The sequence below is a fragment of the Muscardinus avellanarius genome, assembly GCF_963383645.1.
Source record: "Muscardinus avellanarius genome assembly, chromosome: 1".
In the NCBI taxonomy this organism is placed as follows: domain Eukaryota; kingdom Metazoa; phylum Chordata; class Mammalia; order Rodentia; family Gliridae; genus Muscardinus; species Muscardinus avellanarius.
Genome location: NC_137786.1, coordinates 226731298 through 226803386, shown reverse-complemented (window position 1 = coordinate 226803386; position 72089 = coordinate 226731298). Strand labels below are relative to the sequence as shown.

Sequence of the window (72089 nt, the reverse complement as noted above, 5' to 3'; positions counted from 1 at the left end):
TTTACTTGTAAGGTGTGTTTCTTGTAAGCAGCAGATGGATGGATTCTGGCTTTTAATCCATTTTGCCACCTTATGTCTTTTTATTTGGGAGTTGAGGCCGTTTACATTCAGTTTTATTATAGAGAGATAATTTTAATTCCCAACATGTTAAGATCTTATTTCTTTTTGAGATACTCTTTATTCTTCTTTGCTTAGTGGTCTGCTGAATGGGAATTCTTGTTTCTTTGGTTCTGGCATGTATTACCCATTTCCTCTTTGCAGTTAATCTCCTTGAGTATTTTCTGTAGCGCTGGTTTTGAAGACATAAATTCCTTCAGTTGCTGTTTGTCATGGAAGCTTCTTATTTCCCCATCTAATTTGATGGATAGTTTTGCTGGGTAGGAAATTTTTGTTTGGAAGTTGTTTTCTTTCAGAGTTTGGGATATGTTACTCCATGCCCTTCTGGCTTTCATGACTTGGTTTGGGAAGTCTGAAGTGATTCTAATTGGTTTGCCTCTGAGTGTCACGTGGCCTTTTGTTTTTGTTGCATTTAAGATTGTCTCCTTGGCTTCCACATTGTTCATTTTGACAATTATGTGGCGTGGGGATCCTCTTCTCTGATCCTGTCTAAAGGGAGTTCTATAAGTTTCCTGGACCTGTGTGTTGACCTCTTGCTCTATGTTTGGAAAATTTCCTGCTATTACTTCCTTGAAGAGATTATCGATCCCTTTGTTTTCACCTTCTTTTCCCTCCTCTATTCCAATTATTCTTAGGTAAGCTCTCTTAAAATGGGCCCATATTTCTTCAATGTCAGATTCCTGCTGTCGGATATTTTTTTTTCTAAATTAGAAACTATGCATTCATTTTTCGAATGATCATCTTCAAGAAACGAGATTCTATTCTCCATGTGGTCTAATCTGTTGTTTATACTTTGAATTGAGGCCTTTACTTTAATGATTTCATCCTTTATCTCTTTTTGACTCTCTCTGAATTCTTTTCGAAAGTCCTCTATTATTTCTAAAGTTATTTTCCTGATTTGATCTTCTAGACATCTTTGGATTTCTGTGTTATCAGATTCTGATGTTGTGGGTTTGTGGGCATTCACTGCTCCATTTTTTTCTCTTTCCCATGATTTTGGAAGTTTGTGCCTTCTCTGGGTTCTTCCCTGGGTCCCTACAAGTTCACTTAAGATGCTCTGGATTTCGAGTCTGTGGCATCTCAGTCACCACTACTCCTTTTCTGGGTTGTATCACAAAGTCTCAGACCCAGGGAATCAATCGAGGCTGCTGAGACCGTGGGGGGTGCCAAGTTGGGCGTTCTCCAGTGGGGTGTTGTGACTATGGTGTGATATCTTTGCCACCACCACTCCGCCACTGGGTTGCACTGCTAAAATCTCCGACCCAGGGAAAATATGTGCACACGTCCCTGGGAGTGCAGTACAGGGATTTCTCCCCTAGGGGCTGCAATTTTACTCACGGTTGTTGAGTTTGCTGATGGAGCTGTAGTGAACTTGGTGGATTTGCTGCTGCCGCCACTGGCAATATGGCACCACTGCCACGCCCTCGGCCGTGATGCGGTGTATTTCTTCTCTGGTTTTGAGCTCCACTCTGAGTCCCTGCCAGGTGTGCTGTGCCCAGCCCTTGGGAGCTTTAGATGTTTCCTGCACCGACAAAACTGCTGAGTGCCGCCTGGCTGTTCAGCACCTGCTCACTTCGGCTCGCTGTCCACCCCTCCTCTCTGGAGCCTGGTGGCTGGTTGAGTGCGTTGGTCTTCAGCTGTCCGGTGAACTCGCCGCTGCTGCCAGCAGTAAGGTGCTGCTGTCGCGTCGTCCGCCGTGAGTATGGTGTAGTTCTTCTCTGGTTTTGAGTTCTGCTGAGTTCCTGCGGGGTGTGCTGTTCCTGGCCCTTGGGAGCTTTAGACATTCCTTGCACCGGAAAAACTGCTGACTGCTGCCCAGCTCTTCAGCAGCGGCTCACCTCGGCTCGCTGTCCACCCCTCCTCTCAGGTGCCTGGTGGCTGGTTGAGTGCGTTGGTCTAGAGCCGTCTGGTGAACTCGCCACTGCCACCAGCAGTAAGGCGCTGCTGCTGCATTCTAAGGCCGTGAGGCCGGCATATCTCCTTTCTGGATTTGAGCTCTGTTCTGAGTTTCCCTCCTCTCTGGATCCTGGTGCTGCTAGGGAAGATGTAGGCTGCGCCGCTCAGCACCGCGGCTCCGGCTGCTCTGCGCCATGGCTCCGGCCACTCTGGCCGCTCCATGGCTCCGGCCGCTCTGGCCGCTCCGGCCGCTTCGTGCCGCAGCTCCGGCTGCTCTGCGCTGCAGCGGCTGCGGCACTTCGGGCTGGTTTCTTTCTGCTGTCTTGTTTTTCCAGCCCTCTTTTTCTCTGTCTCTTGTATTTACAGTTTTTATTTCTTTGCTGGTGGTGCTTTCTGGCTCTGAAAGGTGCTGGTTTTGTGGTTATAGATTTCAATTGTTAGCAGGACTTTTAAGTCCTCATTTTTTGAATAAGCTCATGCATGCTATTATTTAAAGTCCCATTATTTAAATGAGTTTGCTTTGAACACATTAATTTGCTTAAAAATAAAATTAACAAATTTGCTTAATTAATAAATATCTAAATTGAATGAATAGTTATGCTCCTTGCTGAGGATAATGCATTTTTAAGTAAGTTGTTTTTACATTTTGTTTCAATAATACCCATAATAGAGAAGTCGGTCCCACAGATGAATGTGGACAGAAATAGAAGAAATTTCAGAATAGTATCAGAAACACAGGATATTTATTTTATAGTTAATCCAAAATATGGCAAGTAGCACTGTATTTTCACAACACATCTTCAATCCATCAAATAGTCATTTCCAACAATTTATCTTTTAAAGTTAGAGAATAACTTCTTTCCTTTTGATCAAGAAAGATTAACACATAGAGATAGATTAACTTTAATTTGGGGGTCTTATTTTGATGGAATATAAAAACTATAAAGTGAAAAGTAATAACTTTTGCACATATGTAACATAAAAATCCTCAGACATTTTCTTACTATTTGTTTTATTAAGCTATATACCTTCACTTTTTTTTTTTTTTTTGTGGTACTGGGGTTCCTGGAAGCCCTTCTACCTCCGGGCTACACTCCCAGACCTATTTTTTATATTTTTATTTGGAAACAGGGTTTCTTAAGCCAGTGCAGCTGGCTTCGAACCTGCGCAATCTTCCTGTCTCTGCCTCCCAAGTGTGGGGAATACAAGCGTGCACCACCACGCCCGGCTATACCTTCACATTTTATAAACACTCTTTTTCGAGTTTTCTAATACTTGTTTTTTGTCTTTTAATCTTATCTGCCATTGTAAAACACGTTAGAGTCCTTCTTTGAATGGGATTATTATGAATATTATGAAGACATCATACAAACAAGTGGGTCTGGCAACAGTTACTTCTTTGAAAAGCTTCGACTAAACTAGCTTCATGTCATGGTAAAACACAAACTGCTCACTTTCTGTTCCAAATATTGTTAACAGGACTTTCCCCATTGAATGATGTAAAGAATAATTAAATTGCTTCAAAATTTTTAGGATTATAGTCAGCAAGCCAATCTTAGCATACCACAGGTGACCATGTGGTCTTATAGAGCATGGCCAATATGAAGCTCACACCACAGGCAGCGTAGGACACAGATTTGTCTCTAGCCCACATGTTCAGTGTGACAAGTCACCGTGTATCTTACTTCATTTTCTGTGTTTATGTTTTCATGGATAAGAAAGGAAGGAAGAAAGAATGGAAGAATTGAAGGGAAGGTAGGACCCAGCTTTGGTCTGTGGTTCACAGTTTGAGCAGCACTGCTTATGTTAAGAATTATGACTCCATGTCTGCCAGACAGGCTCCATCCTGCAGCTACAGATATGAGCCATCAGATTTAGCTTTCTGGTAGGGGGAATAGAGAGGGGAAGGTCACTAGGCCTGGATCAGAGAGCAAAGACAAAAAGAATTCAGCATGCTTAGGCCTCCTAGAAAGCGTCTGGAAATAAGATAGATTCTCAGTCACTAGTGGGAAACAGATAGTAGTATGTTTGATAAATTAAGATTGGTTTGGAAGTAATACTAGGTGCAATTCATTGGATGTTTCTTGGCTTTATATAAATCTTTGATTCTTATAAGAATCCCATAATAGATTTGCCATTTTATACACAGGGAAACTGAGTTTTAGCATGGGAAGCAATCTTAGGAAAGTCATGTTCAGGGAGTGAAAAGGGCTGGTGTCCAGGTATGTCTGAGTCTAGAACTTGTAATCATTCTACTAAAATTGGACCCCAGAAAGGGATGAGTCTGACTGAGTCTAAATAACATGGGCCAGCAAGAAGTGAGGCGGAATCGGGGTGTGCTAGCAAATGAACCCATGAGGCTTCCACTGTGTGCCTTTCCACAAGGCTTGAACCTGTTTGTGTGGCAAGAGGGTAGTGGCTTTAGGTGGAAAGTGTGCACTTGTGACAGGATGGTGACAGATTTCACCACTAGGTGTCCATCGCACTTAATCTTTCTTCCTTCCTTTCAAAAATTTCTTGCTTGTTCTGGACAATTATGCTTTTATTCTTACTTTATTAAATCTAGTTTTGAGATATCAGAAAGTGGCCTTGCAACCATGGAGAGGCAAGAAAATGTGTTCTTTCCCTTTTCCCTGGACACTATGCAAAAAAGGCAAATGGTTAGGCATTTTATAATGATTGCATAGTCTGTGTATTTGGGTCAAGTGTTGTGAAGTGGAATTGCTTGTCCACTAAGGACCTTGCATTCCACTCCTTAAGGGTTAATTGCTTCTGTGTCCCTGGCTTGCACTAGAAAGTCATCAAAGAGCAGAGTACATTGACAAAATCACTGAATATTTACAGAGGGCGAGCTCTGTGCCCGGTACTGTCTGTGCACTCGGGAGAGAACATAACAACAGCAAAACATGCTCACCACACCCCTCGTATCTGAATCCTTTACATGCTCCCTTCATGCTATTCTAAGTTTCCTACAGTAGGATCCTATCATCAGAGTCCTCTAAGATTTGGTGGGCCACAGACCTTTTGTAAGTTTAGGGATACTTATGTCCTATTCATGCTAAAATGGGGGTTCTCTCTTCTATATTACCACCTTTATTTTCACCTATGAGAACACATTACTAGTATTACTAGTATTACTAGTATGCTATGTCCTAACACCCCCATTTAAAAAATATTTGACATTTATCATTCTAATTAGAAAGGGGTCTGATGTTGATCAGTACCATTAGTTGCCTCTGGAGAATGTATTTTGTGATTAGTATTTCAGTTATCCATCATCATTTCTAATCTAAGTGATAGATAGTTTTATAGCTTCCTGCAACTTAAACAAGTAAAGCAACCGATATTACCCTGTGTACGCTGTGAGCATGGATGACAGTTTTGTTGCACTAGTATTTACCCACAGATATTCAGACTGACTGTATCTGAAATGAGATCCAGGGTGCTGCGTCTGAACTCCCCGACTAGTGGAAGGAAAGCTCCCAGTGTACTTTGGGAATCATTGGAGCATTTTGACAGAACCATAGGGGGCTAGAAAAATCAATCATAAGCCACAGTTTAGCAAACTGCCTACCCATTTAATGAACTACTACTTTAAAACAAAATGTTAGTGGGGCTTGGTGGCACACACTGGAAATCCTGGTACATGGGAGGTTCAGGCAGGAAGATCTTAGGTGTAAAGCCAGCCTCAGCAACTTAGTGATGCTGTCAGTAACTTGGTGAGACCCTGTTTCTAAATAATAAAATAAAAAGGGCTGAGGGTGCAGCTTGGAGGCAGAATGCTCCTGAGTGTAATTCTCAGTAATACACACACACACACACACACACACACACACACACACACACACACACACGTTACAAACTCTTGATAATAATGGACCTCAAGGGAAGTATGTTAGATGAAAACAGCCAATCTCAAAAAGTTATATACTCTGTGACTGTCTATAGATTATTCTTCAAATGCCAAAATATCTGATGATGAACAAACCAGTGGTTTCCAGGGGTTAAGGATGGGTTTGATGTTATAACCAGGTAATAGGAGGGAATCTGTGGTATTAGAGGAAATATGTAAAATTTTCCAGGGAATTTTTCTTTTTGGATGGTGGGATTATTCTGAATTCTGAATTGGGGTAGTTGCTACATGAATCTCCACATGTAATAACTACATACACACACATGCAGAAAACATAGCGATTACACTTCAGATCTGGTGAGATTCAAATAAGTTCTGAGGTTTAGTTAACAGTGTTATACAAATGTCAATTTCCTCGTTTGGGCAGTCTGTACTAAGGTTACATATGATTTGAACCTAGAGGAGCCTGGCAGAGGGTGCTCAGGAGCTCCTCACAATGTCCTAACAATTTTCATGTGAATCTGAAATTATTTTAACAAGTAAAAACAAAACAACAAAGAAAAGAAAGAACAAAACTAGGTAGATGTGAGGTTGTAAATGTAAGGATTAAAGACAGTGTTTGAAGAGAGAAAAATGGGAAGGCAGAGCCCATGGAGGTTAAAAATGTGATGGAATGTAATGCGGATACCTTGGGTTCAGATTCCTGTCCCCCCACTTCCTATTTACAACCTTGGGGAAAATGGTTAACCTCTCTGGGCTTTTGTCTCTAAAGTTGTGAAATAGTATCTCTGACAAAGAGTTATCGAGAAGATGAGCTGGATAAGTCAACAAGCCATTTGGTATATTGTTTGTTAAATAGGGAGGACTCAACATTTTTTCATAGAGACACAAGAATAGAGCCATCAAGGCCTGGGTTGAAGTGTATGCAGAGAATAAAGAAAATGAGAGAGCCTAGATAACAGGGGACATGGGGAGACAGGGAAAGGTTGCTGGTTGGGAGGAGAATAATGTGCCATGTGGAGAATACAAATGGGACTAGTCTGTTTGCTTTTGGGAGTAGAGTATTAGGAAGGTATAGATAAGATGATTAACTGTGAATAATAATTTAAATTATTTTCCTCTTCTCGAAAAGTTTATGAATCTAAATATCTCATTGATTTTATCACAGCATGGGTGGTAAGATGCATCGTTATTTTAAATAGAACTAAGGAAGAAAAATTTGGCCACTTATGATACTATAAGATTTCGAAGGTGTTACAATGTGGGACAAAAAATGAATTAATAGAATATGGCATATCTTCAAGATGGAATTTATAGACTATTTTGTATGAAGAAAGACAAAGGAGAAAGAATGAAGATTTTGTAGTTAGGCTGAAGTTTGCACCCTAGATCCCTTCTCACCAGTTGTGTGAACTAGGAAAGTAACATTTTCTTTTTTTTTAAATTTATTTTATTGGTGCACTGTATTCATACATCATATTGGGATAAAAATAATACTTTTGTAGACATACATGCACACATTGCCCAGTTAGCCCCTACCCGATCCCCACCCCGTTCCCTCCCCATCCCTCCTTCCCATGCTTGGCTTAGTGGTTGACATCTAGTATTATAGCAATTTATCCAATATTAACATTGATAATCTCACATAACAGTTTCATTTGTCTGATACCAAGCTTTTGATGACTTAAGGGTAACATTTCAATATTTCCTTTTGCTTTCTTTCTTACCAGAGAAAATTTCTTTCTTTTTCTTTTTTAAGGTGAAACTATCATATATTTATTTATTTATTTTTCAGAAAAAAAATCTATCCTAATGTGGAATATGGACTCTAGGTACCCAAACGATCTCAAAAAGAACAAAGCTAGAAGATGTATATTTTCTGAATTTAAACCATATAAAGCTACAATAATTGAAACAGTGTAGTACTGTTCTAAAGGCAGATATATAAACCATTGGAGTTAAATAAAAGCCTAGAGATAAATTCTTCCATATATTGTCAGGTTATTTTTGACAAGGTTTCCATGAACAATTGGTGGAGGAAATAATTATCTTTTAACTAAATATTGTTGAAAAATAATAATTACATGGAAGAGAATAAAATCGGACCCTTATCTAACACCATATACAAATATTAACTCAAAATAGATAAAAGACCTAAATATAAATCTTAAGACTATAAACTTTTAGAAGAAAATCTGGGTCATAAAACCTCACAACATTGAAATTGGCAGTGATTTCTTGGATATGATTTCAATGGCACAGGCAACAGAAGGGTAAACAAACTCCCTAAAAATTAAAAGCATATTGTATATCCAAAGACAATGTAAACAGAGTTAAAAGTTACTGATAGAATGGGATAAAATATTTCCAAATGCTATATCTGAAGGTATATTAGTATTCCAACTAGAAATTCTAAAAATTAGCAACAATAAAGGCAAACAATACCCTTTAGAGATAGGTAAAAGACTAACATAAATAATGAATCTCCACAGATAACCAATCTTAGTTGTCTGTTGGATGGAAAATCTTGTTTCTCTGGTTCTGATGTGTGTTACCTATTTCTTCTTTGTAGTTAATCTCTTTTGAGTATTTTCTCTAGTGCTGGTTTTGAAGACATAAATTCCTTCAGTTTCTGTTTGTCATGGAAGCTTCTTATTTCTCCATCTAATTTGATAGAAAGTTTTGCTGGGTAGGAAATTTTTGGCTGGAAGTTGTTTTCTTTCAGAGTTTGGAATATGTTACTCCAAGCCCTTCTGGCTCTCATGACTTGGTTTGGGAAGTCTGGAGTGATTCTAATTGGTTTGCCTCTGAATGTCACTTGGCCTTTTGTTTTTGTTGCCTTTAAGATTCTCTGCTTGGCTTCCACATTGTTCATTTTGACAATTATGTGGCATGGGGATCCTCTTCTCCGATCCTGTCTAAAGGGAGTTCTATAAGTTTCCTGGACCTGTGTATTGACCTCTTGCTCTATGTTTGGAAAATTTTCTGCTATTATTTCTTTGAAAATATTACTTATCCCTTTGGTTTCACCTTCTTTTCCCTCTTCTATTCCAATTATTCTTAGGTTAGCTCTCTTAAAATGGGCCCATATTTCTTCAATGTCAGATTCCTGCTGTCGGATTTTTTTTTCTAAATTAGAAACTATGCGTTCATTTTTTGAATGATCTTCTTCTAAGATCAAGATTCTGTTCTCCATGTGGTCTAGTCGGTTGTTTGTACTTTGAATTGAGGCCTTTACTTCATTAATTGCATCTTTTATCTCTTTTTGACTCTCTCTGAATTCTTTCGAAACACTTCTATTATTTCTACAGTTATTTTCCTGATTTGATCTTCTAGAAATCTCTGAATTTCTGTTTTATCAGGTTCTGATGTTGTGGGGTTGTGGGCATTCATTGCTCCAGTGTTATTCCTCTTTCCCATGATTTTGGAAGTTTGTGGCTTCTCTGGGTTCTTCCCTTGGGTCACTACGACTTCACTTAAGGTGCTGTGGATCTCGAGTCTGTGGTATCTCGGTCCCCACCACTCCTTTACTGGGTTGTAAGGCAGAGTCTCAGACCCAGGGAGTCCATCGAGGCTGCTTTAGACCATGGGGGGTTCCAGGTTGGGCGTTCTCCTATGGTATGATATCTCTGTCACTGCCACTCCCCCACTGGGTCAAGTCCCTGGGAGTGCAGTACTAGAATTTCTCCTCCAGGGCCCGCAATTTGACTCACTGTTGTTGAGTGCGCAGATGTAACTGTAGTGGACTCGGTGAATTCGCTGCTGCTGCCGCCAGTGGCAATATCAAAAGTAACATTTTTTTTAAATTTTTTATTGGTGTACTGTATTCATACATCATAGTGGGATACAAAAAAAAAAAAAAACTTTTGTAGACATACATGCACACATCGCCCAGTTAGCCCCTACCCGATCCCACCCCATTCCCTCCCCATCCCTCCTTCCCATGCTTGGCTTAGTGGTTGACATCTAGTATTATAGCAATTTATCCAAAATTAAAAATGATAATCTCACATAACAGTTTCATTTGTCTGATACCAAGCTTTTGATAACTTAAAGGTAACATTACAATATTTCTTTTTGCTTTCTTTTTTTTTTTTTTCCCCTGTACATGTCATTTTATTTTTTTTTTATTTTTATTTTTTTTTAAATTAATTTATTTTTTAAATTGGTGCATTGTAGTCATATATCAATCACATTGGAGTACAAGACTTGAGAGGATATACAAGCACACATCATCCAATTAGCCCTCCTCCAGCCCCCATCCCATTCCCTTCCCCTCCCTCCATCCCACACTTCTTTGGTGATTTACTTTGATACATTTGTTTATGTACCTCCTGCATTTTAAAGAGGCTCCGTCCTCCAGTATTACATACCCTCTGATTCGTCACATTAGTTGCTTCACTATAGGGCCCTTTCTATAGCTCAACCTCTTCCTGTTGCCCTTTTCCTCCTAGTTATTGCTGATTAAGAGAAGCATCTGATTTATATTTTCTGCGATATTTCTCTGTGCATGCTGCGTTGCAAGTACCAATCCCACTCTTGATGGTCCCAGTAGTGGCCTGGCTACTCAGTGGACTGATCCAGACCTCGCTGGCTCACGCAGCGGCCTTGCCTCATGGGAGGACCCAGTTTTGGTCTCGCTGGCCCCTGAACCGGTCAAACCCCTAAGCTGGCTTTGGTCTCGACCTTGGAGGCCACAGGAGTGAACTTGCCTCACGCCAGGCTCCGAAGCTGGCCATTGGCCCCTGCACCGGTCTAACCCCTTGGCAGGATTCCAATCCTGGCCTCGGAGGCCCCAACACTGGTAATGCCTCACGGCAGGTTCCGATGCCGGCCTCACTGGCCCCAGCACCGGCCTAACCCCTTGACAGGCTCTTATCCTGGCCTCAGAGGCCCCAGTACCGGCCTTGCCTCACGGCAGGCTCCGATGCCGGCCTCGCTGGCCCCAGCACCGGCCTAACCCCTCGGCATGCTCCGATCCCGGCCTCGGAGGCCCCAGTACCGGCCTTGCCTCACAGCAGGCTCCGATGCCGGCCTGCTGGCCCCAGCACTGGCCTAACCTCTCGGCAAGCTCTTATCCTGGCCTCGGAGGCCCCAGTACCGGCCTTGCCTCACGGCAGGCTCCGATGCCGGCCTCGCTGGCCCCAGCACCGGCCTAGCCCCTTGGCAGGCTCTTATACTGGCCTCGGAGGCCCCAGTACCGGCCTTGCCTCAAGGCAGGCTCCGATGCCGGCCTCGCTGGCCCCAGCACCGGCCTAACCCCTCAGCAGGCTCTTATCCTGGCCTCGGAGGCCCCAGTACCGGCCTTGCCTCACGGCAGGCTCCGATGCCGGCCTCACTGGCCCCAGCAGCGGCCTAACCCCTCGGCAGGCTCCGATCCCGGCCTCAGAGGCCCCAGTACCGGCCTTGCCTCACGGCAGGCTCCGATGCCGGCCTCGCTGGCCCCAGCACCGGCCTAACCCCTCGGCAGGCTCTTGTCCTGGCCTCGGAGGCCCCAGTACCGGCCTTGCCTCACGGCAGGCTCCGATGCCGGCCTCGCTGGCCCCAGCAGCGGACTAACCCCTCGGCAGGCTCCGATCCCGGCCTCGGAGGCCCCAGCACTGGTCATGCCTCAAGGCAGGCTCCGATGCCGGCCTCGCTGGCCCCAGCACCGGCCTAACCCCTTGGCAGGCTCTTATCCTGGCCTCGGAGGCCCCAGTACCGGCCTTGCCTCACGGCAGGCTCCGATGCCGGCCTCGCTGGCCCCAGCACCGGCCTACCCCCTCGGCATGCTCCGATCCTGGCCTCGGAGGCCCCAGCACTGGGCATGCCTCACGGCAGGCTCCGCTGCCGGCCTCGTTGGCCCCAGCACCGGCCTAACCCCTCGGCAAGCTCTTAACCTGGCCTCGGAGGCCCCAGTACCGGCCTTGCCTCACAGCAGGCTCCGCTGCCGGCCTCGCTGGCCCCAGCACCGGCCTAACCCCTCAGCAGGCTCTTATCCTGGCCTCGGAGGCCCCAGTACCGGCCTTGCCTCACGGCAGGCTCCGATGCCGGCCTCACTGGCCCCAGCAGCGGCCTAACCCCTCGGCAGGCTCCGATCCCGGCCTCAGAGGCCCCAGTACCGGCCTTGCCTCAAGGCAGGCTCCGATGCCAGCCTCGCTGGCCCCAGCACCGGCCTAACCCCTCGGCAGGCTCTTGTCCTGGCCTCAGAGGCCCCAGTACCGGCCTTGCCTCAAGGCAGGCTCCGATGCCGGCCTCGCTGGCCCCAGCAGCGGCCTAACCCCTCGGCATGCTCCGATCCTGGCCTCGGAGGCCCCAGCACTGGTCATGCCTCAAGGCAGGCTCCGATGCCGGCCTCGCTGGCCCCAGCACCGGCCTAACCCCTAAGCAGGCTCTTATCCTGGCCTCGGAGGCCCCAGAACCGGCCTTGCCTCACGGCAGGCTCCGATGCCGGCCTCACTGGCCCCAGCAGCGGCCTAACCCCTCGGCAGGCTCCGATCCCAGCCTCGGAGGCCCCAGTACCGGCCTTGCCTCAAGGCAGGCTCCGATGCCGGCCTCGCTGGCCCCAGCAGCGGCCTAACCCCTCGGCAAGCTCCGATCCCGGCCTCGGAGGCCCCAGCACTGGTCATGCCTCAAGGCAGGCTCTGATGCCGGCCTTGCTGGCCCCAGCACCGGCCTAACCCCTCAGCAGGCTCTTGTCCTGGCCTCGGAGGCCCCAGTACCGGCCTTGCCTCAAGGCAGGCTCCGATGCCGGCCTCGCTGGCCCCAGCACCGGCCTAACCCCTCGGCATGCTCCGATCCTGGCCTCGGAGGCCCCAGCACTGGTCATGCCTCAAGGCAGGCTCCGATGCCGGCCTCGCTGGCCCCAGCACCGGCCTAACCCCTCAGCAGGCTCTTATCCTGGCCTCGGAGGCCCCAGCACCGGCCTTGCCTCACGGCAGGCTCCGATGCCGGCCTCACTGGCCCCAGCAGCGGCCTAACCCCTCGGCAGGCTCCGATCCCTGCCTCGGAGGCCCCAGCACTGGTCATGCCTCAAGGCAGGCTCCGATGCCGGCCTTGCTGGCCCCAGCACCGGCCTAACCCCTCAGCATGCTCTTGTCCTGGCCTCGGAGGCCCCAGTACCGGCCTTGCCTCAAGGCAGGCTCCGATGCTGGCCTCGCTGGCCCCAGCAGCGGCCTAACCCCTCGGCATGCTCCGATCCTGGCCTCGGAGGCCCCAGCACTGGTCATGCCTCAAGGCAGGCTCCGATGCCGTCCTCACCAGCCCCAGCACCGGCCTAACCCCTCAGCAGGCTCTTATCCTGGCCTCGGAGGCCCCAGCACCGGCCTAACCCCTCGGCAGGCTCTTATCCTGGCCTCGGAGGCCCCAGTACCGGCTTTGCTTCACGGCAGGCTCCGATGCCGGCCTCACTGACCCCAGCACCGGCCTAACCCCTCAGCAAGTTCCGGACCCGACCTCGGAGGCCCTAGCACAAGCCTTGCATCATGGCAGGCTCCAATGCCGGCCTCGCTGGCCCCAGCATCAGTCTAACCCCTCTGCAGGTTCCAATCCCGGCCACGGAGGCCTCAGTAGTGGCCTTGCCTCACAGCAAGCTCCGATGTCGGCCACTGGCCCCGGCGCCCGCCTAACCCCTCAGCAGGTTCCGATCACTGTCTCTGTGGTTAGTATTTCAAAGGATCCAGTTGTAATGTATCAGATCTCTGCCTCCCCCGAATATTGGCCACTGGCATTGCCACTGCCTCCACCGTTTCAAATCCTTCCCAGGCTCTTTTTCCACTCTGAATGTTGTCCAGTGTTCCTAAGCATGCGTGATGGTAGCATTCGACATTTGGTGTAATTTCTCCAAAAAAATAAAGTTGGTAAGATCCGGTTTCTGCTTCTCCTGAATACAAGTCTCTACCACCATCGCGAAGAATTCTTTCAACACCGCATTTCTCCTTGGTCTCCGCTAAACTCTCTCCTTATATGTGATGTCTGAGATTCTTAACAATATAGAGAAATAGCAGTCCTCTTTCACGGCGAATTTTTCCATAAGTTCCAGTGCATTTAGATAAGTTTCGTCTGCATCTCCAGTGTCCTGGCATCCATAACGGCTTTCTTACCACCTCTCCGATATTTTTCTTTATCTTTTTCTGTTCTGGGCCCGGTTTCTCCAGGGGTCTGGCGTGCTACTCGCAGTTCGGCTGGGACCCAGAGTCCCGCGACCCGGGCCCCATTAGGCGTGCCCCGCCCGCGACCCCCGCCCAGAACCCAGCGTCTTACTGGGCCTCGTTTCTCCAGGGGTCTGGCGTGCTACGCACAGTTCGGCCCGGGGCCCAGGGTCCCGCGACCCAGGCCCCAGCTTTTGTGCGCCGCGCGCGACCCCTGCCCAGAACCCAGCGTCTTACTGGGCCTGGTTTCTCCAGGGATCTGGCGTGCTACTCGCAGTTCGGCCTGGGGCCCAGAGTCCCGCGACCCGGGCCCCATCTGGCGTGCCCAGCCCGCGACCCCTGCCCAGAACCCAGCGTCTTACTGGGTCTGGTTTCTCCAGGGGTCTGGCGTGCTACGCGCAGTTCGGTCTGGGGCCCAGAGTCCCGCGACCCGGGCCCCATCTGGCGTGCCCAGCCCGCGACCCCCGCCCAGAACCCAGCGTCTTACTGGGTCTGGTTTCTCCAGGGGTCTGGCGTGCTACGCGCAGTTCGGCCGGGGCCCAGAGTCCCGTGACCCGGGCCCCATTAGGCGTGCCCCGCCCGCGACCCCTGCCCAGAACCCAGCGTCTTACTGGGCCTGGTTTCTCCAGGGGTCTGGCGTGCTACGCACAGTTCGGCCCGGGGCCCAGGGTCCCGCGACCCAGGCCCCAGCTTTTGTGCGCCGCGCGCGACCCCTGCCCAGAACCCAGCGTCTTACTGGGCCTGGTTTCTCCAGGGATCTGGCGTGCTACTCGCAGTTCGGCCTGGGGCCCAGAGTCCCGCGACCCGGGCCCCATCTGGCGTGCCCAGCCCCTTTTTTGCTTTCTTTCTTACCAGAGAATATTTTTTCTTTTTTTTTTTAGGTGAAACTATCATATATTTATATATTTATTTTTCAGAAAAAAATCTATCCTAATATGGAATATGGACTCTAGATACCCAAAATGATCTCGAAAAAGAACAAAGTTAGAAGATGTTTTCTTAAATTCCATTTCTTCATCTGTAAAATTTAATCCCAAATCAATGGGTTTGAGACATTGAATAAATAATTTGTTGAAAGTAATTTTTCTGCCTTAATAATTGCCACATGGTATATACTAAACAAAAATGAGTTTCTCTTCTTCTTATTTTAAAGTAATATATTTTTATTAATTTAAATAAATTTCCTCTGGTTTCAGTCCTCTGAAGCACAGTTAGTCTTAATGTACTCTCTCCTGCTATTTATGTCTCCTCGCTTTTTCCTCTTCCTGTTCTGCTGATTGAAATATGGGCCTTAATGATAATTATGTGGACTACTTTGCATGTAGATGCAAGCAGCCTCTGCTTGTTGAAATCCATATGCAAGCCTGAACAGAGCAACTCTCATTCAAGTTTTTAAGAAAAGTAGCTTGATTTTGTGAAGATATTCCCCAGATTTGGTGTCTTCCTCCAAGAGAATACTACAGAATGTTATTCAATGATGCTTCTACAATTTTAATTTTTTCTCTGATAAGATTTGAATCATACCACCTTTAACTTAATGTATTTTTTTCTGCTACCAATTCTACTCGTCCTTGAAAAGATTATGTTTTATTTCTTCAGAAATTATATTATCCACCTCTTAAGCAGATATTCTCTTCTCCCCCAAAACAAAACAAAGAGAAAAAGAAAGGAGGAAAGGAAGGATAAACAGATAGATGTTACTCCATTCTGTTTGATTTTGTGTTTTGTTATGTCTTGAACTCCATAGAAGGAACTTAGGTTAGTGATTCTGAAACCGATAAACATTGGAACCATGTGGGAGTTAAACAAACAAACAAACAAACAACCCTCGTATGCCCATGCTGAGCACAGATGTAATTCATTAGTATTAGAATATCTGGGTTAGCACTCAAGCATCGGGGGTTTTAAAGTCTTCCCAGGTAATTCCAACACACAGCTGCAGTTGAAAACCATTGGCTTTTAAGAAATGTCATACATTCTAACTTAAACTGCTAAAATGCCAGCACAAGACACTAGCTTATGTGTATTCCTTTTTTGCCACCCTTTATGCAATTGTCTTTCTCAAAGCTTTCCTAATTATAAAATTTTCAAGAGGACTCAGGAAGGAGGAAGTGTTTAAAAGCATTTCTCACACTTCTACATTAGCAAACAAAAGGCCCATGAAAAATACACTGCAGGCAGAGCTTAGTTCATTATTTTGTCAAGCACCGGATTGGTCATGTAAAGAAAACCTTTGCATCTGTCTAATTTATGAGTTTTTAAAAATATTTTTATTGGTGCATTGCAGTCATCCATATTAATGGGATAAAAGACTTGTATAGACATACATGCACACATCACCCAATTAGTCCTTATCCGATCCCCACTCATATATAAGTGTTAATGAAGTTTTCTGCCAACTCGTGACACACATGGTTCCTGTCATAAACTTAAGATTCATTGCAGCTGTTTCCTGCAAAGTGCAAAAGCATAACTTTAACAAGTTTCATTTCCTATAGAGAAATGAAAAGTGCAGAGAGCTGTGGATACATCTTGGGCAGCCTTTTTTTTCCTGTAGAAGCTGATGAAACATGGTACCAGAGTTATTACACTACAAAAGCTTTTAGACACTTTGGGGTCATGGACTTTCCCTCCCTCAGTCTTACCTGGTCTGTACAGTATGATTGCTCTTGTCACCGATGCTTATAGCCTAAAATATTGTTTCTACTATATTAGCCATGGTTGTTATTTTCATCAAAGTGGAGCAAATATTTTAAGACCAGACCATTATAAAAGCCACGTGCAATTGTTAATAAGCTACTAGGAGGTTAATAAGTCGAAGGCGCTATGCCTGAACCTTAGCTCCAAGTAAATATAGGTGTCCAAACTGTGTATTATCCTCTTGACTACTCTAGCAAGATGTGGACTAAGGCATCTTAATTCTATGAATTCCAAGAAGACAGGATATTTCTTGTCTCTATTATAAATTATTATATCTCTTACCCTTGAAATAGTACCACATGGTAGGTACTCCATAAATATTTGTTCAATTTGCTAAAATGACGTGGCCCAGTACATATTTGGGCCTGCAAGTGGCAGACCACCCACCATTTTAAGTAACTGTTTGCCCTGATTCTCATGAAAACCAGTGAATTATCTTTCCTTCCCTTTACAATAAAACACCTCAAAAGCAGTCTGTTCTCATAGTTTGAGTGCTTTCATATCACAATTCATTTTCCAGTGAATTCATTTGTCTTCTCTCAATAATACTTTTTAAAATTATTTTTTGGTGTTACCGGGGTGGAACCCAGAGGCTTTTCTACCTCCAGCCTATTCTCTCAGACCTATTTTATACTTTATTTGGAAACAGGGTCTCACTAAGTTGCTGAGAGCCTCACTAAGTAGCTGAGGCTGGCTTTGAACCCGTGCGATCCTCCTGTCTCAGCCTCCCAAGCGCGGGGATTACAAGCATGTGCCACCACGCCCAGCTAGTAATACTTTTCTTAAACAGTTCCTCCTATTGCTGGCAATGATATTTTCTAATTGCTGAATCCAGTGGTCTTTCCTTAATTTTTGTTCTTCAGGATTTCTCAACAACGCTGCTCTGCTGTTTCCTTGCTTTTTCATTTATTTATTTATTTATTTATTTATTTATTTATTTATTTTTGCAGGTCTGGGGATGGAACCCAGAGGCATTTGACCTCCGAGCTACACCCCCTGCCCTATTTTTTTATTCTTTAATTTGAAACAGGGTCTCACTAAGTTGCGGAGGGCCTCGCTAAGTAGCTGAGGCTGTCCGCGAATGGTGATCCTCCGGTCTCAACCTCGCGAATGCTGGGATTACAAGCGTGCGCCACCAGGCCTGGCTGTTTCCTTGCTTTTTAAGACACTTGCCCTTCCTTACTTTCCACGCCAGCATACTCTTTGAGAACCTCTTCTACTTTCTTATATGTCCTAAATTTCATCTTCACTAGGTGAATTTTTTTTCTCACAGCTAAATGTGATAAAGTGTTACCATCTCCTGTGACTCTCATTTATTCCCATAAATGTGTCACATTTAGGTGACTATTTCACCTGCTTCATTTTCTTTTTAAAATACACTTTTTATAAATATACTTTTATTGGTGCATTGTAATTGTCCATCATAACGAAGTATGCGGGGATAAGAACATATACGATACAACACCTGGTGTGTTTCCATCTGGGTCCCACCCTACTCCCTTCCCTTCCCCATACATATCATTGAGATTGGTTGGTATTCATAATTTTGCACATGTATAAAGCATTGTTTAAACTGTTGCATTCCTGATGTTTATTATACCTTAATTGGACTACCATCTAGACTGATTATTTAATTGTTGTGCCTGAACACATTTTAATGTTTCTATTTTCATTCTGTAGAGATAGTCTCCCCCATATACAGTGTGCTTATTCCCTTTTCTCTCACCATATAATTTCTACCTATTCTCCAAGATTTGACTCAACTCTACCCCCTTTAATGTAGTTTTCTTGTGGTTACCCACCTTCATTGAACTCTCTTTATGCTATACTATTACTGAATAATTATCTTATGCTAAGCACTTAGGACACTATACTATTTCGATTTTTCTGGTTGTCATATATATTGCTGGTTATCTTTAAAACTATTTTTTTTAGTTATGATTCACACATCATAAAATTTATGCTTTCAGGAGTTTTAAAAAATATATATATTTATGGCTAGGCGTGGTGGTGCACACTTGTAATCCCCGTGCTTGGGAGGTGCAGACAGGAGGATTGCGCAGGTTCAAAGCCAGCCGCTCTGGCTTAAGAGACCCTGTTTCCAAATAAAAAAGTATAAAATGGGTCTTGGGGTGTAACCCGGAGGTAGAAGGGTTTCCAGGAACCCCAGTACCACCATATATAATATGAAATTATACAAACATTGCCGCCATGTAATTCCCCCAAAGAAACCTGAAATGTTAGTTGCCACACCCTATTTTCCTCTCCCCAAACTCTGACAACCACTAATATAGTTTCTATCTATATGGATTCACCTATTACAGTATTTCACATAGATGAAATCAAACAATGTAGGACTCTTAGCTCCAGGTCTCTTGCACTTAACATGATGTTGTCCAGGTTCATCCATGTTGTGCCATGCTGTTGTATTTTATTCTTTTTGATGATTGAATAATATTTCATATGGATATGCCATAGTTTTAAAAAAATAATTAACCAGCTGGTAGACATTTGAGTCCTCACCTTTTCGCTATTATGGCTATGAACATTTGTATACAGTTTGCTTTGTGATCATATTTTTTTCAGTTCCCTTTAGTACCTATCTACCTAGTAGTGATTTACTGGGTCCACGGTAACTGACATTTAGCTTTGGTTTTTAGGAATAGCTGAAGGTTTTTGAAGAAATTATCCATTTTAAATTCTCTCCATCATATGAGTTTCAATTTCTTCAATCCTCACCAATGTTTGTTACAGTCCTTTTTAAAAAAAAAGTACTAGTGCACTGTAATTGTACATGATAGTGTTACATTTATATATATGTACATTACAATATATCTTAAGTAACTGATTTTGGTGGAATGAAGAATTAATCTTCATTGATTCACAAAATGCTAAGTTTCAATTAAAATTATGCTTGGAAAAATAAGGAAATATATGATATGTTGTTAATATAAAACATGGATTAAGTGGTGATTGTAACTGGCTAAAGTTATATAGTACCATGAAACAGGGCACTCAACCATTCAGTTTATCTGGGACCATCTTGGCTTTAACATTGAAAATCCTTCATACCAGGAAATCCTTACAACTTAGCCAAATTGGGATGATGTATTACCTTATTTTGAATAAGGATGATAAAAGAAAAAATAAGAGAAACTAAAAGAAAGGTTGTCAACCTCACAATCAGTGGCTGCAATTAATTTAAAAGTTTATTTCTTTTATCATTATAAAAATGTTTTCACTAAAGCAAAAACTGAGAATATGTCTTCCACTTTAGGGCAGAGCACATATATGTTATTGGCCAATGTTTCTTGATTCTGTATTGAAAAAGGGATAAAGAGCAAAAAAAAAAATAGCAAAAATTTTATTCTTTAGTAATCCTCATAGTGTCTTATAAGAAGTTGAGTTTAGTAAAAACTTACTGTTTGTGATCATAAAAATGAATAAAGTAAGATTTCTAAGAAAACCATGACTCAGAAACATTATAATCTATCTATCTATCTATCTATCATCTATCTATCTATCTATCTATTTTTCTACCTATCATCTATATATATTTTGGTACTGGGGATACACACACACACACACACACACACACACACGTGTGTGTGTGTTCAATACCCAGTACCAATATATGTACATAACTTCAGAAGTGAAGAAAATAAGTTAAGTTTTGTATTTCTGAAAGCCTTTTGAGTTTATTTTTGCCGTTGAACCTTCCATCACCATGTTTCTTCCCTAATTCAGAGCAGGAACACCTTCAATCCATTTTAGTCACACTGTATACTGTGAACAGTGAGCAATAAATTACTGTATTACGTTATTACTATACATTACTGTGATATATTATTGTATATAGAACAATTCTTTGAAAAATTTCCTGAAGCGTGTGTGTGTGTGAAAGAGTACACTAATACAAATATTCATGACCCAACATTTTCCCATTCAAACCCAGATTGTGGTTATGTGGGCAGGGACTCAAGGCTAGTGGAGCTTTCTCCCATGGTTTGACATTTCAAGAATAAAGGAGAATGGAGAAGACACCCATGTGGGCATCGTCTGTCACAGACAAGAACACAAGTTTTATTTATTTAGAGCTAATCTTTAGGAAATTACATAGAGAAATGTTCTATCTCCTGTTTTATGATTTCAGGAAATAACTTTTGCTGGTAATCCCTAGCAAAATGGAAGTATTATGGAGAGTGAAAGTTACATTGTTCATGTACCTACCACATCTGGAAGCTAATAGAGTATAGCATCTTGTTAATGGACTATAGTGATGTCCTCCTAGGTTAATATTTTCAAGATAAGGTAAGGTAAGGGTATCTCAACAAGAATTGAGAAGTAGGTGGCTATTGTCTGAGAGTTGGCATTTTAATTATGCTGTTTTCAAGCATGATCTCCCAGAGAATGTCTACAGTACTTAGTTTCAACATTATACAGCCTACCAGTGAAGTATATTAATGCCATAACTAGTTTTATGAATGCTGTGGATTTTTAAGTGTTTTTATCGTAATGGGATAAAATATGATTCTGACTGTCTCTGAAATATTAACATCTACGGATCAGAGTATGCTCTTGAAAAAAAATCTGTGGATTTGGCTTTATAGTTTATGTAGACATTGGGTAGGCAATTTGGTTATTACAAACATTACTAGGATTTAAGAATGAAGGCCTGGGTGTGGTGGCACACACTTGTAATCCCAGCATTTAGGAGGCTGAGACAGGAGGATCGCGGTTCGTGGACAGCCTGAGCTACTTAGTGAGGCCCTCTGCAACTCAGTGAGACCCTGTTTTAAAAATAAAGAATAAAAAATAGGGCTGAGGGTGTATCTCGGAGGTAGAATGCCCCTGGGTTTCATCCTCAGTACTGAAAAAAAAAGAGTGAATATCTGAGAATGAAGGAATGTACTCATAATTATTAGCTGTGACTTGTCAACAGGTTGCCTTGTTTACTTCTTTGAATTATTTATAATACAGAGATTAGAATTCATTCTTAAACATAAAATTATGTAAAATTATTTCATAAAATATCCACTCATATGGAAAGCATTCTATAAACACAAGCATTTGTATTTATGAACAGAGAGCACGGTTGGTGTTCCGTAAAGGACCATTGACTCATTATGGTATTTTCCTCCAGATTCTTTCTTTCTTTGCCTAAAGGCTAAAAGTATATAGGCAATGAGACCCAGAGCCTGGAGCAGGAGCTGGGAAAAGTTAGGACAGATGGAAACGTGTTCACACATGAGCTATGTCATTTGTATCAATAACACTTGCATATTGAACATGGAGAGTTTCCCCAATGGTGTATGGAGGTTCTAAGAACATGCCACAGTGTCAGCCCATGGTATGAGATAGGGAATTAATTCCTTATTGCTTATCATTATTATTATTGCTATTGCTTTATTTCCCTTAAAACAAGAGTGCAAAAGGGACTTGACATTTTCACAAAAAATGTAGATGTGGAAGGACTTAAAGAGAGTTTAGGAATGTCATAGAGACGTTCTTTTCCATGAGATACAGTCTCCCTGTTGCTAATGGAAGAAACAACAGCAATCACAAAACACTACTGCTACTAAAAAGCCTATTCAAAGAAAAATCTTGTGGGAAGTCACATTCTGCAGCATGTATTCTGCCCTTTCCAATGAAAGTGAATTTTCCCAAATAAGAAATATGATGATACAATCTGATACCATTGCTGCATTCTCTGAATGAGCAAGAGATGGAGCTGCGGTCATTTCATGCAACGACCAGATGGAAGTATGGAGAGTAAGGGCAGAATACTCTAAGACATGGCATAACTAGGTCTCTTGGGAGCTATAACCACTAAGGCTTTGAAAAGGCAGCAAAAAAGTGGAAGACAGTGTTTAAGGAAGGCTGTCATTTTCTATTGGTGAGGATTCCTGGTCTTGTGGAGGTTCTGGAAAATTCATTTCTGTTTCTTCTTCTTGGACTGGAATAATTTCAATGTCCTCTTCATTTTTTGTCTGGGGAGCTGCTTCAATTAGCTCAACTATTTCTTCTTTTATTTCAATTGTCTTTTCCTTTTTTTCTTCAGCTGACAGAAGAACCACATTCTAGAACACAAACAAAATTTTCTTGACCTTTATCATTGACACTTTTCTCAACCATCTCTACAAATATTTATCAAGTTATCTACCAGTATGCTACTTATGTTATTTACTATATACCTCCAAATACTAGGATTAACATCCAGCTTCTCAAATTCATATCAAAGCGATTGCTTATCAAAACTCAAGTCTGAGCAAGTTCTTAAGGGCTTCAGAAATTGACCACCTTGTCTGGAATAATCAGGAGGCATGGGAAAAGAATACAGCGATAATGAAGAAACTTAGATGCTAGCTCTGATTCACCCTTAGTGATTATAGCCTCAGGAAAGTAATATATTTGAAAAATAAAGTATTAGTGATGATTTCTATGTGCTCTTCTAAATTCAATAGGCTCTGGTTCTAAAGTAGTTGTTAATAAAATTAGCATGTGGCTATTCATATTTCCCAACTCTGGAGCCCCTTTGAACCTATATTTGCAGGTGGAATTGATGATGCAAGGAGTGGGAGGATGAGGGGAACACTGAGAAATGAAATAAAAGAACTAGTGATTTTAGTCAGCTTTCAACTTTCAACTGTCCTATTTTTAGACATTAATTATGAAATCATGAGACCAAGATGGAAATCCAGGTTCAAGTAAAAGGAAAGGTTAGTAAGGATTCACACATATTATAGAATTGTACCTTATGTCTACCTATAGACTTATATCCAATTTCAAGACAGTTTTCTTCACTATTGGTCTTTTCTACTTTCCAGAAACATGGCAACACTATTTTTCTTTTTTTAGATGAAGCTCCTAGTTTCAGAGTCTTCTCAGATCACATTCTCTATAAATGATCCTTTGCAGAAGAGAAGCTTCTACAGGGATGTTACTGACAGAGTGATCCCTACTTACAGCTTTGGGTCTGGAGCACATTATTTTCCATTCGTTCTCAACAATGCCAGCTGCCACAAGTTTTTGGAAGAAGGCAAAGATCAGCATCACTGACAAAATGCCCTGAAGAAGAAAAAAAAGAACAGATTGAAGGTTGAAAAGAAGTCGGTAATGGAACAGAAAGCATGGTTGTTTTTCAGTAAATGACTGTTAACTAAAATTAAATGATTGGAAGATCAATTCTTTAGATAAGTAACGACAATCTGGGGGAACTGTTAGTATAGAAGACACTGTCTCTATAATCCAAACCCTAATGAAACTTCAGGTACACAAGAGATGGTTAATGCATATTGCTGATAGAAATTAAGGCAGAAATAATCAGTTGAAAGAATAATTCTATGTAGGAGGGGATGAGTACTTAGTCCTAAAGCAAATTGTATTCATCTTTGGGGGTGTGTTGTAGAGAGTAAGAAAACCTTTCCACACTTCAGGGATGCATTTTTTCCCCCTCAAACTCATAACATCTTGGGAATTTCTTCCATGTTTATTTTAATAATAATAATAATAATAATAAATCATATCATTAGTGACACACAATCATAATGTTAAATTGCATTATTTTTATTTTTATTTTTTAAATATATTTTTATTGGTGCATTGTAATCAAACATTACAATGGAATACAAGACTTGTGAGGATATACAAGCACACATCATCCAATTAGCCTTTATCCAATCCCCATCCCATTTCCTCCTCCTCCCTCAATCCCATGCTTGATTTAGTGATTAACTTTGATATATTTGTTTACGTACATCATGTGCTTTAAAGAGATTCCATCTTCCCCCATCCCATCCCCTCTGATTGGTCACCTTAATTGCTCCTCCATAGGGCCCTTTCTTCAAATAGATTTTCTCCTATTACCCATTTCTTCCTAGTTTTTGCATATTAGGGAAAGCATCTGATTTTTTATTTTCTGTGATATTTTTCTGTGTATGATGCATTGCAGGTTCAGATCCCACTCTTGACAGCCCCGGGACTGACTTGGACACCCGACAGATTCTGATACCGGCCTTGCTGGCTCCAGCACTGGCCTTGCCTCATGGCAGGCTCCGATCCTGACCTTGGAGGCCCCAGCACTGGCCTTGCCTTAAGGCAAGCTCCTATCCCAGCCTTGCTGGTAAATTGCATTATAAATTATACTACTTAAAGAGGACACTTGGCACTTTCTATATGCCACATGCTGTTCTAAGTGCTTTGCAAATATTAACTCATTTATTACTTAAAACAATCCTATGAGATAATTATTATTACCATTCTCATTTATAGTAGAAGAAACTAAGGCAGGGTATGATTGAAATTATTGTTAGAGGTCACATAGGAAATAAGTAGCAATCCCAGACAGTCTGGATCCAGAGTTGATACTCATAATAAAATTTCCATATTCCATCCCTGGAGAGAAAACCAATTTTACACTTACCAAGAACACCGACTGCATACTGTAACAGTGCTTTGTAGTTAGAGGGTTTTTATCAGAGGGATTAGCTGGGTCACAGTTGTATATGTTAATATATGGCATGGGAGTTTTAATAAGGTTCAGGCTCTCCATTTTTAAAAAATGAGAAATTTTAATATTAAGTATGTCCATGACCAAAAGAATTATTCCAGAAATGGCAGCAAAGAGGCCCAATGAGTTCATTATCACTTTTGCTTTGACCTGAAACAGAAATAAACATCCCTCAATTAGGTATGATTTTCATTTGGAGAATATAAGCTAGAAAGGAACTCAAGATGTCATTTCCCTGACTCACAAAAGTACTGTGCCCAAATCATACCAAACTTTTACTTTAAGTTGTTTTTAGCCTTTTTGTCACTAGAGAGAAAATCTTCATTATCTCATTTCTTTATCAGTCATCACTATATAATTTTAAGCTATTATTGAACAAATGAAGATTAATAGCATCCAGATTATTATCCCTATGCATGAGAAGATGAGAAGGAAGAGAGAGGAGAGAGGAGAGAGGTGGGGCAGGCTTCTACACCATATCTAAGTGGTACGGTATGGTATTGTAAGTATAGGTTGTGAATGAGTGGACGGAACCCTCTAGCTATACCATCCTACAGAAACAAAAAACAGCAGCAACAATAATAATACCGCCTACAACTCACTGACAGAGGTTTCAATCAGCCCCAGTCAACCCTCTTTCAAATTACAGTTAGGGCTGGTGTCCCTGGGCAGCATGGGTAAGAGCATATGACTGTAAATGTTCTCTCTCTCAGGGGCAATACAAACTTGAAATGGGAACATACACGTGACAAGTACAGGCGTGGTGTGGGGTTACTGATGATTATTTTATGACATACAAATCTCATCCCTGACTGCATGACCCACAGATGAAAAGCCATTATGACTGGCTGTATTGCAAAATAAGATAATTTACTCTTCACGGTTTCTTTCCTTTAAATCGGGGCTTGTTAGAGTGTTTCTATAGAGGAACCATCTTAGTCTACTCGGTCCCTCTCTGTCTTTAGAAGTGGCTCAGCTTAGTAAGTGAAAGAAAGTGCTGGGAGAGGATTTCTAGAGAGGAAACATGCTGTAGACACTTGGCCCATCTGGAATTGGGAACTCTGTAGAGCAGCACTTTCCTGAGTGCAAGTGAATCCTAGATGAATATGAAAAAGACCACATTGTAGTTCCTTAGAGATTCTGAGATTCCCCTGTTCTACTCTCCTACTGATTTCCTATGATAGCCAGAACTATCCATTCGCCTCTATTTTGAAGGCATGTAGAGATACACTGATTAGAGAATTTTCCTCAACGGTGTTCTGGGAGAAATGAAAAAGGTCTATATTTTTACACAACGCTTAACATTGACAAGACTAAACACAGTTTTCATAACTCTTCTGTTTCTAGGAATGTATTGCAGGTAGATCTCACTTTTAAGTTTTTATGAATAAAACCACAACGACCATTGTGGAAGACTGCCTTCTAGAGCTGAGGGTCTGTGATTCTAAATCTCTTTAAGGTTCTTTGTTTTAATGAGGAAACAGACACTTCTCTGAGGTGTGGGAAATAAGGACATAAGGTTACTTGCCAGACTCTTCCTGGAGGTTTTCTCTGCAGCTACCAGGAGTGATCCAGACAAAATATACTGTCAAAAGAGAGGGGAGGTGGTGAGTGGGAAGGGGATGTGAGAGGTGGGAAGAGGGGGAGAGAGGAAGATCTCTTTATAATGTTGAGCATTGGTCATAAAGAAACCATCCACATTTCCATACAATCTTACTAAACTATGAGCCCATTTTTCATCAGGTTTGTTCATTCTTTTGCAGTTATATTTCTTCTTTATTCAGGTTTACCTGTGTTTAAGTTAAACCACATGGAGAGCTGTAACTAGAAATATAATAAGAGAAAAGAAACAGAACTCACATTTCCTTGTCAATTAATACCCAAGCAGACAGACACCTCTAGGTCTATAACATCAAATAGGAAACAGAAAATGTGCCGCAGGCACGTCAGCCATTCAGAACTGGAAGCAGTAACAATAAAACCACATAGATTCTTATTGGAATAGGTTATAATTAGCCCAGTCAATGATCCTTCAAACTCCAATTGGAGCTAATACCTCTGGGATGAATGTAGCTTAGAGAATGTCAGTGTGAAATGTAACTTCCTTCCTTCCTTCCTTCCTTCCTTCCTTCCTTCCTTCTTTCCTTCCTTTCTTTCTTCCTTCCTTCCTTCCTTCCTTCCTTCCTTCCTTCCATTTGTGAACACAAATGGCTCTGATGCCAATGAAGAGTGATTGTGTAAGGAAACATGGCCTGAATGTAAAAAGTACTTCATTAAAAATGCTGGCTGGCTGGCTTAAGAGACCCTGTTCCCAAATAAAAATATAAAAAATAGGTGCCTGGGAATGTAGCCTGGAGGTAGAAGGGTTTTCAGGAACCCCAGTACCACCCCCAAAAAAAAAAAATTTGCTGGCTGCTACAGGAAGTGAGGCGGATTATTTCCCATCTTCTTTTTCTAAGGTTCAAACTGTAAAAGGAAGAAAACTCTTATTCTAACAAAGCTCTATTTGTTTTGAGAACGTCAATTCTGGACTCATATTTATGGTGGCAGCCATGACAAGTGCCATGAGCATATAAACATCACTGGCCCACGCCATACTTATAAACCAGACAGGTTTATAAGTATGGGAAGTATGTACATTAAACAGCCCAAAGGAGTGCTGCTGTGCTCTTAAGCAACAGGAGATTTATGAAGCTAACTTTACCCAGGTGCATTAGTAACTAAACAGAATTGTATGGAAGAAGGAGCATATTGGAGAAAGTGGGATGTGCCTGCCTCCCTCCCTACTGGAGTTGACTGTGAAGAGGGCTTGCTTTGAACAATCTCTCTTCCCACTGTAGATCCACACAGAATATCTTTCTCTGAATTCACATGAAGCATGGCCACTGCCTCTCAGCCTTGGAGAAGGTTAGAGTCAGAAAGTTAACCTTCTTACCGCTTACCTATTCAACCCATTAGTCTATTTCCTGCCCATATACTTTCCTCAATACAAAAATAGTTTGGATCTTGGCACTTTTTAAATTATGTCACAAATAGTCATTGTTTTTACTCACCATAAGACCTCCCCAAAGAGGGTACCACACGGCCACACAGATGGGTGCATAGACCCCTGTGGGGATCATTAGCAGACCCCCCAGGGCAATGTGGAAGAGCCCATTCATGATCTGGACAGCCTATGGAGAGAAAAGGATGCTGATAGTGATGGAATCATTTTTGTTAGGAAGCAAAGGTAAGGTTGGAAGCTCTGGCTCCAGACTCGGGACCATGTGAAATGCCTAAAGGAAAAAGTAGAGGTGCCGGGGACTTTGCCTTTTTCATGTTTGAATCTATTTTTCCCACTTGGAACATTTTCAAGGGGCAGGTGTGTCTGGGATTCTAGAAATAGAATGAGGTGTAAAATCTTTAGATACACACATTTTGACATCAAATGGTGAAATAAGATCACCCTATAGCTGGGCATGGTGGCGCACGCTTGTAATCCCAGCATTCGGGAGGCTGAGACCTGGAGGATCGCGGTCTGGGGGCAGCCTCAGCTAATTAGTGAGGCCCTCTGAAACTCAGTGAGACCCAGTTTCAAAATAAAGAATAAAATATAGGGCAGGGGGTGTAGCTCGGAGGTCAAATGCCCCTGGGTTCTATCCCTAGACCCACCCCCCCACACACACACACACAAAAATAAGATCACCCTAACAGGGACCCGGGCGATAACTTCCTTGGTACAGCCTTGATTTGGCCCTCTAGGTCAGACATAAAGGACATGCCAGGTTAGATAACACCTCTTCAAGGTGGGTTAAATTCTATCTGTGGATTATATCTTCATCTATAGGCCAGAGAATTTCTGGGGTACAGAAGGTAGGGTGACTGACTTACCCCCAGAGCCTTAGATTCCCTCATGAAGAAGCTCTGCGTGGGGCCCACCAGTGTGGACATCCCCCTGAGGATAACTTTTTGAGAAGGTTGCAGGGCAATAGGGCCTTTTGGAGGCCCTGCTGCTGGGAAAGTTCCACTCATTGAATTTCTAGGTGTTGTCATTTTGTTCTCAAAACTCCTAAAAATGAGACAAATAATAAAACGAGAGAAAGAACAAGGGTTCTTTTCTTTTGACAATCGTATCTTCTGTCATGCACCTGAAGGTTTCTCTCCACATTCTTTCTGTGGGTGACATTGAGGGTAGACATCGCTTCTCTCTGGAGGCCTCAGATCCGAGGCAAGTACTTATTCTGGCTTTACAGAAAGGTTCTAGTTTGAAGCATACTTCACCTTTGGAGAAAATGCCATGCATGTATACTCACATGTTTTCTCCTTCCTCTTCATTTTTTTCAGCACTGGGGACCTATCCCAGAGCTTGTGAATGCTAGGCAAGTGCTGTACCCCTGAGCTGCATCCCGGTCCCAACCACATGCTTGCCTGTCTCTCATCCCGGGTTGCTATTTTTATGCTCTAATATTAGAGGACATATTTTCTATTGGTGCGTTCTATTGCTTATATGTCCCTGAATGTTGCGATGGGCCAAGAACCCATCATGTCAGAGCATGGTGGGGACTGTCTTTAGAACCAGCGGGGGCTCAGAAAATGAAGGGTCATGTATTTTTTTTTCATAGGTGAAAGCTGGAGAGAAATTGGAAAACAAAAGGAACATCAGATAAATGGGGGAATGAAAGAGGTTAGTAGGCTAATGGAAGAGGATTTTTGAGAGGAATCTGCGTAGGTGAAAAGGGAGACTTATGAACAAAACAATTCAAATAATGCTAATTGAGTGATGTGTGCGTGTACGCCTCTACCTGCCGTCTTGTCCTCCATTAAGATGTATGACTACAATGCACCAACAAAAAGGAAAAAAGATCTAAAATAATGCTATGTTCATATATGAAGTTATCGATACCAATTTCGATAGTATGTATAGAGAGGGGAGCAAGTGGGATGGAACCCAGAGGGATGCACACCAAGTGCTGTGTTCATGTATGTTTCTACCACTCTGAATCTTATTATGATGTATAACTACAATATAAAGTATATTAAAGGAAGAATCAGGAGGGGTCGATTCTAGGCCTCTTTCCGCCTCTCACTCTTCAAACTTGAGTCAGTCACATCAGGAAGGCTCTCTGATATTGCATATAAGATGGTTCTGTCCTAAGTCACATTGCCTGGTTTGGTGGCGTATGCCCGTACTTGGGAGGCTGGGACAGGAGGATAACCGGTTTAAGTAAATACAAATTCATTTATTTGCTTTGAAATGTTGGAAACATTCTTTAAGCTATCTGGGCCACAGGCTTTTCAACTCTAAGATGGAAATAATTCTTGTCTCATAGATAAGACTTAAGTGTCTTTCATTCAGGTGTAGCTCAAGTGTCAGCTCTTCAAACCAGCCTTTCCCAGATCTCCAAGCTATTACACATTCGCATCTGCGCTCTCTCCTTCACAACATCCTATTTTATTTTGCTTCATGGAAGTTATCATTGTGGAAAATTACCTTATTTATTTGCTTGTTTATTTTGTGTGTCCCCCCCCCTCCCAAAAATATAAGTTCAGGAAGCAAAGATTTTGTTCTTTCGTGTTCAGCATCTAAAACAATGCTAAATCTTATTATTATTAAAGAAATATTAATGTATAGAGAGTCTATGTCGGAATAAACATTGGCTGTTTTTATTGTTATTCTTGCCGTTCTTACCTTTTTGTAGATTAGTGTTTATTAGTGTTCATTTGTAGAATGAGAAGAACAATAAACTTTTCAGAGACGTGGGAAGAAATACATGAGTTAGCATACACAAATGTGCCTTGTACATACGCAAAGTATAGTAAATGTGACTTGCTAGTGTTCATGAGTTACTTGTTCCTGAAGTGAGGAGGAAATTAACAATGTATTTCCCAGTTCTAATGTTCTAAGACTGTTCAGTTGTTTTCACTTTGTGTTTACTTCTTCACTTTTTTGGTATTCATTGTTTATTGTCAACCACCTATACGAATCCTATTGGAGTTTTCTTGGGCCCTGGGAACCACTCCTGGGGGGTGTCATAATTTTGGTCTTTGTTTTGGTGTATGTGATACTGGGCATTGAACCCAGAGGAAGTATACCTCTGAGCTATACTCCTGACCTTTTTATTTTGAAACACAGCCTTGCCAAGTCGCTAAGGGTCTCTAAATTGCTGGCTCAAGGGCTAGCCTTGAACCTGCAGTACTCCTGTCTCTCCTTTCCAAGAACTGGAATTGTGGACATGAGCAACTGTGCCTGACTACATCTTTGGTTTTATCTTTATTGATTATAAGTCGTGTAAACCTTCTTGAAGATCAAGATTGTTTATCCATGTTATTTACTAAAGTTACATAGAGCTGTGTAGTTTTGCTATAAGGCAGGTATTTAAGTCTCTCACATTTATAATTTATAATCTCTACTTTATAATTACAAAGAAAATAACAGCTCTCACTTGAGCCTCATACAGTACACAAGGGATGAGTCATTGCCTCCATTTTACAGAAGAAGAAACATGACACAGAAAAGTTAGGTAACGTGTTCAAAGTTATGTAATTATTAGCAACACAATTGACTATAGCCAAATTACCAGTGTTTATCCACAAATGAGTGGAGTATGAAATTGTGGGCTATACACACACAATGGAATCCTATTTAACCATAAGAAAGAACAAAATTATGTCACTTGTAAGGAAATGGATGGAACTAGAGAATGTTATACTAAGTGAGATCGTCCAGTCACAGAAAGTGAGGGATCATAGGTTTTCTCTCGTATGTGGAAGCTAGGGAGAGATAGGTACGTAAGAAGGACCAGATAAAGGAGGAGAAAGCCCATTGGTGTGATGGTGAGGGTCTAGGGAGAGAGGTTGAGAGTGGGGAGACTTGATTAAGGAAATACTTCACTTGATGCTATGCACATATATGGAATTATCAATGCCAGTCCTCAATATCATGTTCAGGGAAGGGGAGGAAGTGGAGTGGGAACCAGGGGAAAGCTCACCAAGTGCTGTATGCATATGTCCCAATTACTCTGAACTTCATTATGATATGTGATTACAATGCACTAATAAAAGTATATTAAAAATTGAAATGAGTCCTCACGCCTACCAAATAAAGTCTTCCTGATACCAGGCTGCCTTTTCTCTTGTGGGGATAGGAATACAGCCTTTCTCTTATCCTTTAAGAAGATTGTCCTCTGGGTGATTATAAACAGTTGAAAGCAGATTATGTGTCTGGGGAACAGGCTGGATGGAAGAGAAGAAGCTTAGATTGGATGTTTCTCACTTGATTTTGTCCCTTTCCATGATTAGCAGAAGTCACGCGGTCCCAAGACTCTTCATTGTCCAATAGTCTACCCCCAAAACCACCAAGAAGAAGGAATACATTCAGTAAGGAGTTTGAAAGTGAATTCTGGTCACCAGGCAGAACTTCTAGAGCTACTCGGTAACGCAAGAGTCAGCCTGTTCATTTCACTAATGAGGAAACTGCAGCCCGTGGATGGACCATGCTTGATAAAGACCTCAGGCTTAGTACCAGCACCAGACTCCAACACCATCACCATGGCTCTGATGTTGATGCTCTTTCTGGTCAACTACAGGCTAGATCACAGGAATAGAGTTGTTTGCTTGAGCACCTGCTATGCCACAGGGATATTGAGCATGCTATTTCTAAGTTTCCTCCTATAAGTGGGCATTATGCCTCCTTTCTGTAGATACAAGAAGATGTAGAAGTAGAGGTTCAGAGACATTATTTTTCCAAGGTCCATTGGCAAGTACGGGATGAGCTATACTCGTAAGAAGAGAATTTTAGTGAAGGTAACTTAAATACAAAATGAACCGAAGACAATGATTGGGCTACTATTGTTGTAATTTCTCCCTTTCATCACCTGCTTGATTAAGGCTGCATAGGTATTGTTGGTGAGATAATCCTTTTAAGTAGGAAAATTCCACTTGGGCTGGGTCCGTAGTGTCTAATGGCAGTAGTGACCCTAGAGGGAAAGGTATTTTTCCTTCCTTCCTCCCTCCCTTCTTTCCTTCCTTTGTTCCTTCCTCCCTCCTTCCTCTCTTCCTTCCTTTTTTCCTTTTTTCTCTCTTTCCTTCTTTCTTTTTTCTTCTTTCTTGTATGGTACTGGAACTTGAACCCAGGGGCATTCTACCTCTGAGCAACAGCCCCAGCCCTATTTTATTTTCATTTTGAAACAGAGTCTCACTAAATTGTGGAGGACCATGCAAAATTGCTGAATGTGTCCTTGAACCTGTGATCCTCCTGCCTCAGCCTCCCAAGTACTAGGATTACAAGTGTGCACCACCACATCTAGCGTGATATTTTATTTTTCTGTGAAAATAGTATTTCCTTACAAGTAACTATATTTCTTTAAATTCTTCAACAAATATTACTATGAAATAGAACCGTTTAAACAAAACATGACTATATACACATAGAACTGGAACTATCTCACTTAACTCTAAGGATATTGTAGAGTCTCATAGCTTTGCCCTATCAGTAAAAAATGATACACAATGGCCGAGCATGGTGGCACACACTTTTAATCCCAGCATTTGGGAAGCTGAGGCAGGAGGATCGCGGTTTGCAAACAGCCTCAGCTACTTAGTGAGACTTTTTGCAACTCAGTGAGACCCTGTTTCAAAATGAATAAAATAGGGCTGGAGGTATCTCTCAAAGGTAGAACTCCTCTGCTCCAGGTTCTATCCCCAGTACCGAAAAAAATATACACAATGACTTAAATAGTATCCAACTCGCAGTTATGTTCAAAGACGAGCTGGTAGATGAGTAGGCCAGTTATCCCACTGATCAAAATGTGTTAGCAAAAAGATTCTAATTGTCACCAATATTAACATTATAGTGATACTAAAATCAAGGCGCAGTTGACAACAGACTCCCTATTTTACCATAGCAACTTCTGCAAATCTCTTCTGATTTTTGGAGGCAACACCTTTTCTGTGTCCGTCTACTGAAGAAGCCCTTGCAGACCTTTGGGGTTTTGGTTTGAATAATGACTTTTAGGTCCACTAACCCCATCTTGTACTGCGTCCAAAGCCACCTGAATTTTGTTACCTCGACTTCCTCTTTTGCCATTCAAAATAGCTTTGCATTTGTATCCTTTCCAGCCTCTTGTGCACTCATCTCTGAGGATGAATGATCTTACTTCCTTTCCCTCTGTGCTCATCAACCCATCCCCTTCCACCAAGAGATTAATAGTTTTTTTTAAAAAAAATCACTTCTTGAATCCACAGCCTCTCGCCCAATTATTTGTGGCGCTGGGTAGCAGAAAGGTTAGTTCCAGCTCTGTTCGTTGATACATTTGTGATTTCTCTAAAAATCTAGTATACCAGATACTTTGCTCATTTCAAATGATCATTTTGAGAACACAAAATTGAGGAGGCACTAAATACTCAAAGAATAATCATCACTACTAGAGCCTTCCTCATGACTAAAATGTGCTCTGGGACCCTCCAATCCCAAGCCCCCCTTTTCAGCCTAGTAGTGTCCTACACCCTCAAATCCTTTTCCTGTAGCTCGGCTTCTGCAAAGCTTTGTCCTGCTTCTTCCCCCCACTCCCTCACCACCCACTTGCTCCTCAACACCTTGCAACTAGCCTGTCAGAGTTTTTCAACTGAAACTGCTCACTCAAGGATGGTGCTGCAAAGTCAAAGGCTCTTCCTTGGCAACGTGCCTCAGATTGCTTTATTTCCCCCATTGCCCAGACTTAAAAAGCTGGAGTTAGATTTCACTCCACGTCCTTCACCTCCCATGTTCAATCAAAGGCCATATCAGGTCATTTCTACCTCTGCAATGGATGGTGAATGTGGATGGACTTTCTTCCCACTTCTAGTGTCACCCCAGGAGTTTCGCACTGACTTTCCTGGTTTAGCACCGAAACCTCTTTTCTTCATTTTCATTTTCCTTCCTAATCCATCCTCCATAGGCTGCTAGATCAAACTCCCCAAACCACTGCTTAAGTCCTGCTTGTCCTGAGCTTTCACTCTGTCTCTGACCCATCATTGTTTGCTAGAGAAACCCTTCACCTGACCCCTCCAGGCCTAAAGCTTGTATCCACCGGAGCCACTGAGCAGCACGTGTCTGTCTTCTGAATCTGCTGAATTGCCTCAACTCCATCTCCCTCCATCTTTACTTTTTGTCAGTCTCCCTAGGAGACACATCTCTTTAGCCTACTGTTTGCTCTCATCTGGCTGCAAAAACTTCTTCAAAGCCCACAGCTCTTTATAAATTGTTATTTTTCACCAACTACTGTTTAATGTTAATTCTAACTCCTAGAATGAAGTATCAATCCCCTTAGGGACCTGTGTGTCTTACTGGGATTCCATGGAAAACCCATTTTCTCCATACTATGAGTTCAGTAAACTCTAAACTGAACATCAGGTCCAGCGACTTCCTCTGGGCAGGGGTGCAGATGTTCAGGATACTTGTTCGAAAGGTGATTGGTAAGATCAAGCCATTTTACAGGAAACTGGAAAAGGAAATTCTCTCTCTCTCTCTCTCTCTCTCATGCATGTATGCATTCACATGCACACGCACACACACACACATTTTGGGAAACTAGTATTTAATATGGTTAAAATCATTCCTTGCTACTGCTATTAGAGCTTCTTCTCATCCCCAGTTCCAGTGCCCACTCTTGCCCTCAGCTTCTTAGCTTACAGATTTGAGGTAGGATTTTGAGGTCAGTTTGGCATTAAAAAAAAGTAGCCCATAAGGTTTTACATCACATCACCCAGGTGTATTTATAGTTAGCAGTAAATCTTTGGAGAAAAAGATATGGAAAGCAAGAGGCATAGTTATTTTCAAGTGGCCAGGATGAATCAAATTCTGGCTTGGTGTTTGGTCCTAAGTACTTCTGTATTGTAGCTCATTTAATCTTCATAATGCAATGGGTCTTACCTATTTCTCTCATTTTATGTGGAATTTAGGAACTCACCGAAGGCCGCATGGCCTGGATGTGGCAGAGCTCTAGTTGGAACCCAGGGGGTTAGAAACCACACTTTAACATCCATACTGCAATCTACCCCTTCTGTGGAATGACTCAGTTGATCGCCCAGGTTCATTTTTGAGAGAAAGAGTGGGAAAGGGGGTGAGTGGGCAGCAAGCAGAGAAGTCACCCCTGCTTAAATCATGACAATATATTTAGAAAGTCTCACCAGGGAAGCCCCAGAATCTCTGGTCTGTAAAGCCATCTCATTCCTTATCCATCAACCCCTTTTAGTCATTTACACAAGGTGAGCTAAGTCCTTACCTGAACCACTGAGCATCAATCCAGGGCTGATCAGGGCTGATCTGGATGTGGCCGCTGAGAGCAGTTGGCTGCTTTGATTTCTTGAGCACTGGAGGGGGAGTGAGAGGCTGGGCTGGGGTGGGCTCTCTGATTGATACCAGGTGACAGGAAGTCAGTAGCTTCTGCTACCTCGAGTTTTGGTCCAGTTGCTTCAGTTTGATATAAACTTACCAGAGCCAAAGGAGAGACAAGTGAGCTTCTGCCTTAAAGAAGGTTTCGCTTCTTGAAAAGTACCCCAGGGGACTGCCTGGTGCGCTTCATGTGACCTGAATTAGAAGAAGTTCTGCAGTCCTTACCCCGTAGGTAGCTGTGGACAGTGGGTCCCTAGGGCAATCAAGGGCTCAGAAATTCTCCAAAGACGGGCTGTAGGGCTGGCTTTTTACTTTCTTGATTCACTTTTAGGGGTGAGTGGGTGGGGTGGGGAGGCATCCATGCAGGGACTCAAGAACCATTTGGGAGCGTTATACACACTGGTTTCAAATACTGCCCTCATTCGCTCACATGTAGTGTTTTAGCGGCCCATGTATGTCTTGTGCCAGATTTTGCAGATGTGGCTGCAAAATCAAATTTGGTGCCAGGGAACATGTACCCAGCAACTTGAGACAAAAGCCAGCCTCTATATTGAGGGATATAAATTGAAACAACACTTTCTCTAGGGAGCCGTCCTTTCCTTCCATCTGTCTCATTCTCTTCTGTTCACTCACTTTTCAGTATGGGCTGGAGCTGCATGTCCACCAAGCCCAGTGCTAGGCCGAGTGGGGGAAACGGAGGAAGTTGGTGACGCCAACATTTGAGAGGCGAATCAAAGACAGATTTGCTTGCAGTGTTATCACCCCCCTCGCCTCCAGATACAATCTATGTGTTCATATGTCAGATTTTAATTAACTTCTAATTTCCTTGCCCATTGCTTTATTTCATTAGAAACACTGAGCTGTGGTTAGGTAACTGTTTGTTGATTTCATCTAAAGGGTTGAACTATGGCACCTCTGTCACTTAATCTGAAATTAATTCATCCTCCCCCTCCTCCTGTCTGTTCTATTTCTCCCTCCACCTCTCTTTTTCTTTAAGATGATGTTGAGTCATAGAGTTTATAGTAGAAATATTAGTGAGTAGAAGTGTTTAGGGGAGGTTGATTTTGGTGCAGCCTAAAAAAAATGCTGTCTCTCTACCATTAAAGCAGTAATTAGTTGAATGCTCCAGTAAAAACCAGTCACCTTTCAGAAGTGCAACAGAGGAGAAATCTACCTTCCATTTAGGATTCTATCTACTGAAGTGCTTGAATGGTTCGGGACAGGATTGTTAATTATAGATTGTTTTGGGGGTCTATTCTGTGCTACTATAGCAGAAGACCCGAGGCTGGGTAATTTGTAAAGAACCTAGGCTTACCTCTTACAGTTCAGGAGTGGAGTCCAAAGACAAAGGCCTCACATCTGGCAAGGCCTTGGCACCTACTATTCCATGGTTGACGGCAGAGGACAGGAGTGAGCACGTTCATGTGGAAGGGGGTTGAACTCACGGTATTGTTGTTTTTCTAGTATTTTGTTTTTTAAATCAGGAATGCACTCCTGTTATTACTAACACATCCCTACTATAACTGCATGTATCCATTCATAAGGACAGCCCTTGTGATTTAATTACTTCTTGAAGATCCCACCTCTCAACACTACTGCACTGAGGATTAAGTTTCTGACACATGAGCTTTGGGAGACTCACTCAATGCCCAGCATATAGAGTCTGAGCCGTAGGTGACTGGGAAGCCTAATATCCAGGATGGGGCTAGTTTGAGCCGTTTGCCTTCATTATAGCGAGTGTGGAAGCAGGATCAGGAGATGGCAAGTGTAAAGCCTCAGAGAGGCTTGAGTTAGGCTTGCATCTTCTTCTCTATTCAAGCCTTGTTTTTTTTTTGCCAGTTAGTCCTGTGCTGTAATTCTGGTCTTTGTAGCCAGTGAGATAACCCAGATGGCTCTATGTACGACGAGTCCTTATAAATGAACTTGAATTCAATTTATAGGGATATATCAACTTTCACTTGTTCTTTTCTAGTTTGACCTGATTGTCCTTCTAGTGTGTTGAAATCGTTGTGTGTGTTGAAAGCCCCACTACAATCAGGATTGGTCAATAGCATCTTCTCTGATATAACACTCTCTTAGAACTGTTTAATGTTTAGAGATATTTAATAGAGTCTATTATATGTTTAGAGGTTTTTTTTAAATAGCCTTGCCATCATGTAGTAAGCCTCTCATGTCCAAAATATCTTTCTTAAAGTCTACATAAAAGTATCCTAATTTACTTAGTATTTGCTTGGTAGACATTTTCCTTTTAATTTCCCATCTCCTAGCACTCTGATTTGTTTAATCCTTGAAACACTTTGCCTCTCATATGCAAATGATATTCGACATAAGAATGACGTTTCCTTTCCTTAGTCCTAGGTCTCCCTGTCCCTTGGAGGCGGGGCTAGTGTTTCTGCTCGCTGTGTCTTCTACAGTGCTATGGTCCTGCTTTTCCCCCCAACTCCGTGACGATCACCAGGCTTTTCAACATTAGGAAGAAACATCCAGAATGATCTGCTGTTGGGGGGGTTTATTTCAGAGCATGGTAAAGGAGGTGCAGGGTGTCTCAGAAGTGAGGCAAAATATGTCATTGAAAATAGAATTTGGCTACAGGTAAAAAAAAAATCCTAGTGTTGTACTTAAAAATAACTCATATTAGGAAAAATGTAAATTTGAGTTTTTCAGAGCTTCATAGTTCTTTCTGTGGACTACTTTACATTTTAAACAGTTCAGTAAATGACATTAATTGAATAAATGACATTAATTGAATACCTACATATGTTCCAAGTACTATCTATGTAAATGTCTTATAACATATGTAGTATTGATTTTGTTTTTAAGTACAGAAATTAAAGTCCAGAAAATAGGAAAAAAAACTGGCCTTAAATTACACAGCTAATAAGTGATAAATAAATTATATTTTAAAATAAAACATCAATTATAAATTCAAAAACCTGTCATTTGCCAAGTGATTTTTAATTTCCAGGTGCTGATAAAATCGCTTTGAAGTATTTCATTTAAAATTCACAGTGAGCTCACTAGAAGGATATTATTATTGCATTTTAGTCTAGGCACTTAAATAAAAGTCCACAGAGCTTAGTCTGTTCGAGTCAAATAGATGTACATGGCAAAATGATATATAAACTGAGGCCTGACTTAAGAGGCATTACCATTATGTGTCAGAGATTCTTACTTGTTAAATATTTCTCAGACTTCACACATTTGGACATCACTCACTTGTCAAATGTTTTTCATCAGGCCCCCATTCCATGGGAAATAGAAAATTAACAGTGTGTTTTTCTCCTGCCATCCCCGTCCCTCATCTTCCCAATGTACTTATAGATGGAGGCCTGTTAATTTATCTTGAGCATGCTAAATGCCTTATTTTTTTTCTATTCCCAAGTCAGCAGAAGATAATGGCATTTGGAATTAGGGATCCTGATTCAAATTTTGCTTCTAAATCCTACTTCCTTTGTGGTCCCAGAAAAGTTAGCCACTTTGAGTTATCAGTTTTGTGACTAAACGTTCACTTAGCTCAGAGGGCTATCATGACAGCGAGATGGCACAGGTGAGATCTCCAACACTCAGCCCATCATCAGTTTAATGTGGTGGATAGTAATGCAGTGATTCTCAATGTGTGGTCTGGGAATCTCCTGGGATCCTCACCATCCCTTTATGGGTTTCATGAGCTCAAAACTATTTTCATAACGCTAACAAGAACTTATTTTTTCTTTGCACAAGATTGCAGTGGTGTACTACACAGGCTAGAGAACTTGAGCTATGTGTGCACACACAGCCATTAAGAGAATCCAGTGGCCTTACACCAAGCGTCGGGCCAAGCAGTAGCTTCCAAACTTTGCTCTGAACGGGAATCTCTTGTAAGTCTTTTTAAAATTACTGATGCCTGGTTCTCACCACATTCTGATTTAATTGGTATATTTCTTTTTCTTTCTTTTTTTTTTTTGGTGGTACTGGGGTTCCTGGAAGCCCTTCTACCTCGGGGCCACGCTCCCAGACCTATTTTATAGTTTTTATTTGGAAACAGGGTCTCTTAAGCCAGCGCGGCTGGCTTCAAACCTGCGCGATCCTCCTGTCTCTGCCTCCTAAGTGCGGGGATTACAAGCATGCGCCACCACGCCCGGCTTAATTGGTATATTTCTGATTTAATTTAAATATTTATGGAAGTTCCTTAGATCATTTGAATGTGCAGTTGAGTCTGGGAGCAACTGCATTAACAAAGAGATTAGTGCACATATAAATCAATGCCATTCTCCATACTAATACTTATATTTCAGAAAATTAGTAATTTTAGGAAAACTATTGTGTGTATCAATGGGCAATGACTCCTCAATAAGTTTTAAAGGGATTCTGAGATGAAAACAGTTAGGAGTTTAGAAATTGTTTAAGTGTTAAGATCTTAGGTTCTGGAGTCAGACAGACGGCCTGTTAATATTATAGCCCTGCCACGGTAAGCTTTATTACCTCAGCCAAATTATTGTTCTCATCTTCAGCTTCCCTGTTTGTGTATAATATTTTACTTCTTTTTTATTCCATTGCAATCTTGTGCATACTAATTCTTTTATTATTTTTACCATTGTTACTTTTCACGACCAAGCCATGACACTGATGATCTTGCAGCCTCAGTGGAAAACTTGTGGGCCCGACCACTCCTCTAGATAACTCATCTTCCTGAATAATGGAGGAGAAGTCAGGTGGAGTCTCAGAGAAATCGGCAGGAGATTGTCATGAAGTTAGAGGACTCCGTGCATTTGTTTCCACGGAGGCAACACCACATCACTGTTCCGTGGCTGACCGGATTCATGGCTATCGAGGTGCTGATCTCAAGGTGGCCATTCTATGTGGGGAGGTGGGGGAGGCCATTTACCAGAAGCACAATGTGTTTTATTAGCCCACACACCCTCAGACACCTCCCCAAGACTCACGCCCCTTCGCTGCACAGGGTTGCTAGCCTTAAAATTCTCTTGGGGTTTTCCTCATAAGCAGAATTCATCTCTAAATTATATTATAGCACATCTTTATTCTCATAGTGCCCTTCAACAAGTAACACACTCACAGTCTTCTAAGTGGCACCCCCAAATGGAGAAAATCAGAGAAATGAAAAATTCCAGAGTGGTGAAGATCATCAACATAATCAAAATCCCCTATAAGAGAAGAGAAAAAGCGAGGAGTCGTGATATGGCACAGCGATGGTTTTTCTGATTATAAATGAGGCAGTAATTCCCAGGTAATTCCAGGTAATAAAAACGTCCCGTCATCTCTCAAGCATATCTGCTGCTCTGAAATGGAATTCGTGGAGAATCGTGAGAGCACCCTGACATTTCAGCATAGCATAGGGTACCATGGCATGGCATATTGTTTTCCTCAGGACAGTAATAAAAGTAATATGCTTTATAAGTTATACATAGGAAATACCCAACTTCATAAGTACATCAAATTCAAAAATAAATATCAAAAAGGTGCTCTGTGGAAGGTGGTCCAGAAATAGGAAAGAGTAGAAAAAAATAGAAAAGGAAAAGAAAAGAGGGAGAAATGAAAACTACAGGCCCAGAAAAAGAGGAACAGGGTTGAAAAATAGACATAAAGAGAAACAGGCTAAGAGTACCACCTTATGTTATTTTTCATTACTGCAAAGGACCTTTAAAATGTTTTGTATTTTGGCAACAAAGAATACAACAAATTGTGACACACACCTTTTCAGTAGCCCAGAGGCTGGACACTAGCAGGGCACCTGTCAAAGTCTGTAGAGCTGAACCTTATATTTAAGTTACAAAGTGGGTTTTTTGAACATTTTAATTCAATTTTTAGTGCATTTTAGTCTCACATTATAATGCAGTGAGCCGTCCCCTGGCTCCTCCCCACTCTTCCCTTTCCCACGCATAATATTGAGATTGGCGCTGGTGTTCTCCTATACTTGAATGAAGTGTTTACTTCATGAATTCTCACCCCTCACCCAAACCTCTGATTTCTCCCTTAATCCGCTGGAAGCGAGGGAGTGATTGGGACGCAAGAGGGACTTTAGGTAAGTTGCAAAGTTTAATGCAACGCCATTCTGTACTACAACCATGTTTATCTACCATTTTTTAATGGTAGGTCAAATAACTTTTAGAGCTACATAATTTTTAAGATACATATGTAGTGGTGTAAAGTATTTCAATTTGAATCTTTAATGGCAATAACTGATTTATTCCCGTCCCCTTTAAATTTCTGTGTTTTCTTTTCTGCTTCTACCACTCGGAGCAATGCTGTAACGTCTTTTTTGTACATATGTACTTACACATAGGTAGCTTAATTGCTGTGAGAAGTAGAAACCTAGCGACGTGGATCTTCCCTGTTAAGTCCACGGTATCTCTTTGCTTTCTAAAATGGTAGGCGATGGGGACTGAGCCTGCATTGATTGTTGATAAGAGCTGTATTAATTGGTATTAAGAACAAGCTTTCTTACTTAGGCAGAACAATAAAGTAATATTCTCTGCCTCCAAGCTGTCAGCCAAGAGCTGCAGCCACGATTGACCTTGGTCAGCTAAGAGTTGGCTGTTAGCCCAGCTGGACAGTAGAATTATATGGATTTTCACAATAGTTTAGGCTAAAGAGAAAAAGCAAACTATGTTAACCTGATAGTAATTACTAATTATACAAAATAGTATTAAAATTACACAAAGCATTCATACTTTAAAAGACTGTATTCCTGTGTTTTCTTTATTGTAAGGCAAGTTGTTAACATAATAAGTAACTTCTTAGCAGACAGAGCTAGAAAAGGGTACACTCACCAAGAACATGGGTAGACAATGCGTGCTTTAAAACTAAAACCAAAGACAAAGTGGTTTTCTTCCGTGTAGCCCTCTGACTTTGTTAACCAAGTAACACATTTTGGTCAGACTCATCCGTCTCTGTGAGAAAAGGCTTACGGAGCAGAGATAACTGGTGAGCCTGCTTCTTCTTTTGGTGGAAAAAGAGGACTATTGGCTAACAGGATGGGAGGAAGGAGATAATGAACTCTTATAAAAAATGTTACATGTTCAGAGACCTCAGTGTCTTACTTTCAAGGCACTCCACCACATTTTCTCTGATGTGGTGCTTTAGTCCTCTGTCTCTTTCTACCTCTGTAATAATAAACTTTGCTTAAGTTTCCAGCAGTTCTGGCTATTATTTCTAAGCTAGCTGAGAACAAGAACCCACCTTCAACATCTCAAACCGTTACAGTAGGGACGTCCCACACTTCTTCAGGTGACACACAAGAACACCCTTTTTACCATGTCTCTGCCAGTGATGAGTGTGGCAGCTCTCTAATAGTGGCCAGGCTAATGAATGTCAATAAGAGTCTATTGTTAAGGTAATTGGCATTTTCTTGAGTACTAGTGAATTTCAGTTGCTTTTTTAAAAAATTACTTTCTCATTTTTAAAAAAATTGTATTCTTGGAGAGGTGTGGTGGAGCACACTTGTAATCCCAGTACTTGGGAGACTGAGACAGGAGTATTGCAGGTTTGCAGCCAGCCTTAGCTACTTAGTGAGGCCCTCTGAAATTTAGTGAGAACCTGTTACAAAATTGGGAGATGTGTCCATGTATGTCTACACAAGTTTTTTTTTTTATCCCATTATGATGGATGAATACAATGCACCAATAAAAAATTTAAAAAAATTTAAAAAGGATAAAAAATAGGGCTGGGGATGTAACCCAGAGATAGAATGCCTTTCGGGTTTCACCCCAATAATTCAAATAAATAAATAAATAAATAAATAAATAAATAACACATTTTTTGGTTATATGTACCCTATATTTTAAAACATAAAACTTGCCGGGCGTGGTGGCGCACGCTTGTAATCCCCGCGCTTGGGAGGCAGAGACAGGAGGATCGCGCAGGTTCAAAGCCAGCCCCGCGCGCTGGCTTAGGAGACCCTGTTTCCAAATATAAAATGTAAAAATAGGTCTGGGAGTGTAGCCCGGAGGTAGAAGGGCTTCCAGGAACCCCAGTACCACAAAATAAATAAATAAATAAATAAATAAATAAATAAAACTTTTGATATCTATTATAAACATTTCTGTTACTTTTAGTATATGAGAATCACAGATAAAGAATCACACCTTATGTTTTTATCTGTTTGTTTGCTCTCCAGGTCATGACACAGCCCATTTTCATCACCCCAGAAGGCTCTGTCTTTTCCACGTTGATCCTCCCACCCGGTCTGGAGGTGGCCACTCCTCTGAACTGTAAGATTATCATATTTTTCTAAGATTATTTGCCTGTTCACTTTGGTGTCTGAGATTGCTTGCTCCACATAATCAACTGAAATTTACCCATGTATCAGTACTATTTTTACTGCTATCTGAATGATCTCCATTTGTGGAGTCTCCGTTATTGACAGATACCGGAATTCCTTTGTTTTTTACTATGATGAATAGGGTTGCTGTGAAGATTCTTCTCTGTTATGAGACATAGAATAAGTGTACGCTTACCTTGTTAGAAACTGCCAAGTAGTTTTCCAAGGTGATAGAGCTCCAGTTGCCAACTTTGTGTTGAAGAACTTTTGATTAAATCATTCTGGTGTGCATGCAGTAGGATCTCAATATGATTTTAATTTGTATTTCTCTGATGGCTAATTGTGTTAAGCACATTTTTTACATGTCCACTAAATATTTTTTTAATCTTTTATTTATTTTTATTTTATTTTGGGGGGGGTCTGGGGATGGAACACAGGGGCATTTGACCTCCGAGCAACACCCTCTGCCCTATTTTTTATTCTTTATTTTGAAACAGGGTCTCACTAAGTTGCAGAGGGCCTCACTAAGTAGCTGAGGCTGTCCGCGAATCGTGATCCTCCGGTCTCAGCCTCCCGAATGCTGGGATTACAAGCGTGCGCCACCACGCCTGGCTTTATTTTTTAATTTTTTTATTGGTGCGTTGTAGTCATACATTTTTTTATGGTACTGGGGTTCCTGGAAGCCCTTCTACCCCGGGCTACACTCCCAGACCTATTTTTTTTTTTTGGAAACAGGGTCTCTTAAGCCAGCGTGGCTGGCATGGAACCGGTGCGATCCTCCTGTCTCCGCCTCCCAAGCGCGGGGATTACAAGTGTGCGCCACCACGCTCGGCGTAGTCATACATCTTAATGGGATAAAAGACTTGTGGGGACATACATGCACACATCACCCAATTAGCCCTTACCTGATCTCCACCCCATTCCTTCCCCATCCCTCCTTTCCATGCTTGGATTAGTGATTGATTTTGATGTTTAAGTACATCATGTGCTTTAGAGAGTTTCCCTCTTCCCCCCTTCTATCCCCTCAGTTAGGTTGCCCTGATTGCTCTTCTATAGAATCTCCTTCTTGATCTAGAGTTCCTCCTGTTATCCATTGCTCCCTAGCTTTCGCATATTAGGGAAAGCATCAGTTTCATCTTTTTTTTGTGAGAGACTAATCTCAAATAGCATAATGTCCTCCAGTTCCATCCATTTCCCTGTAAATGATGTAGTTGCATTTTTCTTTATGGCTGAGTAAAATTCCACTGTGTACATATCAAACAGTTTTGCAATTCAGTCTTCTGTTGACGGACATCTTGGCTGGCTCCGTAGTTTGGCTATGGTGAATCGTGCAGCTATGAACATACATACACACACATTAGTTTAGTAGTTTGGTTTCCTTTCTTTTGGATAGATTTGGTGGGAAGAAATGGTAAATTCGTTCCCATTCTTCTGAGGATCCTTCATACTGTTTTCCAAAGCAGTTACATTAATTTGCAATCCCACCAACAATGTCTTAGAGTTCCCACTTCTCCACATCCTCGCCAGCATCTGTTGTTGTTTGTGTTTTGAATGATGGCCATTCTAGTTGGAGTTAGGTGAAATCTCAGGGTAGTTTTGATTTGCATCTCTCTGATTGCCAATGATGTTGAGCATTTTTTCATGCATTTATTGGCCATTTGAATTTCTTCTTTCATGGAGTGTCTATTTAATTCACTTGCCCATTTTTGATTGGATTATTTCCTTAGTGCTGAGTTTCTTGAGTTCTCTGGATATTCTGGATATTAGTCCTCCATCGGAGGAGGAGGTGGCAAAAATCTCCCGTTCTGTTGGCTCTCAGTTGAGGTTCTTGACAGTTTTTTTTTTTTTTTTTGCTATACAGAAGCTCTTCAGTTTCATGGAATCAAGCAATTCAGTTTCATTGATTTGTCTTTTAGTTTCTTGTGCCTTTGGGGTCTTGTTGAGAAAGTGTTTATCTGTGCCTATGTGTTGCAGTGTTGGACCTATGCCCTCTTCAAGTAGCCTCAAGGTCTCTTGTCTAATTTCCACGTCTTTGATCCATCTTGAATTGACTCTTGTTCAGGGTGAGAAAATGGGATTTATTTCCATTTTTCTGCATATGGTTAACCAGTGTTGCCAACACCATTTGTTGAACAGGATATTTTTTTTTCCAATGTGTGTTTTTGGCCCCTTTGTCAAAAAATTTATTGGCTATAAGTGTGTGGCTTTGTTTCTGAGTCTTCTATTCTGCTCCGTTGGTCTATGTATCTATTTTTGTGCCAGTGCCATGCTTTTTTTTTTTTTTTAATAACAATGGCTTTGTAGTATAGTTTATAGTCAGGTATTGTGATTCCTCCTGCATGGTTTTTGTTGCTGAAAACTATTTTTGCTGCTCTGTTTTTTTTTTTTTTTTTGTTGTTGTTGTTTTTCCAAATGTATTTAAGGTCTGATTTTTCTGTCCATAAATGACCTTGGTAATTTAATGGGCATTGCATTGAATCTGTAGATCACTTTGGGAAGTATGGGAATTTTGATGATATTTATTCTGCCAATCCATGAACATGGAAGATTTTTCCATCTTCTAAGATCTTCTTCAATTTCTTTTTTTAATGTTTTATAATTTTCTTTAGAGCTGGGCGTGGTGGCACACACTTGTAATCCCTGCGCTTGGGAGGCAGAGACAGGAGGATCGCGTAGGTTCGAAGCCAGCATCGCTGGCTTAAGAGACCCCGTTTCCAAATAAAGATATAAAATAGTTCTGGGAGTGTATCCCGGAGGTAGAAGGGGTTCCAGGAACCCCAGTACCACCAAAAAAATAATAATTTTCTTTAGAGAGGTTTTTTTTTTTTACCTCCTTGGTTAAGTTTATTCTAGGCATTTTATTTTTTGTGGGAAATCCTGAGTGGAAGTGTTTTCTGAATTTCTTTTTCAGTGGACTTATGATTGGTGTACAGAAAACCATGTGATTTTTTAAGATTGATTTTGTATCCAGACACTTTGCTGAATTTTTGATCAGTTCTATAAGCCTTTGGTTGAGTTTGTTGGGTCTTCTAAGTATAGTATTCTATCATCTGCAAATAGTGAAAGTTTAAGTTCTTTTTTTCCTATTTGTACTCCTTTGATTTCCTTTTTTTGCCTTATTGCTCTGGCCAGAGTCTTAAGTACTATATTGAAGAGAAGTGGTGATAATGGACATCCTTGTCTTGTTCCTGTTTTTAGGGGGGATTCTTGAAGTTTTTCCCCATTTAATATGATCTTGTTTGTGGGCTTATTGTAGATTGCCTTTATGATGTTGAGGTATATTCCTTCTATTCCAATTCTCTGCAATGCTTTTATCATAAATGGATATTGGATTTTATCAAATGCTTATTCAGCGTCTATTGAGATGATCATGTGATTTTTGTCTTTGGTTCTGTTTATATGATGAATTACATGGATTGATTTTCGTATGTTGAACCAGCCTTGCATCCCTGGGATGAACCCTATCTGGTCATGATGTATGATTTTCTTGATGTGGTTTTGAATGCGTGTTGCTAGTATTTTGTTTAGCAGTTTTACATCCAGGTTCCTCAAAGATATATAGGTCTGTAGTTTTTCTTCCTTGAACTGTCTTTATTTGGTTTTGGTATTAATATGATGTTGGCTTCATAGAATGTATATGGGAGAGTCCAGTTTCTTTCTGTTTTGTGAAATAGATTGAGGAGTATCAGGATTAGCTCTTCTGTAAAGGTTTTGTTTATTTATTATTATTTTTTGTAGTGGAGATTTAGCTCAAGCCCTGTTTTATTTTTTATTTTTGAAACAGTCTCACTACATTGATGAGGCTGCCCTGTATCCTGTGATCCTCCTGTTTCAGCCTCCCAAGTACTGGGGAGAGATTATTATTATTTTTTTTTTTTGATGGTAGTGGGGGTGGAACCCAGAGGCTTTCTACCTCCGAGCTAAACTCCCAGACCTATTTTATATTTTATTTGGAAACAGGGTCTCACTAAGTTGATGAGGGCCTCACTAAGTAGCTGAGGCTAGCTTTGAACCTGTGTGATCCTCCTGTCTCAGCATCCCAAGTGTGGAGATTACAAGTGTGAGCCACCCCGCCCGGCCATTTTTCACACATTCTATCTGTTGGGAGCTGCTCATTTCTGTTTCACCAGGAAGGGTTTCGTCTTCCAAGATTCTCACCATCCCTAACATCTTTTTACTTCTTTATTAATCACTGACTAAGTGTCCCCTGGCCCTATTTTTAATTTTGAAACAGTCTTGCTAAATTGCTGACTGTTTACCTAAGTAACTGAGACTGGCCTCAAACCTGTGATCTTCCAGTCTCAGCCTCCCCAAAACTGGTATTACAGGCATGTGCTACCATGCCTGGCTTATTTCTTTTTGAGTGTTGTGTATTGAACCTAGTACCCTGTGCATGCTAAACACTGCACTCTATCACTGACCTGTTGTCCCCTGGTCCCCTTCAGCAATTTTTTATATATTGTATTGACTATTTTTTCTTTCCATGTGGATTCATACCCTTTTCATTGCTTTTTTTGGCATTCATTCATTTTCCATTCCTTTATTTAATGCTATTTTAGAAAGAAGAGGAATAAATGCCCATTTTAAGTGTGCCTTTCTTTGTGAGAAGCCCAACTTAACTATTAAAACCAAATCAAAAGCCATGAGAACACTCTGCTTGTGACTCTAGAACGATGAGTCACAAGAGCATACTGCTACTGCTGGACCTGTGCCTCTGCTTCTGGATTTCATTTAATATTATACTAACTTGTGTACATCTTTCATCTCATTTCCTCGCATGACAATTCCGAAGGCGAGAGTTATAATGTGCTTATTGTTCCACCCCACAATGCCTGGTAAGAGGTCTATCAAATGTTTGTGCATTAAAGAAACGGCACTCATCACCACTGCATTATCTGGACGGTGTGGGCTGGGTGCTAATGAATCTTTTTAATTAAAATACAAAAAATAAGAAATCAGATGTTTTCCCTAATATGTGAGAGTTAGGGAGAAATGGGTCATAGGAGGAACTCTTGAAAGAGGAAATCCTATAGAGGAGCAAACAAGACAACCTAAAGGAGGAGAAAGGAGGGGGGAAGAGGAAAATCTCTAAAGCACACAATGTACTTAAACATATCGAAGTCAAGCAAGGGAGGGAGGGACAGGGAGGGAATGGGGTGGGAATTGGGTAGGGGTTAAATCAGCGATGAGTACATGTTTGTACACACAATTTTTTTACCCCAAGAAGTTGTATGAATATAACGCACCAATAAAAAAAATTAAAAAAAATAAAATAAAATAAAAAAATAAAAATAAAAATATTAAAAAAATATTTGCTTCTCACTCTATAAAGGTAGCATACTTACAATGAACAGGACAGTAATTTCGTCACACCGAGTACCTTCTCGAGAATAGCCGCAAATGTAGTCTCGGTCTAGAAGGAGCCCAAACACCAGGAGAATGATTCCAGCGACGGACCCCATGGCACTAACGAAATTCATCACTCGGCTCGCTCTGATCTGAAATAGGATCAGAGCACCACTCAGGGACTCAGGCCCGCTCGGAGCTGGAGACAAAGCAACTGGGGGGCAACTAAAAAGCAGGGTTTTCATCATGGTGCCGCGATGCCCCGTGCCAGCTGTGTGATTAGATGCCAGGCATTTCATGTCTGTGGGCTTCTGTTCCTCATCCACAGAAGGAGAGGATCCAGTGCATGTTTAGTAAGCTTTCCATCTCCACGACCCGTGCCCAAGTTAATTCTCATTCAAGTCGGGGAGGAGGCTGCACATGAGACCCAAGAGGTTGGTAGGAGCAGCCATGCTATGTAGCATTTGATATTCTTTTTTTATTTTGTGGTACTGGGGATAGAACCCAGGCATTCTACCTCCAAGGGACAACCCAGCCCTATTTTTTATTCTTTAGTTTTTGAAACAGGATCTCTCTGAGTTACAAAGGGCCTCACTAAGTAGCTGAGGCTGTCTGCAAACCAAGATCCTCCTGTCTCAGCCTCCCAAATGCGGGATTACAAGCGTGTGCCATCACGCCCACCTCCATTTTGATATTCTTGTAGAAGCCATGGCCTACCTTCATTTTCACTTCAAGACTTTAGTGTTTAAGTGAGCACTGGAGTTCTCTGCCTTTTAAAACTTTTCTTTCCCCAACTATCAACTGAAGGAAATGTTTTTCATTGAAAATAACTTATTGGATTATTAATATCTACCATTTTTGAGTCTTTGAGCAAAGTAGAAATTGTGGTGTCTTGCCTAGGCATGGGAAAGGGGGAAAAGAGAGAAGGAAGAGGCAAACTGAAAAGACAAATGGGTAATAGCTTTGAATCGAAAACCCCTGGCCGTACCCTTGCCAGTTGTAGCTACAGTGTGGCTTGAACTGGACCTCCTTCGGAACCCCCTGTGTGGACACTAGAAAGACACTGAGATGCAGGGCTGGGGGACCTGCAGTGGGAGGAAGCAGTGCCCCACCCCTTCCTAGAGCGACTTGAAGGCCCTAGAACTCCCAGAGGCTGACTTTGAAGATTCCCAGGCACACACCATCTTGAGAAGTGCGTGGCATTGACCTTCCCCAGGGTCAACATATGTTCATCCTGCCCACAGTTTCCTATAAGAAAAAACTGGGGTGGCCAGCCCAGCTCTGTCACTCCAGCCAACTCCTCCACCCCCCAGCCAGCTTCTCTTTCTTGTTCCCCTCCCTGTCTCTCTGACTGGCCAGCCAACTTTCCTCTCTGCCTTTATGACCAGCACTGTGTTGTGTGTTGTGTGTTTTTCCTCTCTCTCTCTCTCTCTCTCTCTCTCTCTCTCTCTCTCTCTCTCTCTCTCTCCTCTCTCTCTCTCTCTCTCTCTCTCTCAAACATGCACCTCTGTCAACCTCTGTCATCCGCCTGCCATCTCTCTCTCTCTCTCTCTCTCTCTCTCTCTCTCTCTCTCTCTCTCTCTCTCTCAATAAGATGGTGCACATTTTGAATGTGTCTTTCTCTAAATAAATCAGTCTGTAGCTAGACTCTTTTCCTGGATGTCTTCTCCAGTCTGCATCTCTGGGAGGACAGAAACCTCATCCTACTTTTAATTAATATATACATTGCAATTTTATATTCTCTAGCAATGTATTCTGTGTTTCTAGACTTCATTTATGGTTCCATTAGATTATGTGTGGTTATCCATTTCCTATGAGTCAAAAGTGTCTGGTATGCAGAGGGACAAACAAGAAGAACGAACGAGTGAGTGAGTGAGTGAGTGGAATCCCGAGACCTGTTCTACCACTAATTGACTGGGGAGCTTGGACAAGCCATTTAACTATTCTGGGCTCAGTGTCTTCACACATAAAACAAGAATTAAACTAGATGCCCTAGAAAACTCTTCTGGCACTTGTGGTTTATTCTTTTTTTTATTTTTTTTTGGTGGTACTAGGGATGGAACCCTTCTACCTCCAGGCTATACTCCCAGACCTATTTTATATTTTTTTCTTTGGAAACAGGGTCTTTTATCCCTCCGCCTCCCAAACACGGGGATTACAAGCATGTACCACCATGCCTGGCTTATTCTATAAGAATAGAAAGCTTATTTTGCTTATCATAACATTCTCTATATAGAAGCTAGGGAGAAAATAGGAAAGAGAAGGGACTCCGTGAAAATAAGGAGCAATACCAGTAGAATAGCAGAAGGGAATCAAGGAAAAGGGAAGAGGAGGGGGAAAAGGAGGTATAGGAAGGAAACGGACCAAATAATATGTCCATATGTGAAGTTATCTCTGACAATATGACTGGCATATGTGGGGAGGGAGGAGAGGAGTCGTGGGTTAGGGTTAGATAGGCAGGCCACCAAGTGGTGTTGTGTGGAATGTATGAATGTATCACTTTGAAGCTCATTATGATGTATAGTTGTATTGCACCCATAACATTTTACAAAATAGGAAGCAAATGCCATTTACTGGTAGAAGTACTTGATAGTTTGTGGAATTGCGGTGGCCTAGTGATTTTTTCCAAATTCACTTTCAGTTAGAATGAATAACTTTAAAGTTAGGGAATTTTTAGAAAAGTAAAAATATCACTCACCAGAGATTCCGTGGTTTTTCTTTTTAATGCAATTAGAAAGGCTCCAGACATAATGAACTGTTAAAGAGAATGAATGTCTTAGTGATGGACATGTTTAGTTATGTTAGGGAGTTCTCAGGGGATAGATCTCTATACGTCTCCTTTATCTGCCCTCTGAGTTCACACAATCATGTTAAGAGTAAACTGCCTTGTATGACTATCCGCAAGCGAATACTGAACAAAACGCTGGACTGGAAAGAAATAGCCTCAGCTATTTATCTGAGCATGGTACTTTTCTTAATCTTACCGGACTTTAGTGTTTTCACTTAACTTCCTTGCAGAGTGCTTGTAGTCCCAGCTTTGATATCATGACACACTAGTATCAAATTAGTCTATAACTAATAATGCTAGATTCCATTTTATTTTAATCCATTGTTCTCTTGGGTGGGAACTTAATGTAGAGTTGCAGTTAATATGCTCATAATCCTAAAAAAAAATCCCAAGATTTTTTGTGATGGTGAGTCAAAAGTCTAGTGGAAACTTCAAATCTGTTAGAAGCCCATTTATGTTTAAATTTCAAGCCCTCTTGTTGGGTTCTCTCCAGTCTTGTCCCTCTACCCTCACTCCCTGTGCCAAACACTTGTAGTTCACAGAATACCAAACCTCCCCCATGCCTCCAGCCTTTTGCTCATACTTCTTCCTCATCATACAGCAAGGCATCTCCATCTCTTACATCCAGACAGCCCCCGTTCCCATCCTCTGTGTATGTCCTCACCTGATTAACCAATCACCCTTCAAAATGAGGTCAAGCTGGAAACGGCCCTGGAAAATGTCCCTTGTACTTGCAAACCTCTCCTCCAGAGGCAGCTTCTGTGTCTGCTCTCATGGTGCACCATGCACTATGGCAACTGACTCTCCACTCATCGGAGACCCTGAGACCAAGACTGCCCCCTAACACAATGTCCACATCTTACCCATTCTTTGGCAATACGTTAGGTGATAAATTAGGACGCATTGACCAGGATTAAATAGATGTCTTTGTGGAGTTCAGAAGGCGCATCTGAGGAGTGCTCCCTGCTTCTCCACTTCTCTAAAGAGTAAGTCGCTCCTTTGTCTTTGCTTTAATAAGCACTTTCTGCACCTCTGTCATCTCACTGACCACACTTTCTTGAAACTTACATCTTTTCTTTCTCGCCTAGGCTGAGAGTCCTTTGAAAGAGACTCATTGTACTCACCTTTGGCTCTGTGGATCTGGCTTATGTTACTTAAACAAATTTCTTCTTTACAAATTGAAATTAAAAAAAAATTATTTCCTTGGTTTTATACTTTTATTGATGCAGTGTAATTATGTGTCATAGTGAGATTCAAAGTGATACAGACATACATACACATAGCGCTCGGTGTATTCCCCTTTAATTCTCTTTTTTTCTTCCCCCATCTGATTTTGAAGTAATGAATTGAATGGAGTAATAAACAACTGCAAGACCCAAAGAAATATTCTCCAAGGAATTTCAAAACCCAAAGGCGAGCTATCAGTAACTCTAGTGATTTAATGGAAAAAATAAATTTCAGAAAGGTTAATTTTTATCGTTTTTGGTGCTGTTGTTCTTTTCAAAGTACATCGCACACTTGAATCCAGCTTACTCCACAACCAACACTTCCCTTACATCCTAGTTTCCATGGCTTCAAATTGAACTTGATTGGCCATACTCACCAGAACAGAACCCCAGAATGGATATCCCGAAACAAGTATGAAGGGAAACCTAGGGTATGGTTTTACCAAGGTGAAAAGAAAAACAATCCCAAAAGAAAAGGTCATAATTCCAAAAACGATCTGGATAGCCTGTGAATAGAAGGAAAAGTCATGGTAAAGAAAAAGCAAAGTGCTGGGTTACCTCCTGTTCAGGTATTCTTTTGGTTGAAAGGATTTGAACGTTACCTTTGACATACCTACACTTTTATTCAAATTACAGACGTTTTAGAGAAGTCTTAGTTGTTCACTAAGGTTGAGTCAGAAGCACAGACCATTCCCATGTAGTCTCTTCCTCTCTACCCCAGCCTTTCCCACCACTGGCATCTTACATCAGTGTGGTACTTACAACTGAGGAGCCAACACTGCCACACGAGCAATCAATCAAAGTTCGCGTTATGCTGCACCTCTTGTGTTGGATACTCGGTATACATTTTGACAAATGTATGACAAGTATCTACCATAATTTTATGCAGAATAACTTTCTTGATTTCAAAATTTCCTGAGCTCCTAGTAATCCCACTCTCTTTCTCACTTAGATCCTTGGCAATAGTTAGAATTATATAATATGTAGCCTTTAGAAGCTGGCACCTTTCACTTAACAATATGCATCTAAGCTTCCTTCATTTCTCTTCTTAGCTTGATAACTTCTACCCTTCCTTCCTTCCTTCCTTCTCCTTCCTTCCTTCCTTCCTTCCTTCCTTCCTTCCTTCCTTCCTTCCCTACTTCCTTTCTCTTTTGGTACTGGGGATTAAATCATTAAATCCAGGGGCATTCTATCTTTGGGCTACAAGCTCAATGTTCCTTTAAACATTTTTTTATTTTGAAACAGGATCTTGTTAAGTTGATGAAGCTGGCCTTGGACCTGTGATCCTTCTGTCTCAGCCTCCTAAGTACTGAGATTATTGGCTTGTACCACCACACTTGGCTTGGATAGCTTATTTCTTATACCACTGAATAATATTCCATTGTATGAATGTTCATTTCTCCATTCTGATTGTTGTTTCTTATTTTTTAATCCTCTTGTGTCTTTTTAGCCCAGCTCGACCACTTCCAGATCTCCCTTGCCATTCCCCAAATGTGGCTGGCATATGCATTTATTATTCTTTCTGCACTAAGAAAGTACTGCTTCCCTCCTGTCCTTTCATTTACATTTGTTCAAATTCCATCACTTCTTTGGAGTTCAAGTTAAACAGGTAGGAGTAACTGTTCTCCCTCTGGGACCCCACCACAGCATCACCATTTAGGGCTCTTATGAGATGCTCCATTGAAATGTAACTTTTAACATTTAATTTTATCATTACATATGAATGAGGTACTTATTCACCTCAATGAGAAAGACTAGGTTGTGTTTATTTTTGTTTTCACCTAAAATGTCTAACATGGTTCCTTGCATCAAGTTCAATACCCATTTGTTCAACTCTTAACTTTTGAACCTTATTATATTTGAGTAGATGCTAAAGCAATTTAGACTGATGGTCTTCTTCTGAATGTAAGTTGGCCATCTTTTTTATTTTTTATTTTTGAAAAATTTTTATTTTCCATTCTTGGAGGTTGGAGATTGAAAGGGAACATATCATGATCAATCTATAAAAAAACCCCCAAACAGTCCCTATCTTGCACTAAAGAAGGTTTGGTAAATGATATAAAATAGATGGAAAGATAAGTATTTGTAGTATTAAGGGGGCAATTTACAAAGGCCCTTTATAAAGATATATTTGTCATGCCAGATTGTGAATTCTAGTTTTGAATTAGGAAAAATATAGCCCTTTGCAATAACCCAGATATAGAATCAGTCCTGTCATTTTCTACTTGATTTTCTTTCTCCTGTCTTTTCTCTGAAATGGATTTTCAAAGTCTCACAGATGGTCAATTTGGATACTGGTGACTTTCAAAAACCCAAGGATCCTGATCTATTCATCTTACATTTTCCTCTTCACAGAATCTTGTAGATTAATTGGTATAGAAATGTGATCAGTACTTTTCGAATCGGATGGAAATAAAAGTTGGACTTGGCTCCTACCTTAAAACATTTGCTACCAGATATTTCTAATCTCCTTCTGCCCAGGGCTTTTAGAGGACTACACACAGGGGCAAGTCTTACTTACCCCTAAGATCTTCATTTTTTTAGTAACCAATTTCTGCAAGAAATTTTGGGATTCAAAGGTTGTGGCTGTGAGGTCAATTGACTGATACTCTGGAGCAGTGATTTCTGGAGGAAATATCAGAAAGACGGGGCTGTGTGCAGTGTTTGAATCCATGATGGTGTAGTTGGTATTTTACAATGAAAAATTTACTTGATACTTCAGTCTAGACCATGTTCTTTTCCTGTACTGAGGCTGTCTGGAATACTGGCATTGTTGTGCTTTGGCTTGGAATTACAGAATCATAGAATAACAGAGTCATAGAATTTCAGGGCTGGCCAAAATTCCACGTAGGTTAGTAAGTAAAGCGCTCAGGGCTGTGGATTGGAGGAGCTGACTAGTGGTTTTGGTTTGGTCAGAAACACACTGTGATCTTGGGCAAGCAGCATCCTTCTCTGTTGGTTTCCTCAAATGTTCTTCTATACCAAATAGGTCCAGATGATTTATAAAGATATTTTAATTCCCAAGTAAATGGGAACTGGAATAAGTTTATCACTGTCTATCTTTAGATAGGTAGAGGACAAAACGTCTCAGGCCATAAAGCTAATTAGCCAATTCTTGAAGTACACAGAGCATTCTTATTGCCAGTCACTTTTTGCTTTTGCTACCTGATTAAATTTAGTAGCTTCACTTGCTAAACAGACTACCCTCCAATATAGCGATTCCCAACAAATACTCTTTCTTGACACTTCTATGGTCTCTATGGTTGGTTCTTCCACTCAGCACATCTGTAGCAAATTCTATGATGTATCTGTGGCCAACTGGTGGGGTGTGCAGAGCTGGATGAGTTGAGAGGCCCACTCACATATCTGACAGTAGGCAGACCCTTGGTGGTCCTCCAACTCATGGATGCTTTTCAGGCCTCCACTGAGTCGTGTGCTGTGTTCCATTGGCCTAAAAAATTTGCACAGACAATCCAGATTCAAGGGGTGAGGAAGGAAGGAGACCCCACATCTTCATGGAGGATCTGCATGCGCTCTCACATTGTAAGGACATAGACAAAGGAAGAAGAAGAATTTGTCTCTATCTTTTACGTTCTCCCTTGTCATCGTTGGTATTTTCTGAATTCAGATCTTCCTTCAGAAGGAAGTCCAAAATTTAAGAGTTGAAATCATTTTAACACATAGGTATTGAACTTGATGCAAGGAACCATGTTAGACATTTTAGGGGGAATACAGAAATAAACACAACCTAAGTCTTTCTCATTGGGAAGCATAAAAATCTAATTCAGATCTAATAATGAAATGTTAAAAGTTACATCTCAATGGAGCATCAAATAAAAGCATCAAATAAAAGGTGATCTTGTGGTGGGGTCCCAGAGGGAGAACAGTTACTTCTACCTTAAGCTTGTGCTGTAATCAATGTGAACAACCTCTAGCTGCTTGCCAGTTAGAAGAGTTAAAAAGACTACTCATTCCCTTACAAGTTCTCTTCTCTAAATTTACTCATCTTTCATTCAGTTTTTCATAGACAGAAAATCCCAATGATGACCAGTCTTCATGAAAATCACCTCATGTTGGGCTCGTGTCCTTTGAGTTAAGCAAACTAGATCCCCAAATACTTTATGATGGACCATTTCACCCTTGTCACTCAGTCTTTATTCTGGAACTTTTCCTATTTCTTTCTTCCATCCCCCTCTAAGCATGAGAACTAAAATAACATAGCTGACAAATAGAGAAAAACAACTTTATTATACTTTTTAACTCATGGAAGCTAATTTTGGTGATGTCATACAAAACTCAATATTTGAAGTAAAGAAATCTAGAATTTCAAACCCTTCATTTTCTAGTTATAGTATTGAGGCTAAGTTATCTGTGAGCTTATATATGTATATTAACTTACATATTTATAAAAATATTATCTTTCTTACTTTTTTACATGAAATAGTGATTGTTTAGAGTATTTGATTGGTATTTTGAATGAATTATAAAGCACCTGGCCTATGATAGATGCTAAATAATTATAACAATAAATTAATAGCAATAAGTATCATTTGTCTTGTTATGACCACTTAGATTATGATAGCTACTATGTGTAAATTCCTGATTTTGATGTTTACTCTATCTATATAAGCTGGATGAAGGGTACACTAGACCATTTTTGTGGCTTCAAATATAGAGTTTTGAGTGATTCTATATAATAACTTCAAAATAAAAATAGTTTTAAAGAACTAAAAATAAAGACACATAATTTACAGCATGAAATAAAAGCACAATATATATGTGCACTCATTTCAATTTTTGTTGGAAAAGTGTTCAAAAACTGTTCTTAAGGACATTAAAATTAATACATGATCTATATTTATGTATAGGGAAAGAAAAAAAAATATTCCTGGAATTTTTTTTTGTGCTGAAGATGACCAAGGGCCATCATACCTCCAAGCTACACCCTTGACTTCATTTTGTTAAAAAAAATTTTGAAATATGTTCTTGCTAAGTTGCTGAGGCTGGACTTGAACCTGTGATGCTCCTGTCTCAGCTTACCAAGAGCTGGGATTATAGTTATGAAAAAGATAAAAGAAAAATGAGCTATGAAAAAACTCATAAAATGATGGAATATAGGTCTCAGGATGGCATGGTATATGAGGAAGAGCGAGAGAGGAGGCTCGGTATCTCCAAAGGAGACCGCTTTAAGACAAAATCGATATGATTTGTAATATGAAACAACACACTAAGAACATTTTGAAAGCTTATGAAGAGTTTGGGACTTAAAAAGAAGAAAACAAGCAGAAAAAAAGACATAATTCCAGGAAAAATATTATGTAGGTGAGGAAAAATACTACACGTGTAGAAATTACAGAATAAAAGGATTATTTTTAATCGAAAGAGCAAGGAGAACAAGGATTGAAAGATGTGATTGGGCTTGGAAGATGAAAGAAAGAGGATGGCTCTTGAGAACACAATTTCTTTTGACCACAGAAGATGGAATTATGCCTTAAGCACTAAGCAATTAGAAATAAGTGGATATGAAAGGGAAACATGGTTTCACTCAATATATGATGGCTTGTCTTATTTTCTATGATGTCACATTTCGGTTATAATATCTGTGCCTCTGCTCTTCCCTGACCCTTCTCTCCTGTCCCTAGGTATGTTCGATTCATCCCTTCTCCAGAAAGCACGTGTGTGTGTGTGTGTGTGTGTGTGTGTGTGTGTGTGTGTGTGTGTTCAATATAAATCTGGGGAAGGAGAGTGATAGAGGACTCTAAAAAGTTAAACAGAGAGAGGCTGGAGTGAGTTTTGCTTCTCGCCAACTCTCTTGGTTCATGGGCCCTAGAGAGCCTGAACAATCTTTCTACTTGACTTGGGACCCCTGCACTACAAAAAGGAGAAGGACATATTGGCATCACGGAAAGGGACGCCCATTAAGTATTAAGTTGGGAAATGGGTTGGTGATCACAAATGCAAGCACTAAATTTGATGACAAGTTGTTGACATGTGATTTATTCTTTCACTCCCAGACAGTTCTGACAAGAGTGTACACATGTGGTTTGTTGCCATTTTATTTGAATTAGGAATGAAATCTCTAGAGGTTCTGAATGCCCACTGTCTTCTGGTGAGTGAATCAGGTAGCAGCCACAATGGAGAGCATAGGTTAAGGAATACATACTGCCTCTCCCTCATTTGGTTCCATCATTTGGGGGCGGTGTGGTAGTTGAGGGGGGGGATTCTGCTAGTCGGAATCATCAGATTGCGGCTGATCTTTGGGATCACACGAGGCAGAAGTTAAATTCGCATCTTCTCTGTATGAACTTGAGCTGACTGAAGTGTTTTTCTGTACCTCTTGTTCTGAACCTATGTCAGACAAACAGGTTAAATAGTTGTCCTGCATTAAGCTTTGGCAAGATGAAGGATGGCACTCTGGGTTTATGTCTTCTGATGGTGAGTCCATTGGGTTTTGCTCTATCCAATTCATGTCTCCTAGTGTGATGTTTCTACTTTGCATAGTGTCTATTCGCGTATTTTCTTTTAAGATCCCTCTGGATTGAGAGTCTTCTTGACTCTGACAGTCTAGCTTATGTTGGGCTGTGGTGTTCTGGGTTTGGACTTCTTGGTAGAGAGATTTCTGCCTTAGGGCTTCTTTCTCTAATTGTTCTTGGGTGTCCCAGTATGGGGAATGCTGTGTTTCACATTGCCATTCCTGTGCCTTCCAGTCTTTGTTTCTCCAGCCTTGACTTATCCACTCTTGGGATTCCTGGCCCAAAGATTGCCACGTGGGAATCGTCCAGTATGCAAATTTCTTCTTTTGGGGTTGCCAGTCTTGTTCTTTGTGGATTTTGAAATCCTCCGAGTCTTGGAGAAGTGGCTTTGGAGATTTTTCAACTCGAGCTTGTTGGTCACTGGCTTGCAAATCTGGGCACTGCTCACTTGAGGATTTCTCCTCTGGAGCCTGCTGGTCTTCTCCTTTGTGATCTTGCATTTGTTGCTCTGGGGCTTCCTCCTGTATGGCCTGCTGATCTTCACTTGGTTTGGTTTGGGACTGTTGTTTTGGTGATTGCTCTTCACTGGCCTGCTGATCTGGGAGTTGTTCTGTGGCTTGCTTCTCCAGGGAATGGGTCTTTGGGGACAGCCGGGCTTTCATTTGCTGGTCCAGAGATTTTCGCCTTGGAGATTCCTCACCATTGCTTTGCCAGTCTAAGGAGTTTCTCTTTGAAGACTGCCCATGTTTACTTGACAGATCTAAGGATAGTCTCCGTGGGGTTTTCTTACCTGTGCTTTCTTGGTCTAAAGAAAGCCTTCTTGGGGATTTCTTGCCATGATGCTCCTTTTTATATGACCAGTCGTGGGTCATACTCATGACTTCTGATCGAATGTCTTCATATATTATTTCTGAAGATAGCTGGTTTTGGGGCTGAATGCTTTGTGAGTCTTGATCTGTGTATGGCTGAAGCGTGACTTGTTCTGAGGGAGTTTGAGATGGTTTATCTTGAGGGAGCACTTCTTGGGAGGGCAAGCCTTCAGTCAACAGATCATAAGACTGGATGACATGGGATGAGAAGGATTTAGATTGTGCATCTTGTACAGCCTGGACTTCTGTTAGTTGAGTTTGCAATGAAAAATCTTCAGGCAATGTAGCTTGGAGTATTTGTACAGGTGGGAGTGGAATAACTTGGGGTGGTAAGTTATCATCCTGAGGCAGTTGGTCTTGCATGTCGGCGGGTTGTACAGTAACATATTGTGGGTCTTCCTCATCCAGTTGCTTGACTGTAGACTCTGACTGAGTGGATATGTTTTCTAATGTGAAAGACAAAGGTTTGGGTTCAGTTTCTCCCTCTGAGAATTTCAAAGGCGGAGGAATACTTTCTTCTATTTCTTCTAGAACAGGTGCATGTGATGTGTAGAAACTGTCCCTATCTTTATTACATACATGTGATCTGTACTGAGAGGCTACAGGATTTCTTGAAACTCTTAACCTGAAGAAAGCATAACCTCCAAAGAAAACGGTTTGCACTTTCGGTGTAATAGCATCGCTGGAGAACTCATCTTGAAGCTCAAACTCCAATTGATCATGTTCATCTTGGGCAGGTCGGTCACCATGTTGAATAACATCTGAAGGCAGGAAGAACACAACCTATAACACCAAGGAGAGAGGGCAGCATTAACGAGACAGAAGTATCTTTGAGGTCAGTTTTTTATACTCTCAATTTTTTCTTTAATGTGCTCTTATTGGTACACTATAATTATACATCATAATAAGGCTGAGAATGACAGGAACACACACACACAGACACACACACACACACACACACACACACACACACACACAGACACACACAGCACACGGTGTCCTTCCTTCCAAATCCCCTCCCTCTCCATCCCCTTTCACATACGTGTCATTCAGATTCACATTGATAATTTTGTACACGTGCATAGCATTAGTTAAACTGTCTTAAAAAGAAGTAAAAAACAAAATGAATTCCTAGGACAATGTTTTAAATCTTTCACAGGCCCTTCAGGACAGAGAGATTCAGGGTCAGATGTGTCTAACTCCAAAGCCTGTGATACCTACTGAAACCAGTGTGCTCCAATCCTAAGGTATTTTTGCCACCACAAAATTGAACCATAATAGTACGTGTTAAAAGAAATTTAATTTTTTTAAATCTTAAGTACATGTGATAACTCAAACTATTCAGCTGAGCACCATCAAATTTGTTGGCCATTTTTAATAAACTCATCTACATTTAGTAGTAAAATTTTCCATGTGGTTATTAAGGGAAAACAGAAGAAAGATTCACCACTGATTCAATAGTTGAGTAGGAAATAACATCCATATGAGGTGTCAGAAAACAAATACCCTCCCTGCTTTTACCATAAACTTATAAATCATCATTACCCCTTATCTCAAATATCGAACAGGAAAATTTGACTAAGATTGCTTCAATGTCTTTTCTATACTTAATATTACAAAGCTTCTAAGAGAATATTTACGTATGAAGGTTTAATCTATAATCAAGAGCGACATTGATTATCTAGATTAATTAAATATCAATCAAAGATGATTAAATGAGAGCTTTGCCCTTAAGGTGCTCACCATTACAGACAGGCAAACATATTAGTAGATAAAAATAAAACCATTCAACAAATATTACTATAGAAATAGGTACTAAGTGCTTTATAGGAACACAGAGATGACCTAATTCTGAAAGCCAGGAATTGCTCGACAGAAGAGGTGATATTTAATCTATGTCCTGACTAGGGATTCTTCAAGTATAAGAAGATGAAGTAAAACAGGAGACAAAATACAGATAGAGGGAAGAATGGGCACAAAAGCACAGGGCTGTGATGGAGCGCGGTATGGTGCAGATGGTAGAGTTATATTGTTTGATGGTATGCTAGGCTAGGGAATTTAGATTTGCACTTACAGATAAGAAAGACCTATCAGTGTTTTTTTTGTGTGTGTGTGTGTGGTTCTGGGGATTGAACCCAGGGGCCTTCTACCTCTGAGCTACACCCCAGCCCTATTTATTCTTTTATTTTGAAACATGGTCTCACTAAGTTGCAGAAGGCCTCTCTAAGTAGCCGAGCCTGGCCATGAACCCATGATCCTCCTGTCTCAGCCTCCCAAGTACTAGGATTACAGGCATGCGCCACCATGCTGGCTAGTGGGGTTTTTTTTTTTTTGGAGTATTCTCCAAAATATATATATTTTCCCAGGAATATTCTACCTCCAGGTTACACTTCCAGACCTAATTGTTTATTTTTGTTTTGAAACAGGGTCTTACTAAGTTGCTGAGGGTCTTGTTAAGTTGCTGAGGCTGGCCTCAAATCTTCAGTCCTCTTGTCTCAGCCTCCCAAGTACTGGAATTACAGACATGTGCGACTATGCCCTAAATAGGCTATTTATGGCACTTAGCATTTTTTAAAAAGCTAAATGACAGCATCTGATGTAGCATTTAGTCAGTGTTTCCCTTTATTTTTCCAAATATTGCTGGATTTTTTAAGGGATTATCATTACAGCTCTATCTGCTGATATTTACCAGCCTGTTCCCTTTCTGAGGTGGGAGAGTCAGAATAGACAACTTGTTCTATTTGATTAAGTGATTGAAATTCAATGATTAAATGAATTAATTGTGCTTACCTAGTTGTTAGTGGCAGACCTAGAATGAGAATGTCCACATTTTCTTTCTCTGTGAATTTTCATCTCACACCTTCCTGAGTTTTTCCCACACCTATATTTTACTTTTGTGAGAAGATTATGCATGTGAAGATATTTCTGTAATTTACTTACTCCCCATTTTTTCCATTGGAATTATTGTTTAAAGAGATTTTTGGAGGCGTGAGTTATAATTTCTCTGTTTTCTCAAGCCCTTAAGTGCTATTATTTTAAATTTCCCCATCTGTAGGCATACACGCACACATCACTCACTTAACCCTTCCCCAACTCCCTCCCCCTTGCGTTTGGCTTAGTGATGGACTTTGATATGTTTGTGCATGTATACCATGTGCGTTAGGGAATTTCCCTCTTCCTCCCTTAATAGCCTCTTTTACATCTTAACGGTATCCAAGTTCTCTAAGCTCTTCCTTTGTACTCTTTTATTATTTATCACTTCTTTCTCTATCCTTTCTTCTTCATGCTGGTCTAAGCTAGTCCGACTGCAATAGCCACCTAAGCATGGTAGGAAGCACTTGGATAATCTCCCATAGTAATATAGGAAGGCTTCTTGGATATTTCTCATTTTATTCCCATATACACATATTAAGTGCATATGCTTAGAAAACTATTACTAGAAAAACATGGTACAGATATAATTAGGTCATTTCATTCCCTTAAGACTCACACCTCATACTTCTCTCTCTCTCTCTCTCTCTCTCTCTCTCTCTCTCTCTCTCTCTCTCCTCTCTCCTCTCTCTCTCCTCTTTCTCTCTCCTCTCTCTCTCCTCTCTCTTTTTCTCTTTCCTCTCTCTCTCCTCTCTCTCTCATATGTGAATAAACTAAAGCCTGTGATGTCTTATAATTTTATGTCTTTTTAAAATAACATCATACCAATTTGCAATATCTCTATTAGAGAATCTAGAAACCCTCACTTTCATTGCTTCAAATGATAAAAGTTGCTATTGCATGGCATCATTGTTGGCCTGTTTAGAAATAAAAAATAGGTGAATTTAAAAAAATAAATTTCCTCATCCTTAATGACAACTAAAAGATTGTTAGATGCAAGGCAAGGTTCCAAAGTCATCTCAGGTAATTATTACAATATTTCTATGGAAATATTATCCTCATTTTATACCTGAGGAAACAGTGGTTCTGAGCTGTTAAGTAACCAAAGAAGTATCACAGACTTGAAAACTCATACATTGAAGTAAAATTCTAGGTCCTGTGCCTTCTTCCTTAATCTATGCTAATAATAACCATTTAATTGACTTCTTACCCCAGGGTGGTTTTGACTGAAGATCATATGATATAACACTGTTAAGCATAGGAGTTGACATGGGGAAAAGTTTCAGGGAAGATAAAGAATTCATTCTCTCTTCTTGAGATCTGGGTTCCTTCAATACCCTGTTGTACTTTGCCCATTGTTATCACATACCTGATTAAAAAGCCCTACTCGACTTCCGGGAAGATGGCAACTGAGAAAAGCGGGGCTTAAGAGCCCTGCTAACAACAAATCTCCATTACCACAAAATCAGCGCCTTTCATAGCCAGAAAACACCATCACCAGTGAAACAAAAAATCACCAGGTTCCAGAGAGAAAGCGGACTGAGAACAGAGCCACAGAGGAGATACACCGGCCTCGCGCCCGAGGACGCGGCAGATGCGACAGCAGCGCCATACTGCCGGCGGCACCGGCGAATTCACAGGATGGCTACAGCAAGCCAAGGTGAGCCACTGCGGAACAGCTAGGCAGGATTTCTCCACGCAGAGAGCATCTAAAGCTCCCAGTGGCCGAGCTCAGCACACGCTGTAGGGATTCAGAGTAGAAATAAAAATCAAGAAGAAAAATGCCAGCCCCACAGCCGAGGGTGAAGCAGCGGCGCCATATTGCTACCGGCGGCAGCAGCAGCGAATTCAGCGAGGCCAGTACAGCTACATCTGCGTACTCAAGAACAGTGAGTCAAATTGCGGGCCACAGAGGAGAAATCCCAGTACTGTACTCCCTGGGACTTGACCCAGTGGGGGAGGGGCGGTGGCAGAGATATCACACCATAGGAGAACGTGCAACCTGGCACCCCCCACAGTCTAAAGCAGCCTCTATCGACTCTCTGGGTCGGAGACTCTGTGATAAAACCCAGTAAAGGAGTAGTGGGGTCTGAGATACTACTGACTCGAGATCCAGAACACCTTAAGGGAAGTCATAGTGACCCAAGGGAAGAACCCAGAGAAGGCACAAACTTCCGAAATCATGGGAAAGAGGAATAATACTGGAGCAATAAATGCCCACAACCCCACAACATCAGAACCCGATAAAACAGAAAATCAGAGATTTCTAGAAGATCAAATCAGGAAAATAACTGTAGAAATAATAGAGGTGCTTCGAAAAGAACTCAGAGAGAGCCAAAAAGAGATAAAGGATGCAATTAATGAAGTAAAGGCCTCAATTCAAAGCACAAACAACCTATTAGAACACATGGAGAACAGAATCTCGCTCTTAGAAGATGAGCAATCCAAAAATGAACTCATAGTTTCTAATCTAGAAAAAAATATCCGACAGCAGGAATCTGACATTGAAGAAATATGGGCCCATTTTAAGAGAGCTAACCTAAGAATAATTGGAATAGAGGAGGGAAAAGAAAGTGAAACCAAAGGGATCAACAATCTCTTCAAGGAAGTAATAACAGAAAATTTTCCAAACATAGAGCAAGAGGTTGATACAAAGGTCCAGGAAACTTATAGAACTCCCTTTAGACAGGATTGGAGAAGAGGATCCCCACGCCACATAATTGTCAAAATGACCACTGTGGAAGCCAAGCAGAGAATCTTAAAGGCAACAAAAGTAAAGGGCCAAGTGACATTCAGAGGCAAACCAATTAGAATCACTCCAGACTTCCCAAACCAAGTTATGAGAGCCAGAAGGGTTTGGAGTAACATATTCCAAACTCTGAAAGAAAACAACTTCCAGCCAAAAATTTCTTACCCAGCAAAACTTTCTATCAAATTAGATGGAGAAATAAGAAGCTTCCATGACAAACAGAAACTGAAGGAATTTATGTCTTCAAAACCAGCACTAGAGAAAATACTCAAAGAGATTAACTACAAAGAAGAAATAGGTAACACACATCAGAACCAGAGAAACAAGATTTTCCATCCAACAGACAACTAAGATTGGTTATCTGTGGAGATTCATTATTTATGTTAGTCTTTTACCTATCTCTAAAGGGTATTGTTTGCCTTTATTGTTAATTTTTAGGATTTCTAGTTGGAATATTAATATACCTTCAGATATAGCAATTGGAAATATTTTATCCCATTCTATTAGTAACTGTTAACTCTGTTTACATTGTCTTTGGATATACAATTTTTTTTTTTTATTTTTTAGGGAGTTTGTATACTCCTCTGTTGCCTGTGCCATTGAAATCATAACCAAGAAATCACTGCCAATTTCAATGTTGTGAGGTTTAATGACCCAGATTTTCTCCTAAAAGTTTATAGTCTTAAGATTTATATTTAGGTCTATTATCTATTTTGAGTTAATATTTGTATATGGGATTAGGTAAGGGTCCAATTTTATTCTTTTCCATGTAATTATTATTTTTTAACAATATTTAGTTAAAAGATTAATATTTCCACCACCAAATGTTCGTGGAAACCTTGTCAAAAATAACTTGACAATATAGGGAAGAATTTAGCTCTAGGCTTTTATTTAACTGCAATGGTTTATATATCTGCCTTTAGAATAGTACTACACTGTTTCAATTATTGTAGCTTTATATGGTTTGAAATCAGAAAATATATATCTTCTAGCTTTGTTCTTTTTCAAGATCATTTTGGGTACCTAGAGTCTATATTCCATATTAGGATAGATTTATTTCTGAAAAATAAATATATAAATATATGATAGTTTCACCTAAAAAATAGAAAAAAATATTCTCTGGTAAGAAAGAAAGGAAAAAGAAATATTGAAATGTTATTTTTAAGTCATCAAAAGCTTGGTATCAGACAAATGAAACTGTTATGTGAGATTATCATTTTTAATTTTAGATAAAATGCCATAATACTAGATGTCAACTACTAAGCCAAGCATGGGAGGGAGGGATAGGGAGAGAATGGGGTGGGGATTGGGTGGGGGCTGACTGGGAAAAGTGTGCATGTATGTCTACAAAAGTATGTATCCTACTATAATGTATGAATACAGTGCACCAATAAAAAAAAAAAGCCCTACTCACTGGATTTAACTGTATAATGATTTAGTGTTAGTAATTTATACACTTCTCCGAAAGGACTTCCAGCAGAGTTTTGTATTCTTCTTTAGTTATATAAACATGCCTTCTTTATTTATATAATACAATATGCAGATAATATAATGAAGTTATGAACACACAAGGAAAAAAAATGTAAAACCCCAGTAAACACTCATGACAAAAAATATCTGCAAAACAAGGTAAACTTGCTTTGGAAAGCTTTCAGGTAATGCCATATTTAAGAGTAAAATATTGAAATTTTCACCCTAAGATCAGGAACAAAATAAGGAAAAATCCAGCACTTCTTGAAATATTGCACTGGAGACCCTATATATTAAACAAGAAAAAGAAAGATTGGAAGTAAAAACATCTTTATTCACAGGTGTTGTCTACATAGAAAATTTACAATAAAGCAACAAGTATACGTAAGTTAACTAAGGTTATAGTATACTAGTGTATAAACATCAGTTGTATTTCTGTATGCACAAATGGATCTCTGGGAAATAGAATTTAAAATGCCATGCAAAATGTAAAGCACACGAAATAGCCATGAATACATTTAGTAGAAAGTGTGCAAGACTTATACATTGAAAACTAAGTATTCCACTTTCAAAAAGAAAACTTCTCAACACATTTTGTGAGGTCAAAATTATCCTGATACCAAACAAGAAAAGAAAGTTACAAATATCCCATATGAATGTAGATACCAAAATTCTCAATTAATATTAACAAATAAAATTATCATCATTTCAAAAGGATTATTCATATGACCAAGTGAAATGTATGCCTATAATGCAAGGTTGGTTCAATTTGATAGTTAGTAACATTAATATAAAGTAGGAAACAACCCTGAATGGTGATCTCACTGGAATCAAAAAGGCATGTGATAAAATCCAACATTTTTTATGATAAGATAATCTCAGAAAACAAGGAATCAATGGAACTTTCCTCAACATGACAAAAACTTTTGTATGGTAGACACATAGCTAGCATCATATCCAATGGTATAAAACTAAAAGTTTTCTTCCTGAGATCAGGAACAAGGCTGGCACACATGATTTCAGTTTTGCCATTCAAATGGTGCTGAAAGTTCTAGCTATAATTAGGAGAGAAGAAAAAACCTCTCCAAATTAGAAAAGGCAAAATAATCTCTATTTGAAGAAGATATGATTCTATTATGTAAAAAAATTTTCCCAAAGCCATAAGAAAGCTACTAGAAAAAAGAAAAGAATGAAGAAAGTTCAGGTATCAGATCAACTAAAAACTATTGTTGTTTTACTAAAAAGTAAAAGAAATGTACAACATGAAAAGGAAGTTAAGAAAACAGTTTCTTTATTAATAGCATCTAAAAAGGTTACCTGCGTAGGAACATAGCTAACCAAGGGGATGAGAGGCTTCTATACTTAAACCTCCAAAATCTTGCTAACAGTATTAAAAAAGCCCTCAACAAGCATATAGATAGCTCATGTTCATGCATAAGAAGGCTCAAAATTGTTAATATATCAGTTCTATATAAAATAGGCTACAGATTTAATAGGTCCATATACAAATTTCAACAGTCTTTTTCTTAGGTATAGAAAAGCTGATTCCCATATCTATATGGAATTTTAGAGAGCCTTGAATAAACAAACTAATCTTGAAAAAAGTAATAACATTTGAAAATTCAAACTTCTTAACTTTGAAACATATAAACTGGTGGCAATGTAAACAATACAGTGCCGGCCTATGAGAGGATATATAGACCGATGGAATAGAGTAGGAAGAACAGATATAGGCCATCACATACACAGTCAATTGATTTTCAACAAGTATGCTAAAATTATTCACTGGGAAAAGACAAGTCTTTTTAATAAAGAATGTGGGGAAAACTGAATGTCTACATGCAAAATAATGAAATGAATTCTTACCTAACATCATATACAAAAAATAACTCAAAATAGAACAAAGACTAAGCCTATGAACTAAATGTGCCAAATTCATAGAAGAAAAAAACTGGAGAAATCTTCATGGCATTTGACAATGGTATTGTGGATATGATTCTAAAGGCACAGAGAACAAAAGAAAAGTATACCTAAATCAGACAAAGTCATGAACTTGTATGCATCAAGGGATAGTCAAGAAAGTAAAAAACAGCATACAGAATAAGACAAAATGTTTATAAATCACATATCTAGATAAAGATTAGTATCTAGAACACATAAGGAACTTTGTAATTCAACAACAGAAACAAACAACTCAATTAAAATAAAAAAATATATATATAAAGTCTTTCTCAAAAGAATATATGTATATATACACACACATATATCACAACTTTGAAACATATCATATATGTATATATATACATGAAAGGATGCTTAAAATCACTGGTTATTAAAGAAATGTAAGTCAAAACCACAGTGAGACACCAATTTACCCTCATTACAATGGCTATTATAAAAACCAAGAAATGATAGCTGGCGTGGTGGTGCACGCTTGTAATCCCCACACTTGGGAGGCTGAGACAGGAGGAACGCACAGGTTCAAAGCCAGCCTCAACTAATGAGTGAGGCTCTCAGCAACTTAGTGAGACCCTGTTTCCAAATAAAAAAATATAAAATAGGTCTGGTGGTATAGCCCATCGGTAGAAAGCCTCTGGGTTCCACCCCCAGTACCAGCAAAAAGCAAAAACAGAACAACAAAACAAAACAAAACAAAAAAAAAACAAGAAATGAACAGAAAATAATAAGTGCCAGTAAGAATATTGTAGTGGTTTGGATTATTTGTTTGTTTGTTTATTTATTTATTTATTTATTTATGGCACTGGAGTTTGAACTCAGAGCCATTCTACCTTTAGGCTACACCTCCAGCACTATTTTATTTTTTATTTTGAAACATGGTCTCATTAAGTTGTTGAGTGTCTTGCTAAATTGCAGAGGCTGGCTGTGAAGCAGTGATCCTCTTGTCTCAGTCTCCCAAGCACTGGGATTACATTTGTGAGCTACCACACTCAAATGTGGTTTGGATTTAGAAGGTCCCCCTAGCCCTCAGGGAAACAAGTTAGCAATGCTGGAAGTAGGACTCTTTTCCTAAGAGTGGCCCCTCCCTGTGAGCTAGTGTACATTCTCTCTCTCTCTCTCTCTCTCTCTCTCTCTCTCTCTCTCTCTCTCTCTCTCTCCCTCTCTCCCTCCCTCCCTCCCTCCCTCCCTCCCTCCCTCCCTCCCTCCTCTCTCTCTCTCTCTCTCTCTCTCTCTCTCTCTCTCTCTGCTAGCCTTTATGACATTAGAGCAGAGCTCTGATTCTCACTGCCATGACCTGAGATGTGCAGACACTGGCCTCACATGAACTGAATCCAAGATCTTGAAAAAAAAAATCTATGAGAAAATCAATTTCCCTTCTTACAAGGATAGATTTTTTTGGATGATAGCAGTGAGATTGTTCACCAAGACAGATATGGAGTATTTCGAACTTTTGTGTACTGCTTGTGGGATTGTAAAATAGTGCAACCATTGTGGAAACTAGAAGTTTCTCAAAGAGTTAAATATGAC

The 72089-nt window shown here is 40.7% G+C and overlaps 2 protein-coding genes across 2 annotated transcripts; both read right to left on the bottom strand.

Annotated features, from left to right (window-relative positions):
• Positions 1-22565: 22565 nt before the first annotated feature.
• MS4A1 (membrane spanning 4-domains A1) lies at positions 22566-29236 on the bottom strand (the record flags this gene model as incomplete). Its single annotated transcript, XM_080708073.1, has 6 exons — positions 22566-22775; positions 23662-23763; positions 25118-25354; positions 26733-26789; positions 28258-28377; positions 29075-29236. 6 exons carry the CDS (start codon positions 29234-29236, stop codon positions 22566-22568), a joined length of 888 nt encoding a protein of 295 aa, XP_080564199.1.
• A 12351-nt stretch (positions 29237-41587) lies between these two features.
• On the bottom strand, positions 41588-56845 carry LOC308260458 (membrane-spanning 4-domains subfamily A member 5-like; the record flags this gene model as incomplete). Its single annotated transcript, XM_080691797.1, has 5 exons — positions 41588-41695; positions 50157-50309; positions 52856-52912; positions 54549-54677; positions 56693-56845. The coding sequence occupies 5 exons, from the start codon at positions 56843-56845 to the stop codon at positions 41588-41590; spliced, it is 600 nt and encodes a 199-aa protein (XP_080547923.1).
• Positions 56846-72089: the final 15244 nt, after the last annotated feature.